This window comes from Larus michahellis, chromosome 9 (genome assembly GCF_964199755.1).
Source record: "Larus michahellis chromosome 9, bLarMic1.1, whole genome shotgun sequence".
In the NCBI taxonomy this organism is placed as follows: domain Eukaryota; kingdom Metazoa; phylum Chordata; class Aves; order Charadriiformes; family Laridae; genus Larus; species Larus michahellis.
Window position 1 is genome coordinate 6,267,266 of NC_133904.1, and position 72,089 is coordinate 6,339,354.

Consider the following 72,089-nt stretch of genomic DNA (forward strand, 5'->3'; position numbering starts at 1 on the left):
AGGAACCGGACTAACATTTTGCAGAGGCTGTCACTGCCCCACTGTGCCTTCAGGCAAAAAAAGAGACTGTAAATTAACAGTCTGAGGGAGAAAAAGGACAAAAAGACTTGCCAGAGGCCATCCCAGAAACTAAGTGGTAGAGCCAAGTATAGAATCAAAGCGACCCGCTTTGCCCATTTGACCACATTTTCCTTAATCTTTTAAATGATCCCCTTCATTGCAAAATATAAAAAACTAGATCATAACTTCTGAGAGATTAGGGGAGGCTGGGAACATGGTCCTTAGCTGGGTCTCAGATTGGGTCTTTTGACTCGTCCATGCTGCGTTGAGTCAGACGCTGGGCCATGGACCTGCCCTCTGCTTGGTCGTGTTCCCTCCTCAGCCACGCGGCCTCCAGCGCTTCAGATCTTCATACCTCAGATTTCCCACTTGCAGCATGAGGCTAAAAATACTTTGTTCAACGAAACGGTCTGAGGTGATCCTGGAAAACTGCAGGGCATGAAGTTCACTGGGGTCAAAAAAATCAGAGTCACCGACGCTGGCTGGATCCAGAGTCTTCGAAGAGAAAAGAAGGATTACAGAGGTTACAGAAACTATTTCCTCATCCTCAAAGGCACATTCTTCAGAAAAGTGGAAAAAAAACCCCGCATTGAAAAACATGATTTATTCTTAAGACACTTTTGCAAAATCTGTACTAGTCCCTGTGGCGGAACAAACAAGGGAATAAATTTTCCAAGACTGTTAATCCAGGACTGCAATTCTGCAATTAAAAAGAACCAAACAAAACAAGAGAAAACTAAAACAATATAGCAAACCAACCTCGTGGCTGTTCTGTACTGAAGAATCTGTAAGGGCAGACTTGTAACACCCAATTAAAGGAATTCAATGCTTATCACACTGTAGGCAAAAATCAGTGATAAGTGAGTTAAGCAGAGAAGAGGAGTAGTGAAGACACACGTATCTCTCCTTGAGGCCTCAAAAAAAGCAGGGAAATTAATGTACTGGAGGTCTTGTCACAGTTGGCGAAGGAAATAAAAGTTGGGAGTGTATTAATGTCATGGTCCCAGACTTTATTCCTTCTCCAGAGCACGCACCATTGCGACCTCAAAATCTGAAAATTAAACTGAAAGGCAATGTTTGTTCTTACAAAATAGCAATTCATTACTGGGAATGGAGATATTTAACCAATAAATGATTGCTTAATGGCCCATAGGACCTTTTTCTGCAGTTACAAAAACACTGCATGTTTTTAAACAACTGACGATACCTCTTGAAAATACCACGCTTACATATAACACAAGGGTTTATTTGCTGCTTGATAAATGTCCCTAAACAGATACTCCTCGAGTGCCCTGGCATGACAGAGCGCTGAGGAGGAAGGTGGGGTGGAAGAGAGGAAGGGGGCAGTTGAGATGGAAGAAAATGTGTCTGTCTCCAGTTACACACCTCCGCAATGACTTACAGCTTGCTCAGTCTGTCTGTCTCTATGATGACTTTTATCTTACGATGGGCATATCGGTGTTGAGCGAAGGCGAACAGAACCTGTTAATTTCCCCAGAATACAGAAGGAGCTCTTTTGGAAGAGGAATGTCACCAGGAGACTATATTTTCAGGCCACTGCAGAAATGATCTGATTGAACTTTTTGTGGCCGTTGTAAAATCTCTCCCTATTTCTCACGAGAAGCCCAAGTTTCCCAGTAACCACAACCACCTCATCTTTTCCTGCTGAGCGGAGGAGTAAGTGCTGAACATTAATATGGGGCCTGGCTTTCTGCAAGCACTTCCGAGCAGTGGTTGTGACTGAGCAGATGACAAGGTCTGCTGCTCAGTACAGCATTATAACATCCAGTACTTCTGCTGGTCCCAGCTATCACCGCTTAACCCTGTGCATTGCCAGCGTGACAACTGCGGTAGGAATTAAGTTAACCCCTAAGGCCATATGAACATGGAGACACAGACCCTGGAGCAGCCACTGCACGTGTAACTCATCAGAGTCATTAACAGAGATATAAATGACTTGTGACGTGAAAATGAGGAGTGTGTGCGAGTGCGTGTATACACACATGTGTGTGTGCGTAAACAAAACATCTGAGTTCGGAGCTTCCAGTGAGATGATTTGCACTGCTCGTTCATCCCAGGACACTGTTAGGGCTTCCTAATTAGAAACATTCTCCTTCATTAGCATTCTCTTCCTCAGCCAGTGCTGGCACGGACGAATATCCCAAGATATTTTAGTTTGTCATTTAGGCAGCTGATTTTTGTACTTCTTCCCATTCAAGAATCTAAGCTCTGTGCAAATGTGGCCAAGAAACAGAACAGAACGGAACGAAATGGAATGGAATGGAATAGAATCATTTCAGTTGGAAGGAACGTACAATGATCATCTAGTCCAACTGCTTGACCACTTCACGGCTGACAAATCAAACTGCAGGGACTAAAGACCCTGGTTCCTTCGTCAGCTGATCAGTAATGATGGAGAGATTGTCAAGGGCCATGTGGTTCTCTTGACTGCAGCCACAGGCATGCCCCTAAGGATGCCACTATATGGTAAAGGAACAGCAACTAAAGAGGTCAATTTGATCTTTCATAAAGATCCAGTCCTTCTAGGAAAATCAACGGAGTTATCCTTAATGTGATTAAGAGAAGATTTCTGTCATAGATAGTCACTAGCTATATATTGGTACAAGTAGATTTGAATAGTGCGAGCAGATTTGACTATTACCAAATGAATTAGTGATTATTTAGTTATCATTTCATTACAGGCAAATAAAATTGATTACTTTGACAATACAATGAGGTTTGAGTCCAGTAATGCCATTCCACTGCCCAAGTGTCCTCCCCGGGGAGAGGACGGAAGAGCAGACAGGTATGAGGCAGGGGATAGACATGTTGCTAACTAGAAAGTGTTCAGAGGCAATCATAAGGACAATATGGGGACACATACAGAACAGAACAGATAAAAAAAACCCAGAGTAAAGACTGTGGAGGCTTTTTTTTCCTTAGAAAAACATGATAGCATAAAATGATACAAGAAGGTGACAGCAAGGCTAGGAAAAGAAGCAGTGGGGTTATCCTGGGGACAGCAATGCTGACAGTTAAGTCCTACGTCTGCAAAGCAGGTCATGTAGGTGGATGCTAAAGAACGGGGCGAGAAGTTATTCTGCCACATACCCCCCAAACCAACCTTTTGTTCTACGGAGACAGGGAAAAGAGGTTAACCCTGTGGTCAGGTAACTGCACTGCCTCTTTACTGCCTCGTTCGGACCAATACTATAGCACAGGGAACACGTTCCTTAATGAGTCCTATCTGTGACAACTGATGTGTGGTGACAGTCACTGCTATAACAGACCTGAACCTTTGTCGCTAGGAATTTCTTCCCTTTTCCCCCTGCTATACTATCAAACTTCTAGCGGAGAAAAAGCACGTAAGGAAAGAAGAAGCTGTCTACGGGAAACTCTTTAGAGCAACCCCACAGGAGACATTTGAAGCTCTGATGAGGCATCAGATTCTCAATTACGGAGGCACGCCTTTTAACATGCCCAGGAACTGACTTGCTGACATGCTCTGAAGAGTATATGACTTGCCAAGGTCTGCTGGCATCAAGCCTAAATGTTTCTCCTTTTTGTGCTCAGGTCTTCCATTTGGCACCAGAAGATGTCATGGTGCCAATGTCAGTCCACCTGGACTGCAAACAATGCTTCCATTCACTTCCCAGCATTTAATCAGTAACCAGTATCACTAGTATTTTCGTTCAGGACTGTTTCCTTTAGCTCTAGCTCCTGGCGCCCTGGAACAACCACTGATAACAAGGGAGCAGTCGATTTACTTGCTGTAAGGACATACCACACGATATTCTCAGCAGCAGCACAAGGCAGGCGGTGTGTGAGGCAGCTCTGATTTGTTGTCCCTGCCAATGGCCTGAGCAGACGCTAGAGCAGACTTGACCAGTTAGCAGAGTCACCCATCTGCTGGCTGGATTTACAGTCTATGCATCTTGCTCGTTGCTGCGGCCAAAACTCTTACCAATCTCCTGGCCTAAAATCTTGGATATAAGCTAAAAGGAGCACCCTGCCCAGTGGACTTCATTCTGGTGGAAAGTCCACGTTTTCTCTTTGTGCTTTGTTGTGTTTCAGTTTTATCAAACTTACACTCTTCGCTTTTTTTGTAAGAGCAAAGCTCTGGTGCATCGATACTCAAGAAGGCTGTATGCTGGGCTACAACTTTAAATTGGCATCAAAGATGACTTAACATGTTAAACCTTCTGCCGACTCTTCAGGAAGGTCAGAAGAAAACAAAGAACTAGATTTGTCCTTTGCGTACTTTCCTGCTTTTAATAGAGTTATGCCAGGGCCCGAAATGTCCATCAGAAAGGAGGGTTAGGTTGTCTCCAGCTAACGAAGATGAAAAGAATAATTTAATGGAGGTGGGAGCCAGAATGCAGTGTAGGGATGAAAGGACGAGCAGTAACTGAGACTGAATTTAAACAACTCTGGAGAATAAAACGATCCTTTAAAAAAAAAAGATAATTATGTCTTACAACAATTACCCTGGCTATGAAGCAAAATTAGCATAGTCCTTTCTAATTTAAATGTGTTGAAAGTGCCTGAGCATGACAGCAGAAAATTACAAGGTTTACGACACGGGCTTTGGTTAAAGTGATGGCAATTGGATTATTGTAGCTTTTTGTCTGTTGATAGTAATGATTGCAAAGTTACCTATAAATATTAACTATTTAGTACTGGGACACTTTTGGTTTGGATGGCTAAGATATACGTCTTCTAGACATTCCAAGGCATAAAGTTCTTGCACAGAAAACACTTTCCATTTTAAATTACATTTGGTTATATTTGATTCATCAGTCTGTTTTTCTAATATAATTCCATGAACAGGAAGATCCTGGATTATGATTTAAGTCTATTGTTAAAATGACAAAAATTGTAATATCCATTTTATAACAACTTAATACTTTTTCTTCAGCTTCCTCATGCAATCCTTAGTCAAAGAGGATATTTAGAGTCTGGATCAAAAATATTTTTATTTATGGATTGAAAGAACTGAGCTTGACCTTTTAGAGATGTTTCTCTTTGTTTTCCTTTGGTTTCCAGAGATTTTTTTGAGGCATATCTTTAGTTTCCCATATCAAGTCTGGTCTGCAATTAAGCAGAAGATATATTAAAAGAAATAAAAAATCAGCAGTAAATCATGATTTGTACTCACACAGTAGCATCAGTCTGGTAGAGGTAAATTAAAATGTGGATAAACTCACCTGGGTTTTGGCCTGGACTGATCATAGACACCCTAACGGTCTGTATTGCCCACATTTTGTTTACGTGTGTTTTACCTTTTACTATCGATCACCACTCTTTACTTTGAGCTCTCAAAGCACTAACAGTGTTATAACCAGGTTGTCTGTACAAAAGGCCTTTTCTTTCCCCTCAGATATAACAGGCAAAGGAACACTGGGCAAGACTCATAGGGACTAAGCTGGATGAGAAGTACGACCTGGGCAAGACACGATGTGCAGCGCGGGGTGTTACACGCTACAGTCCGGTCGCACGTTGTACCCCAAAGTTCATCCTACGCTTCCGTAAATATTCTGTGGTGGAGTCTGTTCCCTCTCCATGTGAATTCAAACATCACAATTTATATTTGTACTAAGAAGGTCAGTTGCTCAAATACTTTCATTTATTAAATTAGCTCTGCAGTAAATTAATATGATTTTCTTAAACAACTTTACAACTTGGGAGGTTTGGAAACCAGAATTGAGCTCAGCTGTTTCCTGTGGAATCTTGTTTTCATAACCTCACTGAATCTTCTCTGCTTGACTTGAGATATATCTGTATGTCTATATATAGATAGATATAAATTTTAGTGTACACGGAGCAAAACTCATGTGTAGATTAGAATTTAGTTTCAAGTATGAGTCTACTTGATTCATGCATAAAACGATTTGCTTTTTGCATTTTTGGGTCTGATATTCAGATTAACTTAGGTTCTTCTCTTCCCAAGTTTAATAAAAGCTATCTCTCAGGTTTTTTTTCTTAGCAGGATTCTGGGAAAGAAATTCCATGCTATTGAAACGGTGGCTTATTAAATTAATACAATTACATAAAGAAGCTGTGTTATATTTCAAGTAGATCTCTAATAAGGCGCTTTGCTCTGAATACTAAAAAGAATTTGGTCTCCCTGTATGTCTGATTCAAGTGATTACCAAAGGCATTTATTTTTTTGCATGTGACATGTTGTTAAATATGTTAATTTCCTAGAAGCACAGTGTAAGAAGTGCAAGAGCAGCTGTGTAGGATAGTGAGCTTAAAAATGACAAGGCTGAGCTCTTCTTGGGAATTAGTGTGGTCCAATGGGTAGGCAAGTAGCCTACGATTCCAGACACCTGGGTTCTACTCCGAAATTTGCCACTGACCTACTATTTTCCACCGGGCAAATCATTTCACCCTTTGCTTTTCTGTTCCTATCCATAAAATGATCAGGAGTAAAGTGATATTTACCTTAGAAACCGTTTTTTGTCATTACAGTACGCTAGAGTTTGATGTGTGGAAATGCCTGAGCAGTAAAAACTTAACACTATTCACATTTAATTGATGCCTGTTAGAGGCCTTGTTTTAAGGAAGAATTAGAAAACCCAACTGCATCTAGATACAAACTCACGGTAGAGCTCAAAGTCTTGGCAGACGGAGCAATGGTGGACACGTGTTTTAAACGAATAAATGGTTTCAACTTGTATAGTAGTTCCATTTAATTTGTGGTGATGATGGGCAGGGCTATTTAATTGAAATAATGATTGATTTTTATGGTATTACCTGCTTGAGTGAAGGATATATGCAGCAAAGGGAACCACTGTGCTGTGGCAGGCAGAGAAATGGCGATATTCATAGGCCAAAAAGGAATTGATAAGGGAAGTCAGGACTTGGTTCTGCTGTTAACCTGCTTTGTAAATTTGCGTTATTCACTTCATCCCTTCCCATTAATATCGTAATAATAGTCTTTTTCTTTTAAACTAGAAGAAGATAGGACGGGTGAGCGCAACCTCATGCATGTTACAGGGAAAAAATTTGGGCTGAAAATGTATTCCCCCTAGCAGCTTCTGAATGATAAAGGTACAGCCCCTGCTCCATCATGGTACGTGTTCACAGCAGCTATTTCTTCCTGCATATGGACTCAAAGTCTGGACAGCTTATGAGGAAGGTAAGTTTTGGATCTTCCATTTATTTGTGCCCCTGGACTGATCTATGTTCAAGGGCATGATTTAGCCCATCACGATTACTGAGATTTTATCTGTGCATTTCGTATCTCTGAAGAATACAGAGATAGACCGCAGTTCTCCCGAGACTTCCCCTCCATTATTCCTGCTGTTCCAGGCTAGGAGTCTCATTTCATTATTTTCGTATTTCAAGTTCTAGTTTCAGTGCAGGTCAGAGGAACTTGGATGCTCCTTGGAACCGCACAATTAAAAGTCTTGAAAAACACCTTCGGTGTTTTCAGCCAGTCCATTTGTCCAGTTGTCTCACTGTGTCTTGCAGGTCCTTCTCCAATTCCACTGTAAATATCCTAAACACGAGGACCTCTCCAACTTCCATTTGGATGCTAAACAGCACTTAAATTCATCTTGTTTTCAGAAATGGTTTTCCAACGATCCATTTCTCCGTTTCCTCTGTTTCGTGTTTCTCATCCCTTTTCACCAGGCTTTGCTCTGCTAAGGCAAACACCCTGGGCAAGAGTTACCAAGCACTGCTCCTGTTGGGTGCCCAGCACCCCCTGTAATTTCTACACTGAGCTCCCTCGGTAGTGGAAAGCATTTCTGCCCTTGGAGGAAATTTTCCCTTTCTTCCAGGGTCGAATCACTCCCTTGAAATATCAATAGCAAAGCATCATCAGTAACAAGGATCAAGCTCTCACTATGATAATTCGTACAAAGCCCAATATTCTTTCACACTGAGGCCTTTTTAAAGACCCCCAGAAATAGAAAGGGGGAAAAAAATATCTTAAAGGGGATGTAAATGTGAAAATAAGCTTTTTAAAGGCTCCTTTGCACAACCAGACTGTTATATAGGTATTCTAGCGTAAGTGACATCAAGCCAGTAAAATTTTCAGGTGGTTTTGCCGTTGCCACTTCTGCCTGAAACCCGCATCGGAAATCCAGAAACAAAATTAACAAGAGACAAAAAGGATTTCCCTTTTAATCAAAATAATTAAGGCATGAAAGAACTTCCTAGGGATCTGAAGACAAATTATTGGGAAATACGTTCAGAGGGTGATTTTTGTTTCAGTTTCTGTTCATTTTATCACTGAGTTTTATGTTTGCACTTATTTAAGCTGTCTGGGAAAAGAGGCTGTACATAAAAGACGATTAGTTTTTAAAGCACTCCAGGGTTGGTTTCAGGGACACTTCTTTGTTTTGTTTTGTTTTAACTTGTTGTTGGTGGGTTTGTTGCTTTTTTTTCCTCACCCTTCGGTAGAAGACATAAACCGTAGCTTTTAAATAGATGAATGCTGAGAATAAAATTATCAAAGATTTCTTTTTAGAAAGGAAGGCAAACCAAGAAAAGAACAAGGAAAAATAATCCACGTCCTATGGCAGTCATGCAATGACACTGAAATACTGGGCCAAATTCTGAGTGGGTGGAAATCAATATACCCCCGGTGAAGTGCATGAAGCAACATCACTTTGCCCAAGCTGAGGGTCTGATAGCTACATATATATTTTATCTATCTGTATGCAGCATTAAGAAGAAAAAAAAAAAAAGGAAAGAAAAGAAAAGATTAAAGCACTCTTGAAAGTGAATGAAGTTGATTCTCAAAAAAAAAAAAGTGGGTTTTAGATGTTGAATATTTAATTTGCTGATAAAAGGACCCTGATTTCCTGCATATAGCCACCACAAATAAGAAAAAAAAAAAGGAGAAAAAAAAAAGGAAAAGAAAAGCACATCTTAAAAGGGAAGCAATGAGCAGAAACTGACCTTTCTGTGAGCAAGCAGATGAGAGAAGGTATTTGGCTAATCCCAGCTGTCGCTGATTGGTCAGACAGAACCGTGTTGAAAATGTCTCCATCTGGGCTAATCTGCTCTCAGTTGGATGAGCTGAGGCCTTCAGAGTTAACCTGACATTTAACAATAATTACCCTTTCGGATGACCCCAGCCCAATCTCCTGCTCTCTTAGAAATCTCTCTTTTTTTGTGTGTGCTCCCAAACCCCTTGACTCTTGTGTTAGAGATAGCTGAAAAGTGATGATACGATAATGAGATATACTGTACAAACATACATTCGCACGCGCACGTGCACAGGTACGCATGCCAGCTCACATTGAAATGTGCAGCCTGTCGTGATCGCTCCTGCACACCGTTTATCAGATTCCTGTGGCACGCAGGAGGGGTGCTATTTTAAAAATCAAGGGGGGATAATTTCCCAAATTAAAGAGTGGCCATGCTTGCTTGCTAACCTTTGTGTGGAAGCTCTAAGTTTCTTCCTGGCACTTGGAAGTCTCTTATCTGTGGTGAGGAGAAATGGTGCATGGAAATAGGTTCAGGATAGAAAAGCAGAGTTCAGAGGTCGCAAAGGCTAACTGTAGATGAAATGTGGCTATTTCTTTTTACCTGAGGCTGGCTTCATCTTTTCTCTGAAAGGTCATTGCGATAAAACAAAAACACATCTCAGGAGAGGAATCATTTATCTCTGGTCAGGTTCTTCTTTCCATTCTGGTACTTTATTTATTTTTCTCATCTTTTGACCACATTTCTCCCCATGTCACCTCCTTCCTCAACGAAGTGAAGTCCAATGCTGAGTTTTGGGTGTCGGTAGAAGTTTGGCGTCGTTGCGCTTATTGTCTCCATTTTAGTTGGAAATCACGTCCACAGACTTGGATGATTCCCCAAATCACTTTAATCTGTTGGTGATGAGCTGAAAAGTTTAAGAAAATAGCCATGCTAATGGAAAAAGAACAAGGACAAGTCTATATGATAGGAAGCTCATTTCCAGTGCCTGATTTATTTCACATGTCCGTTGTGACCACACATAAATCTTGCCTCTACCTCAGTTTCTTTATTTGTCCAACTAAGATTATAGTAGTCATTTCACAAAAGTGCTATGAGATTGAATTTAAAGCACCTTGATATTCTTAAATAGAAGACAATTAAGAGGAACTTTATATTTATACATGGTATATGCTCTTACGTCTTGGGTTGGATCCAATAACCAGCCTTAATTACAATAATTACGCCTCTGGTCACAGCCAGAAGGTGGGAGTGAAAGGAATCAGGAAAAATGTTTAATCAATGCCCTAAGAAAAACTTCCTTATAAAAGTCTTGTTTTCTCAATTTCTAAACAGTTCTCAGCTGGAAATTCAGGTCCAAGTTTATGCCTTGACTTTGGACCAGCAAACAGCAGTTGCATTTGGAATTGGCGTTACAGGCAAGGATTTTTTCAGTTATTCACTATGTAGTGGTTTGTTTTAAGTTCATTGCTTATCCAGAGGATGGATCCCTCAGTATTTATGGGCAAAATTCCTGTGACTATGAAACTGCTGGGGATTATCCGACCTGCAAGTGAAATCCAGTTCTGAATATTTATATGATCCAAGCAAACAGTCCATTTCACTGAACAACGTTCAAATAGTCATCGCTTGGCAAAATCTCTGCTTATGCTTTTGCCAGCTAAGCAAACTATGCCTGTTTACTTGCCCCACGCCCTACGGTGTCTGCAGTGACATGTGGACGAGCTCAAGTTCAGAGACTATCAATCTGAGATTTTAGCAGGTTATACATGTGAGAGTTCCAGTAATTTTCTGGAGTCTCCAGATTAATTCAGGTGTGAGATCATCTTTTTTTTTTAAGCTTTGTTGCAGCCTGTTGTCTTTCCATGGGTATTCAGAAGGGTATGTAGTATGGAATTCTTCCCCTGTGAGTACCTCATTAAGAATAGCAATTTGTGTTCTTTTTTCCTCTGTGTTTCAAAATAAAGCTTATGTCCTGGTCTGCTGCCCTCTAAAATCAGCCATTGCTTTTCCCTTCATATGTGATAAAATACCATCTTTAGTGGAGATCTGATCACTCTCTCAGCTCTTCATATATTTTCTTAGATCAAGGTGTGTTTCAGCTCTGGGAGAAAAGATAACAATTTTCCCATACCCAAAAGAAGAGTAAAAACCAGTTAAAAAAAATCCTGCATTCCTTCTGGATGAAGCTGCTGTCTCCTACAGCTGCCTGTGCTACAAACTTTCAAGCAATCTCTAGGTCTCCTTTAAAAAGGGAAAAAGCCTTTTTTCACCATTTAATGTTTCTTCCTGGCTGCAGCTACTGATAGTTTTAGGCCCTTTGACGTGTTGAGGTAAGGACATTTGCCGCAGCCTTGGCCCTTACACTGCCATATCAAAGGTGAACTTTCTATGGAAGAGATTGCGTTTAATTTGGGAGGTATGAAACACTCTAGCACACGGGCACCTGTTCACTTGTGTATCTGATGATTTGCTCTACAAAGTAATTTAGCGTAATGCCCAGCCAATTTTTTCTACCCTTATCCTCAAGACCAAGGTCCAATTAATTTCTGTGATGTATGATCAGAAAGTTAAGTGCACGTGCATGCTAGAAGAACTTCATTTTTTTCTCCAGGCTGAAGAAACAGCTAGCCATTTCAGGATGATTAACAGATGCCAAAGCTTTTCCTCAGTGATGAGAAAGTGTGCAGCTTTATTTTCCACTAGGTACTATTCAGCTGTCAAGAAGATAAGACCACGGTGTTCTTAAGCCATAGTAAACTGTTGTTAAATAGTCTGACCCATATCTGATCAGCCAGCTCTTGCCCTTATAAGCAAAACCAAACATTCTCAATAATTAGGGCTCAGCGGGACTAGTCTAAGCACCATGAGATCCTTTTTAAGGTATGTCCATTTGGATTCTTACAGTTTATGTACCTGTCCCCTAGGCTGTCTTTGAAAGATGTCATCAATTATTACACAGTAAAAAACACACTCGGAGGTGCATGGACACTGAATACATAAGCAGACTCTCTTCTTTATTCATACCAGGCAAAGCTTTATGTCCTGAATAAACCAATGAAGGAATGAGATGAGAAAGTTTTGTTCAACCTAAGGAAGAGGAACACAATTTAGCCCTTTGATTTAACAACAAAATTGACTGACTTATTCTCAGTGAATGACGTGGTTTGAACGGTGCCCTCAGCTGGACAGGGGAAGTTGCTAACCCTCGTGAGCAAGGGTGCTGGGGTGTTACCCAGACCAAACATGTAACACTCATTCCTCACGGCAGTAGAAGCTCATCATGGTTTATTTTAGTTAGGTCGTGTCAGTGCTGGCTTTTATTAATTCACGTGATTCTCACATCTGAAATAGAACGATAATATCAGTGACACGTAGTAGTGGATTGGCTCCTTTAAGTGTTTACCTCTTTGTCGTACAGGAGCTATGTCCCTTGACAGTGTAATTGAACCAATGTTTTGCTTCAGCTGATTTCCATCCACAAACTATTTTGGAGTTCAGAGAAGAGATCACCTTAAACCATTGAATTCTCCACTTTCACAGTCAATTAGTGATGGCTGCCAATATGGAGGAGGGCAAGGGATATGGGCTGCCCTTGAGAAAATGTCATACTATGCTGATGTCATAAAATAATAATACTACATACTAGGCGTCATTACTTTCACTAGTACATAAAGGCAGCCAGGCACCAGAGCTACTTGGCTGTACTGTTTACACAGGCTGGGTCAGGTAAAACTGTGCTGCTAGAAATGCAAGTTGAACAGCCTGTGCCATTTGGACAAACTGAAATCTAATACCACAAGGTTAGAGTTTACGGCATTAGTCTTCCTATTATCCAGTCCTGATTCTCAGCCTGCGCAAATTGGCCCAACTGCTTTGAAATCAATAGAGCTACATGGGTGCGTGGTGCTTTCTCATTTTATACCCTGCGAGAAGCTGGCCAACCATTCCTCTGTACGTCATTCAAACGTGGAGATATATACGCCTATTAATAGCCTATTGAGCCACTCCGAAACTTGTAACAGGCTCTGTATTCCCAAGCCCTTAGGAAAATCTGCCTAATCATCACGCAGGCGATAATTAAGCCCAGTGATACTCAGGCAGACCGAATCATAAACACAAAATCCTCCGCACAGAATTGTTTTGCTATTCTCTGCGTAGGATAAAACACAAGAACTAGTGGTTGGCTCTTGCCTCCGTACTATTTTTTTTTTCTGTAACATGACCAAACTAATTAGCTAGATCACACTCTGACACCTATCGAGCTGCAAAGGGGAAATACATATTTTGTTAAAGGCAAAGAACTGTATGTACCCAGACAGATGGTAGACGTGTATCGGTTTCCTCCTTCTCCTCTTTAGTCTTTTTTTCCTTTTGGTTTAAGTCACCCAGACCTTGTCTTTTCAGTAATGTCATAATCAGCAAGCTGAAGGCAAGGCTGCTGATAATTGTTCTTTATGTTGCTCTTTGTTTAGTATCTGATTCAATACATCTGCGTGGACACCATTCCATCACCTTCTTAGTAACAAAGGTGAAAAAAATCAATGGCAATCAGATTACCTTGTTAACAGAAAGGCTAAAGGGCCAGTGTGTTAAGTTCACAGTGCATCACCTTTCATTTAAAACATCTCACTTCTGGGGTTTCTGTTTTATTTTTTTATTATTTACCCTTTATTATTATTTATAGCACTGAGGGTTCCTCAGTATACCTTGACATAATTGCATTAGTCTTCCCCTAGGTTAGGCTGGGCAGCTGTGACAGCTTTTCTGAGGGATGCAGTGTTAGTTTTGATGAGGCAGCTCTGTCTGCAAGTCCTCGCTTCACACGTGGTTCATAACAAAATCCAGGAAAGTCTGAAAACCTTGTGTAATTGTGTGTTGGGTGTTTTTCCTGGTCACCTTCTCCTTTCCCCCTTATTCCCTGGGATAGACTCAGAGGCACAGTGTGACTTACAAGTTGTGCTGGACAGAACGGCCATTGCAGAGCACCAGCTGTTTATTGAAGGAAAGTAGAGATTTTTAGCAAACAGGAAAAACAAAACAAACCCAACAACAGATAATTGCAGGATACAGTGCTAGCAGCCTGTGATTCCCTGGGCACCCGAGTTGTAGGATTTAGGGCTACGACTGCAATCTGGACTAAAGAATCACTCTGATTGTTTGTAGTTCATAAACTTGCTGTGTTCCTTTTAAATGACTAAAAAGATTTATTAGAACCATTCTTCTGACGAGAAAGAGTTTGCACGATTACCTTATGCTTTCCTCTATAACTCAGTTGTGTTCCCGCCTGCACCTCCAAGTCCTTTCTTATTGCTGCCGGTAAATACGGGCGAGTTCTGTTTCTGGATCAGCTACGTCTCTGCTATGGATAAAACAATTCTTGTGGTTTTGCTGGAGACTCTGTTAAATCTGTTGGAATCCTTTCTGAGAGATATAGAGCAGCGCAAACTTTATTAATCAGGCTGGGGTATCACAATTTGCTATTATAAATATGAATGAGCAGGGAGTGTCTCCTGCAAAGAGCTTGCTGTCTTTGTAACTGTCAATCACATGAGTCATTCTCATGAGCTAAGAAACATTTTAGGGTGGTTTGGAGTTAGGCTTTTTAACGGCACTGACTTTTCCATAGTTTGAATAACAAAACAACTAGTCTCGTACCTGTTATTTCATCTGTCTTCCCAAGCTGAAGTTGTGCTTAGGCAGGTACTTTGTGTACATCGGCTGGCGAAGAATCATGTCCAGCAAATCCCTGAGGGAAAACAAGAGGCAGGACAGAAAAAAGCGGATGACTGATTAAATTCAACAGGGTCTTTATTTTTCATTCCTTGAAAAATGTTGTTCAAGTATCTTTTAGCTCTAACTGAATTCATGTAACTATTAGAGACCTCTTCACCACAGATTCCCACAGCTAGAATCATTTCAATTAATTAAGTGTAGCAGAGGTTAGTAACGATTTTAAGTTGTGGAATGAAATTACCTTAAGAGATTGCAAATTCCTTGTGTGTTTTCTCCTCCTTCATTTGGGTTATAGCCATCAAAATTATAATTTTGGCAATGGATTAAAACCAACCACACATCAAACAGGCTTCAGTCAAAATCCAGACCTTTTTTTTTAAGGAAAGATGCAAAAGGAAAGTAAGTAATTCAGAAATGTTTGTTTCTGCAAGTTTTGTAAGTGTTGCAAGTCTGAAAACCACAAAGACGACCATTCAGCAAATTACCTATATCAAAAATAGTAGAGGAAATAGACATTCAAAAGCGATGAGTGATTTCTGACATCTAGTGCAGGCAAACATCTCCTCTCTGGGATCCCAAGCCAGCAGCATTTATTGGATCCCAGCTCCAATTTCCCTAGTATTTTTCCAGTTGTGAGTTTTGAAGGCCTGAGGTATGTTCCCTACCGGAGACAAACATGCTGCATCAAGGTCAGGAGGAGGAACAACTTCAATCTGGCAAAGAAGCCAGGGCAGCTTCAGTGCTCAACTCCTCGAGCAGACAGCGGAGAATTTACAGCCTCAGCCTGCTCCAACCTCCCCATAATTACACACGCAACCCTACACCCCTGATAATTACCAGCCAGGCAACAAGTTTCCCTCTGGTCCCACATAAGGAGGTCTATTTTGTACCCGGAGTTTTCAAATGGAAAAAAAATCCCAGCTCTGATGGGATTTCAGGTTACCCAGCTGCACGGAGTCGTAAGACCCATGTCTGGTTTGAGTGTAGCATGGGGGAAGCGGGAGAGGGGAGACAAAAAAGAGGGAATATGGGTAAAAAAAGGCAAGAAAAGATTTGATCCTGCAAAAGGGGGACCCGTGTGGCTACAAGGAGCTGCCTGTGCTGTGTAGGGTCAAGATCTCAGCTTGGGTGAACGGCAGGAACGGCGATCATCTGCTGTGTAAACCAGAATAACTCCTCAAAAAACTCTTAGCACATTACATGGTACTTGTGCGACTGATATAGAATTTCACACCTGTTGGACGCATTATCCAGCCACCAAAGACAAGAGCAAGGTGTTTAAGACAGATCTATGTGGGGTGCAATATCTAAGCTTTACACATTTTCCTTACTCATTTCATAGAAGACGCTGCATTGTGAAGCACCAGGCACTTTTAGGAACCCATGGAGAAATGTAGGGTGAATAAAGGGCGCCCTTGCCCTTCCACAACACAGTCTTTCAAGGACAGAGTTGGTTTCTCTATCAATGAAGCTTTGAAAGGAACTTAGGATTTATAAAGTGCACTGATGGCGAAAGCAGCAATGTCCACAGGAGTCTGATTTTCTGGCTCAGGGAACCAGGCCCTCCAGAGGCCCTAAGCGCCTTCATGCCAAAAGCCTGGAACAAAAGGACACGTTTCTGTGTGAAATCTGTCTCTTCCCACGCTTTGCGCTTGCTAAGATGCAGCCTTTCAACGGGGAAGTGAAAAACACATGTATTTTACTAATTAATGTAAACTACATCAACCTGGGAGGGTTTGCAAGTGGGGGAAATGCAGCTCGTAGGTGACTGGTGTTTCTGATTACACCAGGTGAGATATATTGAGTGGTGAAGCAAATAGCCGTGGTGGGTTTTTGTCTTCTTTTTCTGTGACAATGCTGTTAGCTAGGGAGCTCAAAGCAAAGACTGTTATGGTGAAAGGAAGATAGAAAAGTTCCTGGGACAGCAAAACTAAATCTGGTTGAGGATTATCTCAAAAGGTTTGTATTCGAGTGGTTTCTCTAGAAAATGAGAAACAAATAGCTCTTGTAGAGGGGGAGTCTAGTGGTGGGACCTGGGCGTCCGAGCAGCACGGTAGCCTGGGCTATAGAGCTGCCTTAAATGGGGCTATGGAGCCTGGGAAGGAGCAGGCTTGGTGCTCTCCATGGAAGTGCATGTGCCAATACAGTATGAAAATTAGATTTATGGTTCTTGCTGGCTGAGCCAGAATCATACATGCTACGGAGATGGTTATGGTGCTCCTGGGGTGGAGAGGGCTGTTGGAGATGAGGACCGTGGTGTATTCCTGTACGTGTCTAGCACCCTTTGTGCTGGAGGAGCAGAGGGGCTGGGCATCCCAAATCACTGCAATCTCCAGCCTTGATGCCCAGCCAAGTTCTGTCCTCACTTACACAATGGCAATTTAGATTTTGACCAAAGACTTAATTTATTATTAAGGCCATATGTTTCTCATAACTATGAGTTTTTTGTCAGAACCCATGAGCATTAGGGGCTTTTTGTCAAGAATAATAGAAAATTCCCATTGAGTAGGATTCCACTATGTGTTGCTATTAACTTAGCTCCATATATCTTCGAGGGTGTGGAGAGGGAGGGCTTTAAATATTTTTAAACAATCCATGTAAAAAACTTTTTCTTCCCTTAACTTTTCTCATTACAACTTGATATTAAACTAAATAGTTTTATGAAACTTACTTCTTCAAATTAAAATTAATATGTTTCCATTTTTACAACCAAGCCACAAATCTTTATATTTTTGGAGCCAAGAAAGTGCCAAAATACACTTACTTAAAAAAAAAAAAAAAAACAAACAAAAACAAACCAAAGTTAAAAATAGAAATGGGTTGGGGTGGTCTATATTTGAACCATAACACAAATTCAAAGATCTTGCAGGCTAAATTGTAATGATTATTGTGTCTGATTTGATCAGGGATCTATGTAGGGAGGAAAGAGGAAGAAAAAGCAGAGACTGAGACGTTTCCCTCCAGTAAAGGGTGATATTGCTGTGGAATTATAGTAGTTGGTGATGATGTGCAAGGCAGAAAAGACTTCAGTTGTTTCTGTTGCAGGTTTGTTGCAGCAGTAGGTTAACTAGAGGAAGTCTTGAAGATGTATTACTATCAAGAAGGAGATGGAAATTACTCTTAGTCACTTTTCTGATGGCAAGGGTACTTCAGTAATGACTGTTTAAAAGCTTGCTTCATAGGGTAACCCGGGTATTGTGTACTTCAAACTGGGGTAGTAGGTCACTCAAGGTAATGAGACCTCCATAGAGGCAACGTGAACCAGGGTCCCACAAAAGCCTAATGACACCAGATTTAATTGGAAGACTTGGTTGGTGAACCAATAAAATCCCTTAACCATAAGTAGCAATATGGGGGCTGGGGTTCTGCCCGCAAGTAATCGCTTAATGGTGTGAAGCATTGCAGAGAAAAGCCAAAGTCATATTTTTGCTATTAGAGCAGACAGAAATCAGTTCAGTTGCTTTCTTGTTTGGATATTCTATGCATTTAAGAGATTAGATTAATAATAGTCTAAACTGAATATGCTGTGGCTAGGCTAATCTTTAAATATGTTATGGCAGAGCAGGCCTGCATCTTAATGTGGGTTTCGGCTTTGTCTTACATAATGGAAATATTTGCGAAGTCTGGAAAGCCACAAACCCCAGTATTGGGATTTATTCAGTCTCCATAATACGATGCTTTCCGCCCTCCTCTTAAGGGCTGTCGTACGCTTATATTTGTATTATACTACTTTTCAACAGGTGCTGCTGCTGCGGATAAAGGGACTCCACATTACATAGTTTCACAAAAACGTAATCCTCAAATGTGGTGCCTCGGCTGTGCTTGGCTTGGCACTCTTTCAGGCACAAGGTGCCCTTGGAGGATGTGGGCTGTCTTTATCAAAGAGGATGCTCCCTTTGGGATGGGGGATTATCTGCACACACCTTCTGTCCGACACAAAGACCCAAGCACTCATACTTGTCTGGCTGGTGACCCAAAAGCAGCTTTAGGGTAGACCCATGTCAAGCTCTGCAACCTATTCTTTATGTTTTCCATGCATTTCTGTTTATAAATTCCTTGCATAAAACACCCTCCTCTGTACTTGTGCCGTTTCTTGTGTCCGCATGCTGACTTGTGCCTTTTGCCTCTTCCTTCAACCCATTTCTGGAGGGTGGGGAAAAAAAAAAAAGTACACTCTAAAATCATATTGAAAAGTTATTCTAATAAGGTGTTTTGTGGGAAGGGTTTTGAGACCATTTATTGAAAGACCTCATGAAGTGCATATACTTTGAGGAGATGTTTGGCTTGCTACCCATTAGCTTGTTGCTGAGATGTTTTTTGGTGGCAACTCTTCTCCGTGGTAGGGGATGACGCTCAAAGTAGATGCATAAAATAAAAGAATAAAATTATTTTAATCACAAAACAGAAGATACCGACACTAAACTTCTTTTTTTGTTGTTGTTGTTTTTCTATGCAGCGTATATGGGCACACTGCTACCTCCTCTGAGGAGGAAAAAATGTGTTTATTGGGGCACCTAAGGTGTCACCTTCTTCGTATATTGGTGACACCAAGACAAGGCAGAAGGTTTCAACCTGATGGAAAGCATTAAAAAAAAAAAAATCCATGGAAGTTATGAGGATGAACTTTCAAAGCTTACACAAGTGTATCTGTTGTGACTTGCCCAAGAGCGGCCAGGAAAGCTCACGTGAACACCGCGACAGTGCCTGCTCCCTTGGCTTAAGTGCTCTCAAAGGCTCACCCCCGTGCTAAACAGCTCAGTGTATGAGAGGAATGATATTTCAGCTGTCAAAAGCAAACAGATTTTTTTGTTGTTGTTGTTTAAATTTTTGACTTTTTTTCCATGCAAGATCCCTAACTACCGCTGCATGCGTACGCATGTCTCTGAAGCTGCCATATTGCACAATGTATTATCATGGTAGGTCAGACTAGAGCTACATTGCCAATACTATTCCAGTAAGAGAGCTGGCATGAAGAAAAGATGACTGAATTAGTGGCCAATTGGGACATTTTCTGACCTACTCTTTAGGAACCAAGTCCTCTGAACTTTCCCATTATCCTTCGGCTTCATCCTTTTAATAGGGACCAAATCTCCATTAACAATTGAACACCGACAATAAGTGCCATCAGGAAAAGGAAATTCAATTTTAGTGGGGGATGACAGCCTTACCTTTTCGCGCTTAATTGGCCGTATTGTCTCCAAAAGTTAATTGGTTACTTAGTCCAGGTAGTTAGTAAAATGTTTAGCTGCGTCAAAAAGCCCAGGCTCCTACTGTTAATGGGGCATGAAATGGAATGTTTGATACTGCAAATAAAATCAGTGATATTCAAGGATGTTATGGTAGGTAATGCGTTGAAACTGCCATTTAATGGGTCCTGGAAGATTAGGGTAGTGTCAGCTGGAACCGCCCGGTCTCTTTTCTGACATTGTTAGTTGCCTCTTCATTTACTTAACGGCTGTCTGCACTGATTACATAGGCATAAAACTCCCTACAAAAAAACAACAGAGACACGCTCTATTAGCAGTCCAATTAGAACTATTTGCATATTACAGTTCATTTCTGCTTAAGTGAATCCCTAATACAACTTTAGGAAAAAAAAAAAAAATCCTATTGTCATTTAAAAAAAAAAAAAAAGACAAGAAAAGAAAGGAAAAGCCTTAAAGGTGATCGTTTCTCTACCTCTTCGTTCTCTCTGGATAAATTCAGTAAAGGTCCATAAAAAATAAGAGGTGGTTGGGCAGCGGGAGATTTCTCTTGCAACCTTAGACGATGATGACTTTTTTTAATATACCAGTAAATTAATGCCAACTTTTTTTACATGGCCACTGTGGAGGTTTTTTCCTAGATTGTTTTTCAATTAATATTTTTTTTTTTTTAAGTTTTCTTTAAAATATCTGAAGGTAGATGTTAGATCAACCTTCACCTTGGGTTTCTGGAGCTAAACAGCTAATGTGTCTGGGAATGGGCCTCGGGAGGAAGCCCGCTCGATGCTGTGCAGTTCACCTACCCTATTAGCAAATGGTGGTAAATGATCCCCCCCTCCGCCTTCTCCCAACCTTCGCCCACCCCCTTAGAGGCTGGAGCTAATAGGGAGGTAATACAGTCTCTCTGCTCCTCTTGAAAACACTTCTGCCTAAATTTTAACCTGTCGTCAAACAGAACAGAGGATTTGGTCGTGAACTGGGACAGGTGAGAGCAAATGCCTCCAAACTCTCAGAGCTTCAGAGGGGTCTTCTCCTGCAGGGAATAAGAGGATTGAGCTAGAAGTGGTGGCGGGTGTTTGCCGGAGGCCTCTTTTGGCCCATGTGTAGAACGGGAAGAACACCAGCCGAATGGCCAGGTCACCGTGGGACTTTTGCCGAAGCGACAGCAGCGCTTTGAGACCTGCGGTCGCGGCTGCAACGGCAGCGATGGCGCTCGTACGAGCAGCGAGTGAGCTTATGGTTTTTGATGCAGTGCCCTTCAGGACTCTAAGGTGACTGCTTCCTTAAAAAAAAACAAACAACAATATTGCTGGTAATAACAGAAGAAAATAATTTCCACTCTCCCTTCTAATTTCAGCTTTCGCCTAGTCTGCTCAGCCTGGTAAATTTAAAGGCCTCTTTTTAAGATGGTAATTACAATTTGTGCTCACGCTTGCCCACGAGGTGGATAGGCTGTTTCTCCTGTGAAATAAAAATGCTGATTTTTATTTATTTTTTTTTTTTAATTTTTCTTCGCCCCCCCGCCCCCCGCGCCGCTTTCTCTTCTGTTAGCACGTTTCCTGGGGCCCCGCTCTCATGAAAACCTGGGGACTCACAACCAGCCAGAAGCTTCTCACCTGCCTCTTGGTTGGCTGGGATACATCTCCGAGGGTCTCCAAGCCGGGCTGGCCGGGTGGGAAAGCTGAGTTGCTTGATTGGTACTTGGATTAGAGGCACCTAGAGGAGCCCAGGGGAGATCTTTGATGTTCAAATGCTAATGTAAATACCGACAGAGTTATTTCCAAAGCTCGCACAGCTCAATTCCTTTTTACATGCAGACCTAATTTCACAGGTCAGCCAACCCACCTCCGCTATTATCTGGATTTAGCGATTAATAGAGGATTTCAGTAGTTGACTGTGACAAATAGTGGCTAGGGAAGGGAGGGAGTGAAAAACTGTTCTAAAACAAGGAAGGTTTTTAACAGGTCCTTCTCCCCGCGTCCATTATTTTTATGCCGACACGTAAACAGCTGCAAAGCAACCCAGAACCGGGAAAAATCTCTCAAGGCAAAGAGTGAAATTCTCAATTTCTCTCTCCCTTCAATGCCTGCCTTGCCCAGGAGAGGAGTCACAGCGTGCGATATGTATTGTTTTTATGCCCTGTTGGGTCCTTTGTATCCAGCCTCCCGCCGTATATCTAACGCTCATTCACACTTACCAGAGATGAGTATTTTCAGACAAAACTCCGGCACTAAAACTCCCGCTGCCTTCCCGGGCTGGCCAGAGGCAGAGGGTGCAGATGTTGGGTGTGGGGGGGGACACACACGGCCCTCGGCCCCCGCATACGCCCTGTGCTCCCTGCCAGGAAAATGGCTTTCTGGAAAAGGACTGCCTGCTAATAAAACGGACCTAAATCAGTAAGCAGTGATTAAGGATCGGGCAGTGCTTTCTGCTGCCGGTACTTGAACACATGCTTTTCTCTCAGGAATTAAAAAAAAAAAAAAAAAAAAAAGCTCTGAGTTATTTTGAGGAATAGTTTCTTGCAGATGAGGTGAACGAATGAGAAAAGCAATAGTTGGAAAATATTCATTTTCTTTCTTATAAAAGAAAAAAAAAAAAAAGAGGGATGGCAACCAAAATTGCCTCTTTAAATAAAACATCAGCCAGGAATGCAAACTCTACTCTGTTTATATTTTTTTATATTCAACCTCTACTCTGTCTTTTTCTTTTTTTTTTTTTTTCTTTCTTTTTGTTCCTGGTTCAATGTCATGCCTAGTGGAATAGCAATTCACAGAAAACGTGGGATAAATCATTAGTTCCAGTTTATTCTACTTTTTATTTACAGCGAGAATTTCCTTACCGCTGAACTGAATTGATTACTGGCACGGGATTATTTAATTATTAGTGTGGGACTACTTGGGCACTGCTGTGCCCTGGGGGGGAAGGTGGTGTTTTGGATGCAGAGGGATTGGGTAAAGGCCCGATGGGCGGCATGGGAATGGGATGGATACTTGAATTTTTCCAGGGATTATTCTGCAGGTAACTCCAGACTCAGGAAACCCTTATACCTCTTCTTTTCCATTAATGTTTTTAATGTGAATTAGCAGAGACCTCGTCCATTTTAAAAACGCTGCTGCACTATTAGTTACTTGCAGAAAACCCATGTACTCAGTCATTTGTTAATCATGGTGGTGTTTTCATTTATTTTTTTTCTCTTTCAGTGAGGGGGGAATCAAGTTGCCAGTTGCACTTCGCATTTGTGATTAGGTTCTCTTACCCATCCTCCCGGGATTTCCAGTACTGAAACAGGAGGGATTTTTCTTTTACTTTTGTTTGTGTGGGGTTTTTATAACAGTACTGTTTTAAAAAAATCCAAAATTTGACACTGAAGATATTTGCCAGAGACTTCAAAAAAAAAAAAAAAAAAAAAAAAGAAGAAAATTTACTTTTTGTTACCAGTTAGAAGTCTGCATCACAAACTCTGGTGAACTTTAGCTGTCCGCTGATGACCGGTGTGCCTGCGAGCCAAGAAACTTGCCTAGTAGAGGGAATACGTGGGCTGAGCAGCTCCGGGGTCAGCCGGAGCCGGGAAATGCAGTGTCACAAGAAAAACAATTCGCTTGAGCCCCGCAAATGTAAATGGGTGCATTGACATCCCTGGGCCTGAGTCGAAAGCTGAGGGTGGGTCGTTCCATCCCGGTTTCGTGCCTGTCTTTTAGGGAAAATCAGAGCTCTTTTATGGTTTTGTTTGTGTAACCGAGAGTCGTCTTTCCCTGGTCTTCGTTTGCCCGCGTGGGGCTGGGTTTTGACGCTGAAGCCCTGGCTCTAAAGCACCCTTGTCCTGACCTGGCGTTTAGCAGCAGGATTGCATTACTAATGAGAGCATGTTTGAGCGCAAATAAAATAAATACATTTTACAAAACTCAGGCCAGTTTCAAATATTCAGGCAGCTGTCTCTGCCAGTCACCTGCCAGTTTATTGCTTCAAGTCCTTTCCTCTGACTTAAAATCCTCTTAGCTCAGGCATAAATGACTTTTGTTGTTCCTTTTTGTTTACTGCTTTGGCTGCACACAGAACCCTTCTTGGAAATCTCTTCTTTCCCAAGTATGCTACTTTGGCACATGAAATAATTTGGCTTTTTTTTTTTAAAAAAAAAAAAACACCCCACAACATTTCCAGTATTTCTGGCCCTCTGGAAAGGAAAAAAAACAAGGGAAGACTGGATTCCTCACTTGTTGAAGAAGTGGCAGAACAAATCTGTTCGTTAAAGAGAACACAGAGTAGGGGGAAACGCGATATTTCAGACTCATTTTTGTGTTGGGGCATATCCTTCAGGACCTTTCCCAGTACTGTTTGGGAGAAGGGGGCAAAAAGAAGAAAGAATTTCTTTTTTTCTTTTTCCTTTTTCTCTTTTTTTTTTTTTTCGTTTAGTGATGAGAATTCCCATTTGAGAACACTGCTTTACGTCCAGGCTCCTGACCACAGCATGTCCCTTACTTCCACAGCTATTCCCTCCTGTAGGAACTTCGGTTCCATTTCTAACTAGCAAGCTCTTCTGGTATATGTATATGTGTGCGGGCTCACATAAATAAATACATTCCCTACCCTTCGTAATTGCATTAGTAGTTTCCAAACTTGTTGAAACACAGGCTCCTTGTTAGCTCCCCTGAAGTGACAGTGAACGACTGTGTTTTCATGAGCCACCCTCAATCATCTTTATAATCAAAGTGGTGACGGAGACAATGCTGCCATTGACCGCGCTGAGCACTCTCTGAACTTTGCGGACCCTTTGGGTACATCTTCCAGCCACGCTCCTCCGCTTTTGCCTTTTTAAGTCACAGTGAAGGCTTATGCTTGCTTCAGTTTTACGGCAATTCCCCCATGTCCTATGATCATCTTTTTTGCACTTCCCTGGGATCCGGCCGGCGCTTCCACGTGTCCCCGCTGATGCGGTGTCCAGCGCACATCACGGCATTGTAGGTACACTTATAACAGAGTTTTGGCAGACAGAGCTCTTTGGAGCCAATGGCAATTTCATGCACACGCATCCGAAGGCATAATTTGACCCCAAGGAAGCCTGCAGTTAGACATGGATAGCAAGCATTTGATTACCTGTGTGCACCTTTAATTATATCAAGGTGCATGTAATTAAAAATGAAGTGCCTGATTCACCGCTACGTTACTCCATTTCATGCTGGAATAATTGAAATGAGCAGGATTGTGCCCCCGTGGAAGTGGTGTAAAACTGCAGCGAGAGGGGCATAAAGGTGTCCCCTAGTCAGTTTTGGGAGAGTTGGTGAGTCAGAGTCACACCTTGCGGGGAGGTTATCTTTCCGTGTAGCTAACAGAAGTCCATAGCATGAGCACACACGTAAACACACGCTACGTTTTAGTCATTGATTAACCGGTCTCGTGACCTTTTCAGCAAGAGAAATAATTGGCAGTTTTAACCAACAATAAATTGATCCCATTATTCAGTATAGAATATTCCACTGATTTCAAAAGGGATGCTTATTAAAGAGGCCAGCTACTTTCTATCAGTGTCGTGCATGTGTAAGTAAGCAGGGCTATTATATGCCATCTATGACAATGGCAGGACAAGTCATAAATACAAACATTCACACACAGCCAGGTCTCCAAAGCTCCTGTTTGCCAATTACAGTAATGCTGATGACATATCTAGTTTAACGCACGCAGCATTAAAATAGTCCCCCCTTTTCTAGGAAAATCTAATTACACCAAGCCCAAGCACTCAATCAAACCTGTTATTCTGTGGCTAAACAGCCCAGTGTTAATGCAATTTGAGGAGATCCAGGCCGTGACTGGGAACGTCATGTATTAACAATATCTAATGGGAGCTCCCGTAGGTAAATGAATATGCTAACAAGCAAGGTCGCTGCTAAATCTAATATCTTTAAGCTGTTTAATTCCAAACAGTCCCTTAATAAATCAATTGACCGGGAGAGCTGATGCCCCTATCAATTATTCAAGAGGGCAAATAAATATTTCAGATGATTTGATAGGAAGGCTAGTGCTGGTCTTATAGAAAGCTTTGCATTTCATTAGCCTCTTGCTAAAAGTTTTATAATGTGCGGAACAGTGGTGGTTTTCCCTAATCTAGAAACCCTAAGTGTGAGGAAGAAGAGACTGAGGTGTCCTGCTTCGGCCGCGTAGTCTGCCAGGGACTCGACGACAGCTGACACGGGAAGAGGTGGGAATAGTGTCAGGCTTCCTAGGGACAACTTCTCCACCCCAGCAAATGATCGGGAGGAAAACCAGAGCGCATTTTCATTTCTGGGGAATCCAAAAGAAAAGTAATCTGAAGAAGCTGGGATTAGCGGTTAATACCATGTGCCATGCTGCCTTTTGTAAATGGGGGAAGTCATTTGTGTTTGCATTGGATTATTTGTGTGTTTATGTTAACACTGAGCCATGATTCAAGTTTGCCAAATGCAATTCCCTTGAAGGAAAAGCAGAGTTATTAAAAGAGGTGCTGCCTGTAATTGATCCGCATTAAGTGAGTGAAGCTTGCAAAGTGCTCAAGATACTTGGATGGAAGATGCCAGGAGTGCAAAATATTATTCTATAAGAGCAAAGTATTATCATTGTATCTGAAAAATTGCTGATCATTGAAACATGTGGTTTATTATAAAATCAATAAAGATAAAGTTACAAGAGAAAGGGAGAGAAAACGTACCTGTCGCTGGAGAACAAAGAAGAGGGAAGTCCCTGAGGAAGCGTCTTGTTTAAGTGTGTGTAAATTCGCTTGCCTCTGTCCAATCCATTTATACCACTAATACGGATTAAAAGTCAGTGATTACTTAGATAAGCATTTCAGTTTATGAAAAGAAACCCGTGTCATAAAAAAATAATCTATTGTTCTGCAGTGCATCGCTCAATCAGAATATGAATCTGTGTCTCCCTGTGATGACAAGTCAGGGTCTACGTTCCTGCCATAACTCTCCCACCCAAAGTGTCTCTTCCATAGAGAGGCCCCGATAGGAGCAGGGTGAAGAAATAAGCTTGGGATGTAAGTGTGCTGGCACCAAAGTCATCAACACTGAGCCTGAAGCCTCCCACTGAGTCTCATCAGTATGGAGGACATAAAAAATGAGATTCTTGGAACAACAGTGAGCAAGGAGGTCTCTGCCTGGCATGGTGCTCGCAAGGGAGTGCAAAGTCCCCAGTAGCCCCCCCTGGGTTCATGTGCTGATGAGGAGGGAAACTCGAATCCTGCTCCCTCCTGAATTACAGGCTGGATGGAATTCCCCGAAGGACGGTTTGCAATTTCCTCCCCACTAATGCGGCCCTGCACGAGGCATTCTCTGCAGGGTGAGGGAGAGGAGTTCCAGCTACAAAAGTCCTGTTGCTAGGAAGCTGGTTTAAAAATTAGATGTAAGGGAAGTTTTTAAATCATTCTGGACGTGTAAGAAAACACTACACTTTCCGAAGCTTGACTAGAAAAGCATCTGACACTCCAGACTGGCTCCTCAGCAGAAATAGTCTGATTTACACCTCCTCTAGAACGGGCTCTTGGTTTCTTCTGCTTTTTCTCCCTAAATAGCAAGATCCGTATAAAAACCACTGAATGAGGATCTTCTATGGCAGCAGTTTTACATTGCAAATTACTCAATGAGGTATGAAAGAGACATCTCAGCTGCGCGAAATCATAATTTAAATGTTAGGTTTGCCTTATTTTCAGCTTCATGACTCAATGGAGTAGATCCTCTACATGGCATTGAAAGTAAAGTCTGGTCAAGTTTAAAATCAGATTCAGGGATTTTAACTCATTCTTAAGTATCCTTTTTCTTCGTCTCAGAATACCATGTTATCATGTGTATGCTGAAGCCGCATCTGTGTGCCACAGAAAATTTCACGGCAAAGTGGGAAAGGGAATTACTCTGCACGTGGAAAATATAGAAGTAGCATAGGATATTAAGACACAGCGGAACTATTAACCAAACATAAAACTTGAATCCTAGAACGCTTTTTTATTTTAAGTCCAGTTTCTACTTGTTTCCAAAAAACCCCCCACCCTTTCAGGAACAAAATCTTTGCTTGCGTGAGAATATACGGCTCACATAAACACATGTAGGAGCGGGTCTATATTCCTGTTTTCAAGAGGGAATACTTTTTCAACCTCTTGCAAAAGCTATTTCTTTTAGAGGGGACAGCATCTCTGGCAATTTCTTGGAAAAACGGGAGTAAAGCCATATGGGAAATTGGTGCAAGAGGGTTTTTTATTTTTCTTTTTCTATTTTCCATTAAAATAGGAATTCTCAAAACATGTGCTTTGGTTTCAATTTATGACAGGTCTTTGAGATCCATCTGTCCCTGGGGACCTCAAGGGCAATATTGGTGAGGATTTTATGAAAATGTTGGTGCAGAAAATTATATGGAGTTGTTTATTGTATTGAATCTTGTGTGTCTGGTAAGGGATTGTGGAACAAGTACACTACAATCAGGTCTAGTGATTATTGAAGCCTTCATGTTTCTTTTACTCCAATAATTTTAGACTTCCATGAAGGTCGGGGTCTGTACTAGTGGGATTTTCCACTTAGGCTCTTCTACCTATGGGCTAAATATACGCAACTATGCTGGTTTGTCAGCAAAGCTTCCGCTATTATTATGAGACTTGTTTTGAAAATGTGGCCCCTCGCAGAAATACATGGAGATGCTGTTGATGTCACTTTTGTCCTTTTGTTCCTTTTTTTTTTTTTAAAAAAAAAGAAGAAATATATAGAGAATAATAATGAGAAAGTGTTCATCTAACTCATTCACAAGGTTCTACCTGCCATCCCTTATGCTCAATGAGTATGTGAGGGCACTGTTAGGCATATGTGCATGTAAATTACCTCTAACTGCACATCTCTATTATAGGCAATTACACTAATGTGCTGGAATGATACATTTAGTGTCTTCAGAAGATAGAAGCTGGGTGGAGGGCAGGCTGATTTGAAGATCAATCTGGATGAAACAAAGAATGGTATTTATTTGGCAGACCACTGGGGAGAGCTGGCTAAAACTGCAGAATGAGATAACATTAGCCATTTGATAAGTGAGGCTTGCAATTTAGGAGTCTTATTTGCTTTTAATTTAAAAAAAATAATGTCTGTGGATTTCTAGGCTAAGATTGGGAACTACTACTCTCTGTCTGTATAATAGCTATCTCAAGCAGTATGAATTGGCAACCAGGAAACGTGACAGGTATTTGGGTGTGACCTATGCAGGCTATATGTCTATTCAGGTGTCAAAATCTGTGCTCCCTTGCTCATACGTGCAAGGCAGAGCCCCCGTGGTGACTACCCATGAGGAAGAAAGAGCGATGCCACCATTGACTATGTGGTTGCCCAAAAACCTACAAAGTGTCTCTTTTTGGGCAAGAGGAATTCAGTGTGCTTGCCTGTCTGTGCCTTCAACATGGAGAGTTTAAATTCCTGAAATACTCTTTGCTGGACAACTCTTCTCAGCTAAAAAGAAAAAAAACTTGAACTCATAACAGAAGCACTTTTCGGTGGCCTTTGTTCCAGCCTTTCAGTGCTGGGCAGAATTCAGGGGACTTTATTTATTGGTGCTTGAATCTCAAATGCTTTACTTGAAAGTTATGGGAGGAAAGTCCTCTCCGCTGGCAACACAGAGCCTTGAGGTGTGGAGAGAGAAACTTCTAGATTAAAAGCACCAGCTCTCCCCATGACTTTCCCTTCCGCAGTACCACCATGACTATGGGCTGCTTCTGCTACTTGTTCATGTTCTGGCCTCTCTCTTACTTTCATTTGGGAAGAAACAGAGGAAAGTTGCATGAAGTTAGCTATGAGGGTTAGGCGAGTGACCTGCCAGGTGGTATCACTACCTGATATTGATACTATCACATGAGTTTTCGGTTTTTATAATTGCTTTACATGTGGTAAGTCTTACAGCAAGCTTGGGACAGAGACATTTCATACTATTGGTTTCTATTTCAAATACACAAACTTTAGATGGCAGTGACATATGAAAGATTATTATCTGATAATATAAAATACCTTGATCAGCACAACCTATGCAGGTAATGCATCCCACTGAAAGCAGTGAGCACGTCTAAGTAGAGAAAACAGGCTCGTAAGTGAGGGAAAAGTAAATAGGAAAAAGTAAGCAATCTAGTTGTCTTCTACCTCTATATTATGATAAAACATTATGACTAGTTTCCATGGCAGCTTAAATAAATCCCGCACTCTACAACTTAACACAGGGCGCCCTACATGTACTGCGATGGTCAGAAGTGATGATCATCATGATGAGCCATTTTAATAACAAAAATGTTTGGTAACCCTGACTGCCTGGGGGTGACGGAATGAGCAGACTTGCGAGGGACACTGGCCGGTGCGATGTTACGGGGCACAGGGCGCAAGGCACAAGGTCAAGTGGTGAAACAAAGTCGTGCGTATTTGTGGGCTGCAGGGAGAAAAGGAAAGGGTGGGTGGAAGGAGAAGAAAGACAACTCTGCTCCCAATGTGAATAAAAGTCTAAATATTTTATATGCTTTCTGAAGAATTTGGGAAATTTTATACCAAGGACCTGCTTTTTACAGGGATTTGCTTTGCATCCTACAGGCTGCTTTGAAGAGTCTTCCCGTTTTGTATTTGGCTGCACCATGAGGGGATTACTTTCTGGTGCTTAATAAATGCAGAAAAGAGACTCGAAGGGCCACGCACGCTCCCCCACGCACACATGCATGCAACTTAGATGTCCAGCAGATAAGTGCAGTATTTTGTTTACAAGGAGATATTACACTGGAAATCCTATTAGCAATCAGACAGTCTGCTGGCTGGATTTAATAAACTTCAACCAAAGGAGTTATTCAAGCTGGCATATTAACCCCTAAAGGCTTGGTTTTACATTGTAGGTGCACCCCAAACTTCCACCTGCACTGGTGGATCTGGAGCTGGATGCACTGCGTGCGCGAGCTGGGGTTTTGCCAGTCAAACTGTTTAAAATCAAGAAAGAAATTCATGGAGAAACTCATAGATAGGATGATTTTATTACATCTATGTCTGCAACGCAGGGATGTTGGTGCATCTTAAATAATGCCTCGTCATCACGAAATCTCCCCCCAGCCCTAGGTCTTAGTCCCATGGAGTCTGGCACTGTGAGAGGGATGGAGGGACATATCCCTTTTCTAGGGAGCAAGGCTGTGATTTGGAAAGGGGGTATGGGCAGACGGACTCCATCCCCTCAGCCTCCGCCTGCGTAAGACTCGCTGCGCTGTCGTAGCTTAAAAAGACAACAAGCAGATGGAGAGCAGGGAAGTAGGATGCAGCATACACAAATTAAAAAGTCGCAGATGTGGTAGACGCATATCCTATTAGTTCTGTCTAGAGTTGGTTGAAAAACGCAAGGGATAAAAATTCAGATCGTTGCTGAAAAAAATAGTGTTGAGACATGAAATCCTTTTAACCTCCTTCCAGCTTTGCCTTGTGTCATTTCGTTCCCCTCAAGAATGAGGATGTACGCAGGTGAAAGTGAGAGGCTGAGGGGAGAAGGCGCTGTGAAAGGAACTAGATTGTTTGAATATATGAATCTCCCATGTGTGAGATTTTTTTAAGAAGTGACTGGGATGCTTCCATCCTACAACCTGTTGAGTATTTGTTCTCTTAGGTAATGTCTCCGAGAAGCCTGAGATCTCTAATCAGATTGGAGATTTTTATCTTTATTATCTTCAGGGATTCATTAGGCTAACTGATAATTTAGGCTCCGGTCCTGAACAAGAGAATTCAGATCTGAATTTTGCTTTGGTCAAGTGTTATCACAGGATCAGAAAATCCTGAAATGGTGCAATGACTTAGGTGTTTTTTCTTTTACTTTTTAAACTCTCTTTTGGGCTTTTATCTGTCTTGCATTTTGAGCTATTAGCAGTGATTACACTCACAGTTTATGACTCTTTCTCAGCTTATTTAAACTCAGCCCTCTCCCAGTCTGCGTTTCTAACTGCGTGTCTTTTCCTGAGGATGAATCACTTAGCACCACCGCTCTGATTTTCACTCTCCTTCACTCGCTATGAACCGAGTTTGTTTGACAAATTCTAATCCTTTTTGAAAATACCTGGCTTAGTTTTATAATATTATTTATTTTTATAGCCGAAAGCCCAGCAGGTAAAGAAAAAAATGAAGACAATTTGGTAAATAATGAACACAGGGATGACATATTGTTTTCCTGCAATGAGGAATAAATGCACTTTATTAAGTGACCTTTCCTCTAGTGGCTGCCAAGAAATTGGAGATAATAAAGCTCTTACTTGCAGAGGATTTTAGTTGAGAGGGGGTATTGCTTAAAAAAAAAGGTCCGTTCCTTTATTAAAACCTTGTTGCAGCAACATCAGTGTCGGCCAAAGTGTGTTATTGAGACTATTTGTGTTGTGGTTTTGTCTTTTTTTTTTTTTTAATTTCTTTATTCTTCTAAATCCTCTGATTCAATTACTGTGGCAAATGAAAGTTTAATTCCCCACTCTGATACTTTTCTGATTTGCAAATGTTTATTCCGGGTCTTACTTTCCTCTTCCCTGTCTTTTCGGGAGGCATAGCGTGCTTGCTGTGAATTGCCCCGGGGCTGGCGTGTGCGTGTGAGTGCCAGCTGCCGGTGTTTAGCCGTTGATTCCATGTATGATCATCAGCAACTTAATCAGCTTTGCATCTAAAGGGGTTACTGTGACTGATGACCAACGGGAATCTTTCCGCTGTCGCAGTGGAAAGGGTCTCAGTGTATTAAGGGTCTGATCCAGAGTGGGAGGGATGGCTGGGAGAGGGCGAGGGGCTCTGTGCCTGTGTGGTCTGCAGGATAGTGTCCACTGTGCAGGAGGGTGAGGGAGATGCGGGAGCTTTGGGGTGGGTGATCTCTAGGAAGGATTCCATCCCTCTTGTAGGGTGTGCCCAGAGTGACCGGACCATTTGCGCCCACCTATAGGCACCCTACGTTTGCGTGTTTTAAAGGTTTTATATGGCAGGTAGGAGATTTAGCTCCAGGACAAGCTTCCTTCAGGTACTGTTGCGTTACCTTGCCTGAGAGAAGGGGAAGTATTTGGCCCAATAACTCTACAGATACTCTTGGGCTTGACAGAACAGATTCTCTTTGTGCACTGTATTTCTTTCCACACCTTAAAATTTAAGGGTATCTTCCAATGGCGTTTTCCGCCCATGAAACCTACACTTAGGGCTCACAGACATGGGTCAACATGAGCTAGACACTTCTTCTCACAGGGCTAAACAAGTTCCTTAAACGTCAGTTAAGGATGGACTAGACCACCAGGCTAATCATCCAGTAGCCAGTTCCTGGGGGAAGCCAAAGCCCAGGCAGAAGATCTGGTCGACAAGCCCTGCAGCTGATGCCACCATGCTCTAACCGGGCATGGGTTAGGGACAAATCCTGCACTAGAAACTGTGGTTTGAACTCAAGCACTAACTGCGGGGATATATATGTATTTTAAAGGATGTCATATCTCATCTTAAATATGTATGAATGAAAACGAGGTTGGGTGCTGGTGAGGGAGACTGACAGAGGAATCAGAACACGAGCCCACAAATCCTTCTTGAAGATTCTCCCCCCCCCACCCCAAATTACTAAAAGCATCAAGGAAGAGAAAAAGAGGCAGAGATATAAAATGCAAGTAGCACTTTTTAATAGATTTTTCTTCCTTTTCCCCAAAGGGTTCAGCTGCAGAGAAAGAGTGGAACATAATAATCCTTAGCATTTATATAGCACTTTACATTTCCAAAGCTCTGTACAAACATTAACTGATCAATCTTCACAACACCCCTGTGAGTTAGGAATGTATGATTAACCCCATTTTACATTGGGGGAAACCATAACATTTCAGAGCCTGACTTCCCCCACCCCTCCGGAGGTGCACGGTTCTTGCAGATCCCACTGATTTAACCGGGAGTTATCCCTGACACTTCTGAACACCGGGCGCTTCGCGACAGCCTCAGGGCTACATTGCCGGTCTGTGGCTGGTGCTCCAAAGGGTCTGTCTTCCCTTCCCCTGCTCTGGCTGTTGGACGGCCCACGTTTTTGCACACCTTCCTCTTGCCATTTCCTCGGTGGAGTGGGACCAGTGACTGGAATTTCAAGAAGCAAAACTATACCTGGGTGATGCACCTACTTGAATAATGTAAAATTGTCTTTATTCGGAACCCCTAGGGAAAAGCCTATTATCCCAATGTCTTTTCTTTTCCTTTTTCTTTCTATTTTTTTTTTTTTCCTTTTCTTTTCTTTTCCAAACCCTGGAATGATTTTAAATGAAATGTAATCCTGTATTGAGTGAAAGCACACAAATACAGTGATATACCTGCTACTTTATGCCTTTTTTCCCTTTCTTTTTCAATCTTTTCTTGATAATTTTCTGTGTTTTAGAGAAAATGGCAGGTAGAGTACGGGATTAATGCAAAAATGCATCTTTCTTTTCTTTTTTTTTTTTTTCCCCCAGCGTAGAAATAAATAGATGTCTTTACCATGGTGTAAATTGTTGAATTGTATTAACTTTTTAATGCTTCCTGAGTTTCCATCCCCTGAGCATGGATTGCCTTTTAAAGCAGAGCTCTGCTTTTGCAGGAGATGGAAGTGTGAGGCACTGCTGTCATTTCGCTTTACTCCCTGTTTTGCTCCTGGCCTTTGGTCTCCTGAGCCACAAGTGCTTTCATGTTAATTCACCTTGGGTTCCCATCAGGAGAAAAACAATGCGTTCACGCAGAGAGGATGCCCAGTTGTGGATTAAACAAGTTTTTCTCCAAAGTTGTGTCCTATAGGCAGGCATGGCTCCGTATAACATGCAGCAGGAACCTGACAATAGTGGGAAAAGACTTGAAGAGAGGACCTCAGGCTCCTGCACCAGCTGGTGTGGGCTGACCCTGGCATGGGTCATGCAGAGAATGCAAATAAAGATAACGAATGCTGTGAAGATAGTGGCTGGCTACCCCAATGTACATAGCCTTCCTCCCACCAAGTGCACGTTTCTCCTTCAGGATATGGTATCAGATACCGCAGAGCTCGTAGGAGTCATTGCCACTTGCTCTTCATCATCACTATTCACCCTTTGGGCCTCCTAATTAGCTGAAAGAACATTGAATCTAGTTAGGAAATGGGTTTCTTGGTCTCCTCCACCTAAAATAGGTCTTAAGAAGGAAGAAAAATAGTTCTACATAAGACTGGCGGAGAAGAGGGACTAGATAATTTTAAGAATTTCCTCAGATGTCATTGCTTTTGGTATTTTGTATATTTATTCATTATTTATTTACCAGGAAAACATAATATTACTGCAGCAAGAGGAGGCTCAAGTCTGGATTGCGAGTCTATTTCTGGAAGAAAACTGCTTCTTCTGCACTGGGATGTGACCTGAAGCCTATTGCTTTTTATCTGTATTATTGAATCTTCTGATTTGGGAGCTGTGCAAAACAGCTTTTCATTCTGAATGCTAATCAAAAGAGTACGTTAATTAAATATACTTCTAATGAAACTAGTTTGAAATGAGACATGCAGGCCAGGCCAGGGTTTGCCCCTTCTGAAGTTAATGAGAGATATTGAGGGGATTTTTTTTTTTTTTTTGATGGGGGAGCTGGCCACTGATACAGAGATGAGCATTATTGTAATGAAGGTTTATAAAATAAGTTCGTCCTCTGATCTCCGTTTTACCTGAAATCGGTGGAGTCCCTCCAGATTTGCACTGGTGGAAGAGGAGTTCTGAATTTGGTCCCCTACTACTTAAAAATATGTAGTTGCCCTTTAAGATGTAAATCTATTGAAATCCAACCTTAGACATTGCCAGGGTCACTCTGCTTATTACTTTATGACATTTCCAGATTAAAGGTGCAGTGGGGGCTCACATTAATTTGCTTTATGTTTGACTAGAAATGCTTCCCATCACTATTAGAGCACACTTCGAGCTCTCTTCATTTTAGAACGCTTGTCAGTCATTCGAGAATGATATGCCCTACGTCTGGGATGAATAAGCACATCATATATTAGGCAGAGGCTTTTCCTCTGGAGAGGCTCAAGAGAACTGACAACTACTTCCAAGGAAGGTGAAAAACACACACAAACCCCGCGGCTGAATGAAGGAGGAGCGGGGAAATGTTCTGCAAAGGCGTTATCTGCTGAGCTGATTGAAAGCATCCAGGCAGTTGTCCCGTGGTGGCAGTTTTTAAGACTCAGATCTGTGGGAAGGAGAGGAAACGGGGACCGACACTTCCGCATGCGCCTCTGGTCTGCAGGGGGTAGGAAAGAAATCTTCCCTGGGGAGCTGGTACAGGGTGTGCGCAAGCCCCTGCATCCAGACTACAGAGCATCCGATGGATTTGACGGAGAGGGAAAAACCTCTGCTGAAGAGGGCTGCTTTCCTTTTGTATTTCATTTTTCTGGAGAGAAAAACAACTTCTGTCACTTATTCTACTATCTTCTGTCTTGAAGTCTTTTCTGGTTTTGATATCAGTTTTGACGCTTCCTGCGTGTTAGGCCTTTAGGGGGGAAAAGTGATGGTTGTTCCATGAGGGTAAGAATAATAAAATACCCCCTTGTTTATCAGGTGTTAACGTGTTTCTGGGTAATACCAGAGTACCCCCGGCATGGGAAATATTTGTACCTTCTCTACCAACAGGCAAAACAGCAACCTGGAGATTTGCTGATGCTGCTTCACCGAGGCAGGACTTTTTCTGAACGCCAAAGTCCCCTTTATGGCTCTTTAACCAAGTGCCCTCTCAGTGCAGGTCTGTGGGTCACAGATCCTGCAAAAAAAACTGGGGCAGAAAAAGCAAAATAAAAGACATTTTGATTTGGAACCTTCGGGGTTGTTTGAACTTGAAGCTCAAAGCCAGTTGTGCAAATACCCACCTGGAAAAACACAAGGCCTGATGCTGAGAGAGATGGGTGAAAGCCGCTTTCCCCGAAGCCACCAAATTTTAGGTACTGACCCAGCGAAACAGGCAGAAACGCTTTTACCTTTTTGCTGAGGCTGGTGGAACTGCCTGTGCCCCGATGTGTGTGTGTTTAAACGTCTGGCGTCCCTGCCTAAGGAGTTTCAGAGGATTGGGCCCTTCAGTTCGAAAGGATGAATTTTAAGTCTTAAGTTTTTTAAGTCTCCCTTTTTGCACCTTCATAGAGTATCTTTTAAAAGTGTGGATTGGCCTATGCGTTTATTTTTCTACAATCGGCATTAATTCCCTGAACGCGGTCTCTGGGAGGGATGTGCTGACAACGCGGCTAAAACACCACCGAAAATATGACACTCCCGTGGAGGGATGTTAGAACTGTAATGCAGAACACCGAGGCTCTCAAATTTTTTACTCATAATTAACTGTCTGTTAATATGGCTCCTTGCAAAGTCGATCATAAGCCCATCGAGTTCCTGATCCCTGTGTGTCCATCACTAGTTGTGACCAACCCGTATCTCCACCTATTCCTGCTCAGCCCCTCCGAAAGGTGTACCAGCCCCCCGTTGCTGCAGATCTGTTCACCCAGCAGCTTCGTCTGCTCTCTCTGCTGCATTCTCTGGAGAGCCTGTCTCTCTCTCCTGTTCTGTATGGTATCCTGAAAGGCTTTACAGAGCAGCGTAACCTGGTAAAAACTCACGTCTTCACAAACCGAGTGTGAAAACTGCAGCAACCAATTGACTTCTGCATACCCACTTTTAGCCCTTAAGTGCTCCGTCCTCCCTCACTCCACCCTCGATTTAATGTCCTAACCTCAGTTAACCACAGAATTATAGAGCTTTATATATAGCTTAATCCATTCCGGGGATTTTATCTTTCCTTATATTAACTTATCTATAGATGATTTTGCAGGGATGGCCTGTGTTGGAGACAGTCATTTTTAAAGCCATCTACAGCTGGTTCTTGTGTGAATGCGGCACACTGCAACTCGTGATTCCTCTTCACTACTAATTATTTCCTATGGCTTTTAATACTGCTCCGAGTCTTAGAATAGCTCTGAATGATGATAGACATATATTATTATTACAGGTTGTATTAAGCAGTCGTAGCTCAAGTTCTAATTACATTACCCTTCAGCCACGGCAGCAGTAACACTTGGTTTGGTTCTTGAGTTTCTAGGAATAATCTCGCCAGTAGTTCTTAGTCAGACTGCAAGGTCAAGGAGAAAGGAAAATCTCCTGCCCTTCTTCTCTTGTGGGATTCGAGAGGATATATTGTGAAAAGGGACAAAACTGGTCATAAAGAGAGAGGATTAGAACGAGAGGCTCCATGCGTTGCGTGTGAAGAGGGACGGTAGCAGCAGCGTGACCCCGCTCCCGGCAGCGCGGGCAGCCTGGGAATGCCCAGGAGCGATGGGGACGTGCACATGGGCTAAGGACATGGGCGGGGGGGTGGCGGTATTTTAGGGTGCTTGAGTTATGGGGCTGCCCTGCAAAGCCTCAAGTAACATATGATTGAAGATTTTCTAAATCCATCCAGTAGAAACCAGAAGTACAAAACAGCCTCTGGTTCCCTGCAACATTCCCAGCTCCGGTGGTTTTCTCCATAAACCTATGATTTTCAGGTGGTTGCATAAAGTCCTAGAGAGCGGGATCAATGTTGTGTGTATATCTCGTTTTAATTTTTTTTGACGGGGGAAAAAAAATTCTATTCACCGTGATCAGTGAGGAAAGGATGACACTTGAACCAAAAAGATCTCAAAGGCAGGAGTCAGTTAAAAAGTATTTGCATTTTATTATTTTTAGTCAGTGGGTGGCCAGGGTCATCATACCTAAATGGCTGTTCATAACAATTCTGATTTGGGCCTGTAACATATTTATTGGTGTTTGGTGGTTGTTTATAAATCTTAAGAGAAATATTTTTATGATTTAGAAACGAAATAGAAATATGACAGACATTTTTCAAAAAATATTTGAAAAAATTCCTGTGGCATTGAAACGACATGTGCAGAACATAAGGACATGATTTGATTTTTTTTATGTTTGGTTATCCAAATGCCCAAGTAAATAAACAGCATAAATAACAAAGGGACTATTTCTTTGTTCTCAAATGCCTTTATCTGATAATCTCAGGCAGTATAAATAACTAAGGAAAGGTTTTATTATGTAATACAGCACAGCAGTATAGTATTGCTGGTTCTTTGGGACGGTGAGTCTCTCTCCACAGTCCCCAGAACATTTTGGCTACCACTATAAACTTATTACAATCTATTTCTCTGTTGTAGAGTTTTCTTACAGTACCCATAAAAGCCAAGCACCTGATACTAGAATATCTCATTTGTACAGCAATTTCCATCCCTCAGTGTATGAATTTTTACGTGACGTCTGCGCGTGCTCCAGATGGTTTACGTTTGTGTGTCCGTGAAAATCAATATGCATGTTTATTAGCAATTAACGATTTTCAATAAAAATCTAAAAATAGAATAATCATCACTTTTAGGGATTAAAAAAAAAAAAGGAATCTCGTTTATCAGCTTGAAAATGAATGAAGAGCGTTTTCTTACTATGTTAATTAATTGCAGTTGACAAAAAGTAGGATCCTTCACTCCTCCTTTCATGTTGCTAATTCCATCCCTCCCTCCCTCTCTCTCACTCTCTCCCCTCAATTAAACGTATGAGAGTATCCCCTCCCCTTTTAGAAAGAAGCTTTTAGATTAATCATATTATCTTAAGGTTCCAAATCTCAATGCCTGCGTGACCTTTCTTCCGTTAGAATCCATTATCTTAAACTATCACAATAATCCTGGCTTTAGGGAGGGAGAGCGGGAAGCAGGAATCAAACCTAATAGATGGCAAATAAGATTAATCTATGATCTAAGTGCCGATTACACTTGGCCCTGCCCTTGAACACCCAGGTGTAACCTTGAAATTCACATCCGCTAAGGCACTGCAATTGGATTGTGGGTCCCCGAAGGGCTGGAAGGGGCAGCTGGCCAAACTTTACCCGTTATTCCCCAGCGAGACATGAGCTGTCTCGGCCTGCAGCTCTCTTACTTGTGGAATTTGGCAGCGGCACAGCTGAATGTTTGTTTTGGGATGTTTAGCATTTTTTCAGATAAAATAGTTATTTTCAGGTCCTTAATTTTTGTTTGTCAGAAGCAAGCAGCCAGGGAATGGGTGAACTTTTACCTGGACCTCACAAGAGGAGAAAGCTCTCTTTTCAAAATCTGATAACTCTGCAGAAGAAAACAGAGATATTTTCTTTCTTTATAGGCTGACCTATGGACCCTGCCAAAAAAAATGTTCCATGTGAACTTGAGTTTGCAAGGCCCTTGTTTTCAGTCCCAAATACTCTGCGTTCTGAGAAAGGACATCTGTGATAAGATGGAAATTGGCACTGGTAACTAGTGTACGATGGGTGAAGCACGCTCAAAAGAGGCAGACCCAGAGGTAATTTTTCATCAAAGAACTTTTTAAAGCCATTATTAAAACTAGCATAAATTTCCTCCGTTGCTGGCAGCTTCAACAGGCAGGACAGAATTGATTTGGATATGGCAGCTCATTTTTTTCTTTTCTATTTATATGTAAGGCCAGATTCTCAGCTGGGGTAAAACGGTGAGAGTTTGCTGACTTGCTTGAACCTTGCCTGAGACACGGCAAGAACTGGAAGTGATGTTCAACTGAAGCCATCTACTCTCCGTCAGCTCCATTTGGAGGCAACAACTGAACCCCACAGCAAAGGGGCCATATTTCTGTTTGCACCTATCCTCACACACCAGTACCCTGGTGGGACAGTAACGCAAGCGCTAAGGCATTAGCAGGAAAGTACGCTGTACGAAATGTCAACGTGAAGCACCTCTGGTGGCTGGCTGTCTCTAAAGCGGTCCTTCGGGCTCTGCTAAAGCGGCCAGGCTCTGCCCACCTCCAGGAGTCACGTTTTAGGAGACATCCGAAAGATGCGACTCCCTTCAGGGAACTGCCCCACGCAGAGGCCCGTTGTTTCGCTGCCTCTTCATTTTCTTGGCTCTCACAGGTGCTTTAAAATCTTTGCTCAGCTCCCGTCGCTGCAGGGACAGTGTATGCACAGCATGGCAGGGAGTTTGTCACCAGTTCCCTTGCCTGGAAGCTGGCCTGGTGGGACCTGTGGATGGTATGTAGGTATGTAAATAAAACAGGAGATAACCTGACCCCACTTTTATTTAATTTAAAGAGAAATCAATGAGGGAGGGGAAGTTACAAAATGGACTGGTCAAGTGGACTTTGATCAAAAAGTAAATCTGCTCACACAGGTATTGATTAGCAACATCGCTTCCCTCTCAATTCTCTTTGTGAGTACATGAATACAGTGTTTAAGGTGCCTGTGGTCCTGGATTTGTGATATTTTAGAAGTTTTCTAGTGTCATGAAATGCTGGAATCTTAATCTACCAAGTCCGATGATCAATATAAATATAAATCTGATATTAGATTTCTACTAATTCTACAAAAAGCCTCATAAGGATCTTAATTTTATGGACATGTCTCTTAAAGTTCCTATAGGCTCAACTCAACCTGTGCTTCCCGAAACCTGGAGAAAGCAAAGAGCTGGATACCATCCCGTGCCTAGCAGTTGATCTGGGCTGCAAACACCCGTGAACCGATAGCTGGGATACTCTGGGACAAGGGGCGCAAGGCAGAGCTTGTGTCCACGTTTGAGGATGATGATGGGGAGCTGGGAGGATGCTCGGGCGGCGTGGTGACACCTGGAGCCAACCAGAACACACAAACTCTGCGTCTTCCGTCCAGAGAGGGTTAACTCTCACTTGCAGCAGGCAGCCTCATGCCATTAAGTCAGGGAGAGTAATGAAATTTCATTTAATTTGTCAGGAAGAAAGTGCTAATGTTAAAAGGCATTTAATAAAAAGGGGGAGATTCTTTGAAAGGAAGCCTTTAAGTAATTACTTCAAGTGTCTTAGGCCTACTCACCAGAATATTTACATTAGTGTCTCCCAGCGCCAAAGTGTAATTAAATTAGTGCAGCATTTACATTCCATCCTGTTTTTTTTTTTTTTTAAGAAGTGTGATTTTATTAACAATTCTCCAAAAAAAGAAAAGCAAGCTTTGATCTAATCAAATCAGGTGTTAGTATTTTTTTAATGTTCTCACTGAGAAAACTACTGAGTAAAGTGACTTGGGGAAGGTGGGGAGAGGGGGGAAAGAAAACTTCATCTCAGTTTTGAGTTCCTGCCCGGGGACTGATGTGGAAAACTCTGGCCAACACTGTACGGACTGCAAGGGTCTCCTGGCAGAGCTCGTGGCACAAGGCTGGCTGTCTTCACGAACCACACATGTGAGGAGGAGAGGCAGTGGAGACAGCATCAGATGGAAGAAAGAAGGGAGAGACATGGAAGCTGCCCATCCCATGGATGTGAACAGGGCTAGAACAGAGACGTTCTAGCATGAACAAGTCTTGCTATATTGAAAAATTAAGATGCGTGATGATTATAAGCTTTCTTCCCCCTGCATTTAAAGACTTTTCTGAAAAGAGGAATGAAAAACTTTGTGGCTGAGAAAAAGCCTTTGCTTTTTTGCCACTACCTCTCTAAGCATCTACAGTGGGGGTGGCTGGGGTTTGGTGCTAAATCAAAGGATTTTGCAGGATAACAATAGCTGAGCGATCGGTAGGGGAAGAGCATGCGTGTGTAACTCCATCCTAGACACAATGGCTTCCTCTTCCCGTGGTACAGGGGATTCAAAGGCAATCTTAAAACTCAAAGGTCCTAGAAAAATATCTGAGCTAGGGGAAACCGTGCAGCACGTCAATGAAATGGTGACGGGCTGACACTTTCAGAAGGAAAAGAGGAAAAAACTGTAAAAGCAATGCACTCTGCTTCTTCCTGCCAGGGCTGTGATGTTATTTACAACTTTGTAAGTTCTCTTGTATCTATCTGCCTGATTCAAAGTGGCTTTTTTATTTTTTCCTGTGCTCCACAGGCTTCACACCCTTTGAAGGATGACTGACTAATGGTTCTGTTTTGAAGCTGCTCTTTGAGTCACGACAAACATGTTGCAGTCTCCCGAGGAGACCCTGGCAGGGGCAAAGCCCGGTCGGGACAGCCTGGATGGTGCTGCCGTGGTCCAAGATGGGCCTGGATGGGTTGAACTCGCTGTTCACTCGGGAATAACAGCACGGTTAAGAGGAAGGAAAGGGATTGAAAAGCCTTGGTGCGTAAAGATGGCCTGAGCCATGGAGATGGCTGATCTTCCAGGCTGCTTCATGTGTCCCATTGGGCCTTTTTCAATTTAATCCGTGGGCAATCACAGAAGCCCACTAAGCCACATCTCCATTGTTCTTACCTTAAAGGACATCGATCCCATCCCCACCTCTCACAACTAATTTTCAAATAATTTAAAGATTGGCAACACGTGTTTTATTTTATTCTACTCTATTTTTGGCTTTTGAAGACGGAGGGTTTTGAGCGCGGAGCTTTATTTGTGGACCGGCAAGCAAAACACGCAGTGAAACATGCTGGGGTTGCCACCACCCAGCCATGGCGCATTCATCAGATCTGGCGCAATCAACAGCTGCTGTGTCAGAGAGTGCTGAATCTCGTGTCTATTTACACGGGGTTCAAATCGAGCACCTGGTGTTTTCGGAAGGTACGGCGTTTCATGCTGTAGCTATTTTGATCACACATTTGGAAGGGAGAGGAGGTTCAGGACAAGCAGCACTCTGTTCCTGATTAGGGCAAAAATAAATCAATCCTGCGAAAGGGCTCTACGATCTGGAGAAAATGGAACTTGCTGAATGTTGAAAACTTTTGAAAAGCTGCACTTTTCCTTTAGATGCCTGAGCAGGAGCTAATCTCTTTCAGAGATCTGGTCCTGTCTCTTAAAAACACATTTTTTTATGGTAGAACAGCTGTTGTTGCTTCTGTTGTGATGATCTGGGTGAAAAGTTTGGTAACAGAGAGGGAGGCTTTAAAAAAAGCAAAAGGCAAAAAAACTCCAAAAAAAATTCCTCCCCAAACCCACCCACTGAAAAAAAACCCTTCTGCTCTGGCCTTCCAGAGACATAAAACTTCTAGTGCTTTTTAATGCAATTAAAACAAATGCTGACGTTATTTATAGCTAAATTACTGGCAAGAAAAACAACTAATGACCAAAACCCACATTTGTACCATTAAAAAAAAAAAAAAAAAAAAAAAGAAAGAAAATCCTAAAGGGAATGATTTGTAAGGATGTGGTTAAACCTATTTATACCCTGGGTTCTATTTGTTTTACAGCCAGCGGTGCACGAACAACATGAAAGGTTATCTTTGACAAGGTTTTAGCTATTATTTTCTTCCAGTGAAATGGTATTTCTTGAGAAAAAAAGGTCTTCAGAACAAAATAACAATAAATCCTGATTTAGATACATAAAGCTGCCATCGATATCACATAATATCAGTGTTCTTTCTCACTCGATACAGGCGTTTTTAAGATAAATGGTAAAACTGAACTGGAAATCCATCTGGCCAGCTGCCTGATCTAATGAATAACCCCACTTTGGCTCCTGCAATGTAAGCAGAAAGAGTTCTCTCCCGGCCGCTTTCGTCTGTCATGAATCTACAAGACAGCCGACATAATATCTGGGCGACAACAGCGTGCTAACAGTGCAGTGACTTCCATTTTCTTTGCTTTCTATTGATTTTCACTTAATAACTGGCGAAATACTAAACGTCCGCCCTGAGTACCTAATAAATCCTGCCTGAGCTTTTTATTGAGGAGAATTTAATAAAAACAACCATTGCGGCTGAGGGATTTTTCTTCTGGACAGAACACGGTGAGGGGTGGGCGGCGTGCATGGGGACGGGGGGAGAGACATTTGAATTTTCTAATTTTATGGGGGTAAGGTTTTCCCCCTCGCCCTTCTCCTCACCACCCCCTTGTGGACCCCGTGTCGTTCCTTCCGAAGGGACCCCGTTACTTCGCTTTGCGTTTGTTTTCTCCTTGTCCAGAAATGGCCACTGCACGCACGTATTGCCACGAGACGGAGGAGAAGAAGGGCATTGGCAGAAGGAAGGCACTTCCAGCCCGCCCGTCCTACCCACCCACACTTACTTCTTCAATCTGATTTCAATTTTGTTAATTGTTATGAAGGCTCCCTAATTGCCAAGCGCGGGGGCTGTCAGAATCCTACAGTAACACGCTTTTTATTGTCCCATTTTACAGCTATTTTATGTTTGACACTTGACACGCAGGCGTGAAGATCCCCTGTCGGATTGGTTGGCTACTGTAACAAAATGGCATTTTTAAGTTATACGAAGTGTTAAATCTGCATCCAGTTAGAAACAAAACAAAACAAAACCCGGTGGTTTATAAGTTGACAATTAATCCTAATTGTTAGCTTGGGAGAAAAAAACACTGGAAAAACAGAAATAAAAGGCAAACCCCTTCTTTCTCTCGCTGTCCAGCAAGTGTGTTTGTGTGTTTATATATATGTTGGTACATACGTTGTGTACACTTTTCCTTACTAAAGATAAATCAGGAGAGACCGGGACACCGTTCCTAAGCACAACAAATTATTTTCCTCTGCATAACCTCCCGGAACGGCTCTCTTTCTTTGCCAATAAACTCAACAGAGTTCCTATTATACAAAGCTGCTCTTTTAAAGCATTTGACAGTTTTTATTTTAATTGACACAGAGGCAGTTTCAAAGTCATTGGGTTTAATGAACAATCATCTTAGCATTTGCCTGCTCAAATCCTCTTATTCCCAGCAGTTCACAGTAAAGTTTATTCTAACGGTTGAAATTAAAAAAGGAGAGAGAGGCAAGCAGAAATGTTGAGGAGCTTATATAAAAATCTGCGAATCTCAAGTTTTGTGCAGCGCTGTTATGAAAACTACTCAGCCATGCAAAGCAATAAGAGGTTTAATTACTCATTGGTAGTCCCTCTGCTGCTACTGATGTGGCGTGTGGTGTTGCGGAGGCCTGGGAGAGATAATTGAGGCATATGGGTGGAGTACAGCGCTGTTGCGGCAGCTCATCTAGGTTTTTTCTCTTATTTGTGTGTGTGCCACTGTCTCGTTTCTCCTGAGGGGTGGAAGGCTCAACAGTCGAGCGGGGAGAAGCACGCAGTAGATCACCTGAAGCATGTAAGGACCTTGCACAAGGGAAGAGGACATCTCATGGTGGGCTGGCAAATCCACGCTGACTCGATCCAGCGTCTGCAAGAGGCAGCATGAGAATGAAACCCCTGAACCTCCGACAAAAAGATCTGTTTTCAGGTTTGGTTTAATCTGTTCAATCTAGGCATTACTGGGCTCATGTGGCCGAGGATTTAATGGCTCGTAATGGGCGTAACACCAGTGACAGCCACGGCCTTTCCTTTCTGCATGCTATTACAGGGTAAAGAGCAGGACATGATTAGTGAACCTGAACCAAACCTGGACCCTTAAAACCACGCGCGGGGAATATTCAAACCCAGGAACTCTTGAATTTATTGATAAATTAGCGTCCATTTTAAAGCAGACTAATTCATGAAGCACCTTCGTCGCATAACTTCATGTGGCAACTCCATGAGAATAAGAAAGTACTAAAAGTTTCTCCTCTGGTTTATTACTATATGTTAATGACATTCAGCAGCTGGAAGTAAAATCGACCTTCCAGCAGGGTGTGATCGAATCGTTCTCCATAGCTGACCAGCCAGTAATTCGTGTGCTACCTGTCGTTAGATCTTGGAAACGTCTTTCCTAAACTAAAATCTTTTTACAGTTTTTACCAAATGGATAAAACAAGAAGAAATTTTATCACTATCTAAATGGAGTAATAGAGTGACAGGACATATTTGCATTCTGAATAGATTAGCTGGTCTTTTAAATATTTATTTGTGTCTATTTTCAAAGTCCCCGATCCTCTGAAATTTTCCAAACACTTCTGATTTGACAGACTGGGAAATCTGTCTGCAGCTCCAATTATACTTGAAAAGATACATATAAATGATTTGACAACTTAAAAATTAGCCGCAAGTTCTATACCTGGCAAGATTTTGTAAGCAGCAGTTCATAATTCATGATACTTCACTCTAAAGTTCATGTAAATTCTGTATGTGTGGGATCCTTTAATTGGTAAGCATAAAGGTGTATTGCTATTCACCTAATGTATTCTATTGCTCAACAAAAGGTTGTTGTAGTGAGCTCTGATTGTGACAAATGATTTACTATTAGGAACATTCTGTAATTATTGTTCGGTGGTACCACAGACCGATACATCATTAACATGATAGACGACCTTTTATATCAGCAAAAATAACTAAATTAATAAAAATGGCTTCATTCCAAACCCTGTCAGAAAGCCAATACTCGAAACAATCAAGTATCAGTGATACCTGAAAAGACCAGCGTTATATTTTTGTTAAGCAAATCTTACTGTTTGTGTAATAACATTGACATGTGCTGTAGAATAGGGGGCCGGATTTTCAGCTGCTGTGAATCAATGATCTAATTAATTCTATTTATGTAGAGACACACCACTCCACATCTGTCAAGGGTATGATATGTAGGATTTCATTGTACTGCTAAAAGCAAGACTGCAAATGAAGTATCAGAAAACTTTTTTTTCTCTTCAAGAATTCTGGGAACCGAAGCAAGTGTGCTCTGACACGCTGGATCGTCGAACACGTTCTGCTCCCAGCTACATCCACGCAAATCCCGTGTGACTGTCCTAAATGAAATACTTCCCTCAAGTTCATATCTCTGTCATTTGAGTTTGGAGAGGCCCTTCCTTTAGCCGTTAAAGTTAGGAATTTAGAAAACTACCTGAAGAATAGACTGTTTTCTACCAAAGAGTCTAAGCTCAAGATCATGAATCCTTTGCTATCCGCTATGCCGTATTCACTTTTTAATTTTTTTTCAAATACTTCACTTTTTTGAGTGCAGTTTCTGATGGAAAACAGTGAGCCACTAGTTCTGGAGACAGCGCTGCTTTGCAAAATACAGATAACTTGGGGTGATGCCATTTGTTGTCTCCATTTAAATTCCTACAAATTGCAGATAATTTTTATGAGGAAGATAACTATCTTCTGGGAAGTGGTGTGAGTCTCCCAGGCTGTCTCCCTGAGCCCACTAAGGAGCCATCAGGGAGTAGCAAACGTAGATGCTACTGCTTGGGGAAAGGCTGGAGATGGTGGCTAAGGGCACTTCTATTCACGAATTTCTTTAATGTCTTCATTTCTAACATCTCCCATTCTTTCCCTACCTTTTAGTATGAGACAGCCCCCGTATTTTAAAGGTAGGAGGAAAAGTCATGTTGAGACCGATGCTGGAGCAATCCCTGCAGAAAGCCACGACTGTAGCTGAAGGTACCACTCTGGACTGTTCCTCTATCGTTTTTTGTTTTATTCAGACCCCTCTATCCAACCTCTCATTTCATCTCTTCTTCCTCCTGTTGTCATTCCACCAAGCTGTTAATTCCCAAGATAACCCACTGAAAAAGTTAAAGAATTGTATTGAACTCAGTTGGACACTTGTTAAATGCTCAGTGCCACATCTCTCTCTCTCTCTCTCTCTCTCTTTTTCCACCCCCCCCGGTCTTGTTCAAGTATAAATTCCCCTATCAGGGACTGTTCTGTGTGTAGGTGTTTTACACATGGCTGTCTCCATTGTCCGTGTAGACATCACAATGGTAAATAGGACAAACAAGTATTAGGTGGCTGGATCACAAAATGTTGGATGATGCCTGACCTGGTTTGCTTCACTGTAATAAATTCTCAGGGTGTTTTTCCAGTGACACAAGCTGAAAGAAGAGCAAAAAACCAATTAATGTACAGGTCATTGTCTTCTAATAGGCAAGGAACAAGATTTTGGGACTTCACTCCTTCAGCAGCTGTGTTACTAACTCACTGTGTAACCTTCAGCAAATCCCTTTATTGCATCTCTGTAAAATATTGGTAATGAATTTACGTTTTGTAAAGTGCTGGGAGATCCACAGATGAAAAGCACTGTATAAGCTAAGTGTTATTAATGTGATTCACTCAGTGAAATGAAATCTCTGTTGAGCAAAATACTGTTCTGTAAAATTTATATTTAAAGTTACATATTTTACAGCACCAAGAGAATGAAGGTTGTGTCACTGTTTCCAACATATAAACTATATTTAGCAATTTATTCCTTGGCTTCTCTCTAAGTAAAAGAAAACAGCTTGATGCTTAAAAATAACATTTTGTAGGCTTGACGTTCGTAATTTGGACTGGAATATTTTTTAAACAATTATTTAAAAGAATGAAAAATCTCTTTCTGCTCGTATAGAATAAATTTTAATTCTTGCATGGGCCGTATGTATGAAGGTTAGCCATTTATCTTGAATAGTTATTTCAATTTCATATGAAAGTTGCTATAGAAAAATGGTTCTGATGTCAACCATTTTTGTATTTTCTTTTAATGCATGGCTTGCCTTTTACTGTTGCATCCTGTTAAACAGTGGGGCAGTGTTTGAATACCGGACAGTTCGGTTTTGTAGCAAAACCTCTCTATTTTTACTGCTGAGATGGGCTAAGTTGCAAAAGGTTATACAAACCACATAAATGTAGGGAATTGTATTTAGCTTTTAAAAACCTTTTAATTTTATTAACTGATGTTACCTATAGCTTCTTCAAGGAAATTCGTTCAAACACCTGTGTTTTAACCATTTTTTTTAAATTTTTTTTTTTAAGAAAGAGAGCATTCATTCCTGATCTTCTCCCATAATTCATTTTCAAACATCTTTTTGTGTAAAAAGCTCTTGGTTCACACTGACTTCTGACAGGAATACACCCCAGCTTTTTTGTCTTGAATCAATTAATTAATCAATTATCCCTGTTACTGGAGTCTAGGGGAGGAAGAAAAACCTTTTAGAGAACTTTACCAGAGGATGTAACTAGTCAAGAAGAGATGAATCTGGATTCCATCTTAGGTGAAATGTTGATATGATTCTGATAAAAACCAAAAAGTCTGTCTAAGGACTGTGCACAAGACTCTTCCCATTTGTTTCCTTGGCTCCTGCTTGTCATCACCATAGCAAGAGACACTAGAGTTAGACTCAAAAGTACCCTCTTACGAGGAGGTCAAACTAAATGGACACCTTTTTCTAGTTCTGGTATCTGAATTGCAACTCTAAGCTCCTACCACCTGACCTTTTTTTTTAAGTTCCCTCCATGAGATATGACTTATTATCTCTAGAAATCTGTTTGACCCACTACCATATTCAAACCCTCTTTGAGGAGCTTGAAAAAGCACTGAAGCGCCCACCCAGCTATTTTCTTCACTCATTATACAAAACTCACGTCCTGATGGATACAATACCCAAAATTATTGTGAATGCCTAGCCACTAGACATTAGCTTCACAGAAAGTCTGGCGGCTCTAGTTAACCTGGAAAAGCATAGTTCTGAACTGGAAATAGAACCTACAGCAAAATGTAAACGCAAACCCAGCTGATTGAGGAGGTGAAGCAATGTTTTGTAAAGAAAAGCACACAACAGCCCCTGGAGCCACGACCCTGTTGATGCTGGAGAGATGAAGGTGCTACCGTGAATTTCCTTTGTAGCAAGGTATGTAGCTGCTTTTAAGTCCAATATAGTATAATATAATACAATATCAGGAAATTAGGCAGGTATCAGACTATTTCTAATCTCCAGCAACCACAAGAAAGGGCAAGTCTTGTTGCTTGTGCCTTTCCTTGGAACACCACATGCAGATATTAAGTAAATCTTATGAATGATTTTTGTTTTTTGAATAGGTCCTTGTTTTCCAGACTTCATACTCAAAGAGATGTTCTTTGTCCAGTTCTTCTAGATCAAGGCTAGACTTCTTCCTACCAGTCAGCAGTGACTCTTTGAAATTGTTTTCAAAGCCAAATGTTGACTGGATCTATTTTAGGCCTTGCCTTCGCTACCTTGGCCCTATCTGAAAGGAAGAAGTTTGCCCTTGAAAGAGAGTTAAACTGCTATGATTCACCGACTTGGAAGAATTGCAGGATGCTGACTGCCTGAAGTGGTGCCTCCCACTGGACCAGTGCAAGTTTCCTTCCTTCTTGTCTGACCAAGCCATTAAGAAGTTAGTCAATTCCCTGAAGGTTACTTCCAAGGAATATCCAAAAAGGAAATACCCAGCCCTGGAAAGGTAATTTACCTAGACAGGATTTGAAATGCAATGTTCTCAGCTGAGGGAGAAAGTCCTATATCCCATCTGGCTGTGGGAATACAACTTCGCAAGCTTTTCATCCCTTGAGCTAACAACTGGAGACGTTCTACTGGGAGGTGTCCTATAAAATCAAAAGTACTTGGAGATCCATATATTATCCCATCCGGCCTATCCGAGCCAGCAGTGTGGCATATTGGTGTTCTCGGAGAAACAGCAGCAAAGCAGCATCCTCAATTTGAGAATGGTTTGAATCCTCATCTGTGTATGATGTCTCCTAAACAGAGGCTATTTTTGACTTGATGGAGGCACAAGTGGGAGGAAATGCCAGCTATCTGTCTTTAGGGAATCGCTGTAATTTGTTTCCTTTGTTCTCAAGAAGCAGAGCCCCAGCTGGTGTGAAATGGCATTTCAGAAGAGCTACTCTTGCGAGAAACCAGTCCTAATGCCTGCTGCACTGGTGGAGCCTATCTCTACGAAACCAGTCTCCAGGCCAAAGTATGTCGTACTCTACCCAAACACAGTGATGCTACTTGGAATCAAAGGGACTGGTAGGCTGAGGAAAGCTCACACAATATCTACTTTTTTAGGGTGAGAAATACACTTCGCAAGACCTCCAGCTAGTCAAAATGTTTGTCAGAGGTTCTTATTTTTATGCCTTCTGTGTTTTCAAAGTCTAGTTTACTCCTGAGGAAAATGCCCTGGAAAGGAACTCGTTAGGGACTGGAGCAACTGCATGGAAATGGGTAAAAGTGACTTGGGAGCTCTGGAGCAGTTTCTTGGAAGCAGGAGCATCCTCACCCCTGTGCTTCTTGGCCTCCTGGGCATTTTTGAGAAAAAAATAATGTCTGTAGGAAGATTCAGCACCGGGAGTAACAGACTGGTCTGAGAGCACCGACCCCTTATGCAAATGGGAAAAGCTTTTAGCAGATAACCGACAAACACAGGTTTAATCCTTAATCAAGTCGGCTTTAGCCTCTAGGAAGAATGCATTTTAAAATATACCTCTTCCCACCACTTGTCTCCTTCCCCACCTCCTGGGCACTCAACAGCCCAGGCAAAAATGCTGAAGATGTCTTCATTTAAAAAAAAAAAAAAAAAAAAGCAACCAGTGTCGACAAAAAACCCGCAGTGTCTCCAGAATATCGGTGTATCGAAAAACCCTGACAACTGTGTGAACATATTTCCAACACCTGTTCAGTACTTAGCCAGATGCCTCTTTATTTCAGGGTTTGTGAATACATACCTGCTTGTTCGATATATTGGCTTTAAAACGTGCAAAAAGATGCCTCAAGAGGAATCTGTGAAAGTTCCTTACCACAACCCCTCTTTTGAATTCTGAAAGTGAAACTTTGTGGATCAGGTGGACAAATTACTTCCTTTTTTCGCTTGTGTGCCTGTCTCCATCTCTGTGCCTTGGTTTCCCCTTCTGTAAAAAGTGCTTCTGGTTTGGACTTTGACCTTTACCATGATCTACTGATGCAGAGAGGTGCCTTACCCTACACTAGCATTTCCAAGTAAAGAACTGCCCTTCTCCATGATGGCCAAGCTGGACAGTAACTACAATGAGGATGTGACTGCTTGGGTGGGGAGAAAGGACAACTTCTTCCTTGGTCTGGCCACTGAGATTTCATCCTTTACACCATTCGCATGATTCAGGGCTATTTGCCACATGAAGATTTAAAAGGACTGTTCCTTCCTTAGGTGTGACTCAGATAGGGATACATAAATGCATCAGAATTTTGTTAAGCCTGAAACACACTTTTCTCAGAACTTTAATTTTTGATGTTAAAGATATAGCTGTCTCTCGCAGCACAACAGGCCTCAGACTTTCACAGCTCCAAGACATAGATGTCTGATTACTTAAGCTCTATTTGAAATTAAATTCCAGCCTCAGGGGCATTTTGATAATAAATTCATTTAGGGAAGAAGCTTCTTTCACAGACACAAACATCTTCTACAGCCACGCTCCGTGCCAGTATATCCACAGAGAAAATTTTAGGGTACTTTCCCCACATTTCTCCTTCCTCTATGCTTTTCTATGGCTTGACTACCTGATTCACCACTTCTTTTGGCAGGTACTCCCCTCCTGCACTTGACTCAGCTTTATTGCACTTCCAAGTTTTCCTCAAGCTAAGCACGTCTACATCACTACCTAAATCTGCCTTTGAGGATGCCACCAGCCCGCCAACATATCTGACCTTCCTTTCCCCTCCTAATCCTGCCTTGTGTTCGTAGCAGAGTCACCTTGATGACTGTTTGTTGCTTCTCTCTGGACTCCCTCTTATTTTGGGAGCATACAGAGAGGAATTAGCTATCAGGCTGGAAGTGGGGCTCACGGATGGTGGCTGAATCCATGTGCTCAGAGGCCATCAGCCAAACAAGCTCTGGGCATGCCGAGCACCCAGGGATGGGGACCAAGGGGGTGAGTGTGACTTTGTGGGCAGGTGGTGGAGTTGGGCTGAGCCCTGCCCCCAAGCTACTATTTGGTATGTGTGGAAGGAGAGAGGGAATTTCCCAAGCAATAGTGGCTTTACTTCCTTGCAGAGAGGAAGGTAAATAGAAATTTAAAAATGAGGCTGAGAGAAGCGAATAGCTTTCTGCTGGCTTTGGTTTCCCCCAGGAATCATTTCTGATCCTGTATTTTTGTCTCTAACAAATTTAGACCATATTTTCCTGTTGCTGTATTTCTGCCTTCATTTGATACCAGCCTACAGTGGCTTATAACAGTGATCAAAATGAATGTTGAATTCCCAAGGACTTTACTGAGGTTGCTGTATCCAACACTTAGAAAAGCACTTTGAAAAGGGGACTAAGGATTATTATTCCCATTTTATGGATACGGTGTCATATTATCGCAGGCATCAAGACGAAGGATTGTCTTGCACGTATTTCTTGTCCATAGGAAACCAAAGGGGGAGCTGGAAATATCAAGATAAAGAATATTCCAGCAAATTTGCAGACTGCTTCCAGCAACAAGATAAGCACTTCATCTTCTGTGGTTTGCCTCACCTTGATTTCTACTTTTTTTCTCACGCTAACCCTGGCTAGGAAGAAGGAAAAGAGAGAGAACATTGATGAAGGACTTGCAGGAGTTTTGCTCGTAGCCAAATTCTGCTATCAAGCACTTCTTGGGAAATCTTGCTTACAGAGACTGGATTTTAGGACTGCATTTGCATTCAATGATAACGATTTTCTTTTAGTCCAGCTGGGATAACTGCAAAGATAGTGCCCAGCTGCAACTCTGTTGAAGGGAGAGTGCAAAACAGATTACACTTCTAAGATAAGTGGAGCAGTGGGAAGGCAAAAAGCTCAAGAAAAATCCACGCTGTTCAAGCCATAACAAGGACTTTTGATTATGCAGGTTAAAATAACTCCTTGGCTATGCCTTGGATCCATTATTACTCTCACCTCCAAGTGGGGCACTTCTTTTTTTTTTTTTTAAAAAAAAAAAAAAAGGCAGGTAAAGCTTTTAAAAAATAGCCGTGATCTTTAGATAGAATTGAATGTTCTGTGACTTTAAATGAAAGCTCCACTGTTGTTGGGCAAATAAATTTAAACCACTTAACATGGCAGAGAAGGTCAGGCAAGCTTATTATAGTGATCATAGCGTTACAGCTATTGCGATTGACCGCTGCTCTTTGGAATCACCAATAATCAGAGGCCGCAAGCTGTGTTTGCAGAGAAAGGTCATCATTCATTTTTTTCGAAGCATTAATATCTTTTGTTTGTTTGGCTCAACATGAAACAGGAATCGATAGAGGTAATTCACAGAGCAATTAGCCCCTCATCTGTCAAACGGTGTCTGGGTGTATTTAACAAAAAGACCTTTGGAAAGGTTTAAAAAGGAGGAAAGTGCCTGTACAATCAACAATTTATATTTTCTACATGACACATTGTGTATGTATCTGTGAAGAGAAGGGACCTTGGGACTAAAAAAATATACATAAAACATGCTGTAAATCTGTACTCAGACTTTGAAAACCCACAGTGAGACAAACTGTTAACTGACTTGGAAAAGTTTTCCATGCTGTTCTTAGCGAAGATAAAAATTTTCTACCCAAAGCTCCGGGAAAAAGTTAGACAGCTGTTCAAAAACTTGTCAGATTAATTACACAAAAGGGAATGGGACAGCATAAAACATAAGAGGGCAGAGACAGAGGCAAAAGGTCCCTTGCAGCCCTGCTCCTACACTTTAGGGTACTGGAAGTCCCTTTCTCCCCTGAGAGGTTTTTCTTTATGGGGACACTTAGGAGAGTTAAGGAAAACTGAGAAAAAGTGCAGAAATCAGAACATAAGTTATTGCTCTGTTATACTTATGAGATCTTTATATAAGCACTGCTGAACTCTCAAATTTGAGAGACTAAACTGGGAGGATAAAGCTACAGTAGATCAAGGGCACTTTATTTCTGAATAAGAGTGTCTACCAGGGGATTTAATATACATTAAGTGTTGGCTGTATAGTGCCTGTGTTTGGAGGTAGAAGACTGGCAAAGAGCATATGGACTGTTAAAAAGGGTGTATTTTAGACGTATCATAAAAGGTTTGGAGGTCGTCCCAGAAGTTCAGATGCTTATTCCAGATAAAATTTGGCTATCTCAGACGCTTAAGAATAAGACTCTGGACTTTATTAGATGAGTAATTGTAGGTTAAGCTTTCCCCATTTTCTGTCTCAATGCTGAAATTCTATATCACATTAGAAAGCTTAGAGTTGGTGAAAATTAAGACCTCTTCCAAGGTTCAAGGCTTTGAGTTCCAGTTAAAGCGAATTTTAGAAGTCCCACCAGAAATCTTCCTGTACTTTCGCGTTCTCAGTGATTTTTATACCTTATCTGCATCATCAATTTTATTTGTTTATTTATTTAGTTAATTAGTTAGTAATTTATTTATCCTCAGGACTCAGAATATGCTGAGTACATTGATAACACTGGGAATTTTGCTTAATTGAAGCCTGTAGAAGTTTAGATCTTTGGTGCTATAGACCTAGGCAGATGCTCGTTACAGTCATTCCAATTCATTTAAATACGTTTCTAGCAGTAGACTCCACATCAAGGTCTTCAGATGTGGTCAGAAGGTGTGTTAAGTCCTGTCATGTCCTCAGCATGTTCTTTAGAGCCTCAACCCTATGTCATTGTCAAAGACACCAAAGGCACCTGAAGAAAAAACAATCGAAAATGGTTCTTGAGCACTGTTGATACTTTAAAGTTGCTTCTAGATTCTAGTTGTCTTCCTAGATCTAAGACTGACTCTTTTTCCATCAAGCTTTCCGTGATTTTATTTTGGGCCTTTTTTTAAACTGAAACACTTGCTGAAATTATTTGAAACTTTTGACTTCATAGGTGGTCATTTTAATTTGCGGTTAAATGGGGAGATTTTCTTTGTGACGGCAAAAACCCATCAATGATTAGCGAAACTTTGATTGTATATTGTGAAATTAACATTAAAACTGTTAATATTGATGTTCTAGAGAAAAATGTTCTCTTTCAATCTGGAGAAAATTTAGAGAAAATACAGCAGTCAGCTTTTTGCTTGCAAGATCTTAATTTATTAATCTTCAAAATGCAATATACATAGTGCATGAAATAAAATAATAAATGAATTTAATTTCTTTTCTCAATCCATTTCCTAATAGGCTGATCTCCATGTCACACCACTAGTACTGTAGCATTAGTTCACAACTGTTTTGGTAGTTTCTCCGTTTCTTTGTTTCTTTTTTTTGCTTTTAGATATCGCTGTAGGCTCCTAATGCCAATTCTGGGCTTCATCTGAGAACAGATATAGGAAAATCTTTTCCTTACTACATGCACACTTGTAAATCTAAGGCATTCAAAATGCTATAAGTTAAACAGTCAATGAATGTTTTACTGATATTCCACTAATTCTTATCATTTTTTATTTAGCAGATAGTTTGAGAAACTTCAAAAAAACAACTTTCAGATTCTGGTCGGAGGGCAATCAGTGGTCTGTGAGATGACGGCAGGTGGTCTTCAAAGTCCTATTATCTTTGTGGTCAAAGTGCTATTTTCTTTTTGGTGTTTTTTCAATTAAAATTTTGATTAACTATGCTTGGTGGTTCATGACGAATTTGGAGTGCTGACAATGCTCTGTTTGCCCCCAAAGTGTGAGAACCAGTGCTCTAGAAGCGGATTATATTCCTTTCTCTTTTGATAATGGTGAGTTAAATTCTTTCAGGCTCTTCTGTGATTTTTCTCTGATTTTATGAATCTATTCTTAGATTTAGCTAGATGGATAGGCTGCTGGGGACTGTGCTACTCTGTTATTGTCACTGAGGTAGGATAGTCCATCAGCAAAACACCTCTTAAATATCAGTCCTGGCTACCATCCAGAGAAAACCAAGACATGCTATTGAACAACACTTAGGACCAAATCTTTCTTCCTCCTCTGCCACCACTAAGCAAATTCGTTAAAGGTCTCGGCCTGTATTTAAAATAACATGAGCTTAAAGAACTTGCTAGTGTTTCATCTTAGAAGACATTAAGTGTTAGAGGAAAGGCCAAAAAAAATGTTGGCAGTCTCCTCATCCGAGAAGTTCAAAGATGGTGTTGATACCTAAATGTCCAATCTATCCTTACACATCTGTTTGCCAGGCAACTTGTCAAAGGAGTTGGGCAGGGTTTTCAAAGGAGCAAATGGCAGCGAGATGCCTGACTACCATTTGTGCCTTTGAAAAATCTACCTTCTTGTCTACAATGACATTTCCCCGAAAATTTACCATCAGCGGTAAGAATAAATGGTTTTGACAGTCACTCAACAACTGCAAGCAATTAGAACCATCTAGATCTGCACTGACTCTACATGCCACAGCATTTAAAATACCAGCAGTCAGTTTGTTAGCACTCCCACTGGTGAGCACAATCTCTGTCTGTATCTGTGAAACATTTCCAGGTAAGTCAGTTATGAATAACTGCCATTCCAAACAAATTAAAAAAAGAGGTGGAGACATTTGTGCCTTGCACAATAAAGGCAAAACATCGCATAGAAAGTCGGCAAAAGCCAAAGAACCTCAAGAGAAAAAAGACAAAGCTTATTTAGTGAATACAGTAGTATTTTTACACATTGCAGCAAGTCAGAACTGGAAACGAATGAGTTTGAGGCATGCTGTCATTCAAAAAAGGAACAAAGCACTAATTGCTGTTTGGCATCACTTTTTTGTTTATATTTATGACTGCCTTTCTTAAAAGCCTGACTTCCTATTCATGTGCAGGTTTCCTTAAACAGTTTTAAACTAAACAATTAAACTTTCATTCATGGATATAATCTAATAGGAAGGAGTTCTTCTGTCACGTTGTTTTACGCTCTTGATGGAGAAAATATTTCAAGTTAGCTTTACAAATCTTTTAGGAAAATAAAACCCTGCAGGACAGCAGCTCTCAAGAATAACCCAGACTATGTCCCTACATGGTAGAGGGTAGCGGTTGCTTTTTGTGGCAATTTTGTCAGCTGCCTTTTCTTAGCTGAGAGCAACGTTTCTTGGAAATGGAAGGGATATTTATCTCTGTTTTGCAAAGGGCCAGGGTACACCTGCTCTTTATCTCAAGGACCTATGCAAGGGTAACTTCAAGACTCGCCTGGTTTTCAAGACTATTGGCAAATCTTCAAGTTTAGCCTCAGGAAGAGTCAAGGGTGTCCTCCAGAGGGCATGTGCCCTGTCATACTGAACAAGCATAGCAGCTGGAAGTCCATTTTCAGCCATGTGCTGGACCATGGAGCATCCTGCGCTTACAAGTGCATTCTGCAAGGACTTGTAAAATATCCAAAACTTAAGAAATGTGAATGCTTTGTCTTTGAGGACAGTGAATTCTGAAGGAAAGAGCTAACAAAGTGTAGACATAGTAAAGGAGTTTGGCCCAGATGACACAAAAAACCCATAGCGGAGGCAGAAAGTGAACCAAATTTCAAGGCAGGGAGAATTGCCACGTTTCTCTTGGAAGTCATATAAATAACATCTCTATTGAAGCTGAAATATTTCCACAAATCATTTTGGCTTGGAAATGGCATATTTTACTGAAAAGTTTCCAGTTAGCTGTGTCGTTAACACAGGCCAAGTCCTGAAATCCTTTATTCAGGTATAAAAGATGTAGAATAGCTTCTACAGTGAACTCAGTAGGTATCAGACGGAGAGATGTACCTCCACCAAACCTCAGGCCTGGATCAGGAGAAAGCTATGCTTGCTTTCTGCTGGAGCCATATCACATGCTTCTGTCCTGCTGTTAGTGTGGAAATGCTTACGCAGATTGCTTTCAGAGCTTCCATAATGCTTTATGGAGATGAGGCCTGTTACTTATCCAGATCCAAACTGGATCTGGATGTTGCTGAATTTTTGAGGGCCCTCATAGAGTGAGCTTTGGGTCACAGTCAAATCTGTGAAATAGGGAAGGCATTTTCAGGAAGAGTCCTGTAAACCTATTTGGACTGGATTTTCAAGAGCACCGAAGTGAACGGCACTTTTTCAGAGACTTGCGAGTGCCTTTAAAAATCCCATCCTTTGAGATGCAGATTTCAGAAAATATTCCTGTTGACATGAAAGATAAATTTGCTTGTGATAATAATAATAGCAGCATCAAGGCCTGTCCAGTCTTCTTTTCCTTTGACTGATTGCCAGCACATTCCCTCAACCAGAATAGGACCCAGCGTGTCTGGGTTTCAGTTTTATCATCTCCAGCTGAATGCAAGGATAGCATGTTTTGTTTGGTTTTGGGTCTTGATTTTGCTTTTTTTTGAAGTACAGACCTGCTAGAAAAAACTGTTAATTCACCTGCAGTTAGCAGGCTTGCGTTTGAGGATCTGTCACTCTGCTGTCACACTTCTCATCTATATTATTAACTACTCGTGTCTCGCAGGTAGTTAATAAGCCTTCTCAGGTAACCTCACAGGGTTCTAGCGCTCAAGTTTTACTGAAGAATGGCCTGAATGTCACATTTGTAGGCAGAACTGGATTTTCAGTTCTTATCTTCCAAAATTATCACGCAGTGTTATTTTGGCTTCATTTCCATCTCTGTTAGACTATTGGTTTTATGTGGACTTGTTTACGACTGCTGGAACCTTCATAGAGATGTCTTCTGACACGCCTTCATGTACACACAATCTCGATGCCTTCCTCTAGTCTGCTCCCTCTCCTGCAAATATATCATATCTACTTTGATATTTTATCCATGTGCTCCCAGTGGGACTCTTGTGGCAAATTGTTCTTTTACATCATTGCCAAATGCCTCAAAGTGAAAACATACTTTGGGTGGGGAAGGAAACGTAGTTATAAGTTAAATGAAAGCAAAATTAGGGACCTGCTAATAAAATTAGATTTTCTTGACACTTTTAGTCAATGCAAAAATAATTGTGGGAATATAAAAGGTTTTTTATGGTCAATTATTCTTGTCTTAGTAAGTATCTATAATCATAACCGCCTTTGAATAGGTAATAATCCTCAGTAGGGAGAAGAGAAACTTCCCTGCAGGACCATAAGGAAGGTAAAACGTTATCACATGCATGCATAAAATATATTAATATTGAGATGGTGCCAGTGCTAAGGTCAGATGGTTAGACATCTTTTCTTCCCCAGAAAATATACTATTCCACCTTATTGGACTGCTGACATCCAATTGATCTGCATTATTGCTCTTTGGCAAGTGTATGTGCACCTAAATGTTTCAGATAATAGGTATTACAGTATTAGGTAAAAGCTTCCTTGAAGTCTCAAGCAATATCAAAGAAGTATAAATTGTAGAATAGGAAAGATGAGGATGACACTGGAAAGCTTTGAATGAGATGTCATTTTGCATTTAGAAAGACAACTGAAGAAGTTAAGACAAAAAGAGGGGAAAAATGCCATCCCCTCATTTTTTCAGCAAATGCCCTTAAAGGCTTACAAATGACCTCTTAGCAGAAATGAGTTTCTCTTGGGTTTCAGACACTGTTTATTTTCTGGGGAAGAGACGAGGAGGGAAAAGCGACAGAAAAGTCTGACAAATTATGCTTATTTGAAGGTAAAATGCTTCCCATCAGCAGTGGAGGGAGAATGTACTGTATGTGTCAGCTGAACGTTGACATGTTTGTGTTCTTCACAAGGTCCTTCACCGAGCCAGGAGTATGAAGAACTTTTCTGGGGAAAATCTTCCTGGAATCTGAATCGAGTGACATCACTATCCCACAAATTGTGCCTGGGAAATCCAGATTACTCCTGGTAATGAAAGGGGAAAGGGAAGTGTGTTCTGTAAATAGGGAGCTTGAACCCAGATTCTCTGGCTGCCACCCAGATGTCTCTCAGTACAAATGGGCTCATCTGATCTCTCCAGTCAATTTTATTCTGGAAAGTAGCCAGTGGGCCTAGTTCATGACCCAGTGATGTCATTATAATTCATTTTCGCTCACCACCAAGCCTTCTGAACTTTCCATTTTACAATGGGTCTTTTTAATAAAGAAGGCAGTCATGAATAGAATTCATAAGCACTCCTAATGATTTATAATCTTTTCTTTTATATCTTTAAAATGGACAATCCTGCCTTCTCTGTCAAAACTGCTTAGGGAGGTTTATTTCTTCTGTAATAAAACACAGTATAGATTTTATAGGTAAAACGAATGCTATGGCCACCTATTTAAAAGGGGGAGCTCTTGTGAATATAAAAAGTCCTCTTCTGGTTCAGCAGCATAAAGTTACTGCAATAAAGAGGCAGTTACTGTATCGATGGGTCTCTGCTCATGGCAAACGTGTGGAAGCTTTCATTGGAATGACTGGAGCCCTTCCCCATCACCACTGGTGAGGTGCTGCAGGTACAAGTGCGCCGGAGGAGACCCGAAGAGCTGCGGCATGTAGAACCTGCAGCCTGTACCTGCACAAACAAGACATTGCTGAACTTGGCTCCAGCGCCCTCCTGAAGCCTTGCCTCATTGAACTTGTTTAACCCCTCCCAGCTAAAATAAACTTTCCTGAGATTACTTCACTTATCCTCGGCATGGATCTTTTCACCCCTGGGTTGTAGGAGCTGAGTGGATGATCAATGCATTTGCAGCCTGCACTGTAATTTAACTTGCTGTGTCTGACAGGAGATGTGGAATTGCTAAAGAGAGGCTTTACTTGTAATCTTCTTATCATCTTATCCTGGAGTGTTTGTGAAGGGGGAGGCCTTTCCAGCAGAGACTCGGAGTTGAGGGTTAATGCTGAGAAAGAGAAATTGCCCTACAGTGCGTCTGACTCGGTGACCTGATAAAACATGCTCTGGACAGCTCATGAACTCTAGCCTCTAACTACACACTGCGCTCGGGCTTGCCTGCGCTAACATCACTTGCCTTCCTTTCATAAGCTCATTAAGAAAAGTCACTGGCTGTAAATATGATGGTGAAAAGAGAGAAAAAAAAAAAAAAGGCAAATCTTTTCTCCCTTCCTCTCATTCTCGCTCTCTTTCATTTCTGATGCTATTTCAGATCTTCTCGGCTGAACAATAATTAGCACAAGTCTTATGTGATTAATGGAAATGAGATGAATGGCTCGGCGGCACTAAGAACTGGAAGGAGGCAAGGATGAGTGGCGCAATGGGAAAAAGCGCAGGAAGTCAGGAACTAAGAGATCCTGGAAAAAGGACCTGAGTTAGGAAGTGGAAGGAAAGGAGGTAAGGACTAAAGAGAATAAAAGGAGTGAAAAGAGGAGTAGGAACTGAGAGGAACCTGGAGGCCATGAAAGAAAGGAAATACCCATTGGAAACTGAAAAATGTGAGGAAATTCAGTCATCTGTGTAAGAGCTAAGAATTGCTGGGTTCTAACTGGAGCTGTGCAATGAATTGGTTGCACAGCCTTAGCTAAATGGCTTCTTTGAGGAATAAGCAAAAGGAAGGGAATGATCCTGCCAAGCTCCCATTGCCATCTGTGGGAATCTTTCTATTTCCTTTACTAAGAGCTGGATCAAGCCCTAGGAGAAGGGTTGTAAGAGGGGCCAATAGAAGAAACTTCAGAGACAGATAGTTAAAGTAGAAAGGGAAGGAGAAGTGGGATTTTAGGATTAATCAAGAAGCTAATGGGAAGCGGTGACAAGCCATGAAAACCAGTTTTTGTAACATAACATCCTGCAGACATAAGTGAAATGTCTTAAAGCTTTCACATGCAGTCATACTGTAAAGTTGATAATCCTACAGAAGCGCATGGAATTAATTAAAACTCCTTTAAAGGGCTATTAAGGGGAATTCCAACTTCTTTACTGTCTGAGTGCTGTTTCACACAGTTGTTATTGATTAGACTTGAGTTGTAAAGTGGTTTGTAAGAATTAGGGAAGGGCAAATGGTTTAGAAATAGACACGGTGGGTGTTCAGACTTGAGCAGACCAAACTCAAATAGTTATGGCTACTGTATTATTAGATACTCCTCTCATTTGAGAAGGAAAGAGGAAAAAAAAAACTCCCTTGGGTGAACCTCAAAGAAGTTTTCCAATAAGTCTTTTCCCACATCTGAGAATTTTTTGGTAGGAGGGGGTAGGCAGATCTTAAGTCTGGAGAGCTTTGCTGGCTGTGAGCTACATTCAATGTATGTGGCCCATCAAACCATAGGTGCCTGTGATAGGAAATGTACTCCTAGGTGAGTCTGCTTCTGATCCTAGTCTTAGTTTAGTTTTATTAGTACCAGACTTGATGGAGACTTTACTCACAGTCCTCAATGTGACGAGCTCTTCAAGAAGGTGTTGTTACCCCTAAGTGGAGAGGGGGGAATTGAAGTTCAAGATAAATACGTAGCTGCTTCTACTTGCATGTTTATATAAACTAAGCTAAACTAAACTAAACTAGTAGTAACCATGAGACTTTTGAAGTATACTGCCCTCAGCTTGCCTTGTACAGATCTAGCCATTCTCTTCCTTGTGCTTTTGGCTTCAAGTTGAGCTGCTGAAATGCCTTCTTTAAGTCCAAAGAAACTAGTTGTGAGTAACAAGTGTCATCAGTTAATTCACCTCTCCTTTGCTAACATAAATAAAGTAAACTTTTGTACTAGATACTTATTTTCCCTCTTTTCTACACCAGGAACATGTGATTGTGCAAGGGATACTTTAGATCAAGTCCAACTCACAGCCACTAGAGAAAACTTTCATGCATAACAATAAAATTCATAGAACAATCAGGGTTTTTTTTTTAGCTGATTTAGTAGTTTGGTTCTCTACTCCCTTATTAGAAAACCGTTCCAAGAACTTTCTTCTAATTTCCAGCCTCAGGGTAAAAAAGATTAGTCTACAGGCTTTTGTGACTGAGTCAACATTGCCTCTTTGGTTATAGAACTCTTTGCGCTCATATCAGTTTCTTCCTGGTGCATTTTTAGAGCAATTGTACCCCTTCTCAGGCAGCATCTTGCTAGATTAAACAAGCCATATCGCTTTTGTCCTCTTGGAAGACTGTCTCTCCAGCAGGATTTGAAGTAAAGAGGAAGACATGTCCCTACACAACAGTTTAAGTCCCTTACAGTGAGTGTAAATGTGCAGTCTTAGGGAGGCAGCCCGTCTGCTTTCCAGTCTCTGAAAATACAGAACAGATGCACAGGTTGTCTTATGGGGAGAGATTTTGCGTCCAAATTTGGATGGAGCCCAGCACTGAACTTAGTCTTTAACTCTGGTACAGTGAGTTATACACAAATATACAATCTAAGGCAGAGGAATGGAGAAGCTGACCCGCTTATGACTCCAAGGAAGAAGTAAATTGGGACTGGTGGGAAATACTGTGATCTGTCAGTCTGATTGTCAGCCCACACTTCTCTATGCATTTCAGCCATCGCTATCAGCTGCAATCCGTCTTGTATCATGACCCTAACCTTGTTATCTTTCAAGGTCTTGAGGCTTGGGGTACTCAGAACTTTTCTCTTTCTGACTTCCCATGACAAAAGCTGTTCTTTTCTTCCTCCTCACCCATCATATTTCACAGAAGATCCTTAAATACATCTAGAGTTTGCAAAGCTACCAGTTTTTTGCTTTACAAGTATTTATGTTGCAGACAAAAAAACCTGATGCTAAAATCTCACCATTCCTGTTGGCGAAAACTGAAATAATTGCTCAGTGGAAGAAACTGTGAATTTTCACAGTTTTATTCTGGGACTGAATTTTGGCCATTTTTGCAGTGTATGTGTTTTTTTTTATGTGTGCGCCTGCATTCAAAAGGCCCGGAGGAAACGCACTTCTTATTTAGCAGAAAGTCATGAAAAAGATCTGGACAAACTGACGAAAACAACTTTAGTTTTCATAAATCTGATTATTTTGACCTTTGCTGCCAGGTGGCGAAAAGCATGAAACCGGAATTGAAGACTTGGCTTTATGGACTCTGGGTATTTGAGTTGTTAGTGTCCGACCACTATCTTTGACACCACCAACAGCAGAGCTCTCTATTTCCTCGTAACAGTCATCTGTTACTAACTGCATTGGTGAAATGCTTTCATAGCCTTGAGAGAAAGGCACTGAGTGAGCACAACTATCGGGAGCTAATTTTCTGCCAGGCTGTCCACCTCCTTTATAACAATCTCATGCCATTCACTTGAGAGGATTTTACCATGGATTTCAATAGGCAAATAATGTGGACTCTCTGTTGTCCCAGGTGACCAAGCAATTCCCGCTTCCTCATGGCAAATGCTTTAATCTTCTGGGTTTTCTTTTTTTTACACTTTTTTTTTTTCTTTTTTTATAACTTTACTGCTGTGACTATGAAAGGAACTTATTTTAAAGACAAGCTAGAGTTAAAAAAGTCTCCATTTTTTTCCACGGCAATTTTGGTTACTCCTCATTTAAGAGGAAAATAGAAAATGCCCCCCTCCAGGAGAGCAGTCTGGTAGCATTGTCAGAGCACAGTAGCATTCCAAAGACAAAATCACCCAAAGAAGGAACCACAAAATTAATCTAATCTGGTGCATTAGGGAGCACTTGCTTGACATTTGCCGCTCCTGTCAGGCCTAATAGAGAGATTTTTGCCTGTATTTGCCTATTCAACATATCAGCCCCTCAGCCAATTTTGGAAATTATTTCTGATTTATGGCTCTCATTCTGGCGAGTGTCGCCTCAACCTGTCAATTATCCCTCAAAGCAAATGCTAAGTGAATGCTAGCTGGGTAAAATTAATAAAGGAAACCTTTACTTTAAAAAAACGAAGACACAGGCTTATGAAAGGGATAATTCAGCCAAGCTTTAACTCAATTGCTGCTCCTGATATTTTCCGCTGACATGGAGAAGACACTAGAAAATAATAATAATAATACAAAGGACAAGGAGCATGGTGGGGGGACCACAGGGTTTTTAACTCCTCTTCTGCAAAGCTGCTCAAGTTGCCTTCTGCCCCCTTATGCCAAGGTTTCATTGGCTGTGTATAATACCTTTAAGTCAGCTGGAAATGCATAAACCCTCTTATTTGCTGTCAGCCCCGTCCAAAACACACTCAATGCAGAGTAAAGAGCTGTGACCAGTTTTCATGATGTGCTTCGTGTTGCACTTCCACCCCACAGACATATGTGTAGACAGGCCCATAGAGAGAAGCACTGTCAGATTCTCCTTCTCTCTCCTTGCGCCTGTTTGTGTTGAGAAGATGACGTTATTGGTTTGTAGGGAAACATAGGGATCAGCTGGTACATAACACATCAGGAGATGCTGTGGTGAATTTCTGAGTCTTCATCACTAGCGCCTTGTTGCACCAGGTGCCACGTTGGTGGGAAAGCTTTCGTTAAAGGTCTACCATACTGCACATGGGAGAAAGATGGATCCTTCAGTACTTGGACATTTCCTGCCTGTAGAGAGCTTAGATTTCATATCTAAATGATTTTAGAGACCTTGTCCTACTTGGGAAATTCTTTATCATCACTTGAAAAATACCAAAAACTTTTAGCCACGGTCATTCAAATCATGACTATGCCATTGAATTGATCATTTTCTTCCTGAGTTTGTGTTTGCAGGACTACTTTGAGAAAAGGATAAGGCTTACAAAAAGCCTGCCTGATTTCATAGGAAGTATTGAACCAAGTCCAGGGGGGATGCAAGGCCTTCTCTTGGTTGCAAAAATTTAATTCGTCTAATCAATGAGTGATAACATTGACATGTGATGAAAGCCTGGCAACTGAATACTAGGTGTCCAGTCTTGACTTTCACCTGGATTAAATTATCACCTACTGTGGTCCTTAACAATCTTTTGATTTGAATTCTCTTTAAGATCCTTCCAGATGATTTTGCCCAACGTAACATAATACCATAGTTAAAAATATTACCACGTATGCACCCGGAAACAATGTATGGCTGATACTTTCTTTGTCTTTCTGTGAGGATGGCATGATCCTTTATGTTAGGGATCTTACTACAAGAAGAGTCAAACAGCTAATATTTTTCCTAGAACTATTTGAAACAGAAAATTGTTGTGAAATTGTGCCTGAAAAAGTTGATGTTCTACTACGTATACTTTTATAAACTTCATTGCAAATTTAAAGTCAGTGAAATGACATCTTTTTATCAAACAGAATAGTAGTGAGGTATTAACACTTGAGGACTTTTTTATTTCTGCATTTCTCCCCCCAAAATGGGTCCATTGCATCAGAAAAAAAAAAAAAAAGAGCATATATATATATATCTGTACACACACACACATTTCCTACATTTTCACTTCAAAGTTTCATACAGCTCCTTTCTTAACTGTAAAGTCTGCTTATTCACTGCTATGTGAAATAGATTACCAAAGCGTGAGTCTCTGGACCAGACAGACTCCAATGTTCTTCCTGATTTTTCAGAGCTGAATCTGACTTTGTGACCTTCAGACTCGGGTGTTAGTTTTGTACTATCAGTCTTTTTTGACCTTTGGGAAGCCTGGATCACAGATGTGAAAGGACCCAGATGGTCTGAGCTCCAGAGGTGTTGAACACCAGCAACACAAATTGAATTTTAATAGGAATCGGGACAATTTAGCTCTTCTCATTTTCACATTGAAGATTTCCTTGATCTATGTGAAGCTGGATTGTATTTCTTTTTTATTTGACCTGTTCATCAGGTCAAATTACCTTTGCATAATTAAGGACATTTTAGTTCCTTCGCTTTAGGATAAGAAATACCTCACTTTCAGATACCACTGTGTAAAAATTCACAAGAAACAGGAAAAAAAAAAAGAAAAAAGAAAAACCTGTTCTAGTTTCATTTCTCACCAGGGGAAGCACTGACTATTCAACTGGTCCATCTGCCTGGGAGAAGCCTCCATGTAGCTCTCCCTGCATGACAGAATCCTTATGTTACTCCATTTGGATCAATAATTTCTCATTTGGGGGCCAGCAAGGCCCTGTGAAAAGTGTGGTTCAAATCAAGCGGGTCCTGCCGCAACACTAAACCAAGTGTCTCTGCATCTGAATGTTTATACTGTGTCCATCTGGGTTAGGAATTTCTTATTTGGGGCCTGGCTATGTCACAATTGCGTCATCTCCCTTAAAGGGAGGAGGAAAAAAAAGAGAAGTCTGGTTGGGTGTCAGAAACCTATATAATTAAAAGGCAAGAGTTCAGTGTTCAATGACACAATGGTGAAATGCCCTGTTTTTCTACAGCCTCGGGCTATTGAACCACAAATAAATCCCATTTTAATGAAAGAAATCTTATTTTGTCTACAAAAATCTGAAAGTCCAGGAACATAATGAGTGTATAGAGAAACCTCACATCATCCTGGCTGTGCAGGGGTTTGCCTGCACACCCTCATATAATTATATACAGACCGCATATGTACCTTTATCACAGGCAGCTGGAGAGAAACGAGCAACAGTTCTACAGTCAAAGAGAGTCAAGAACCACAGGCTGTACATTTTTATGTGACTGTTACTCTGAACAACCTCCTTTAATTTTCCATTCTTTCATTTTAACAAAAGCTTGAACACTTCTCCATTGATTTGCCTATTCCACAGAGAGACAGACAGAGGGAGGGAGGGAGTAAGTGAGGGGTGGGGGTTGATTTCCAATATTATGTAAAACATTTGGTTTCATGAAGCAAGCTGGAAAAGGGGATGAAAAAAAATAAAACCCTTTAGGAAAATAGTTTTCCATTGAAATCAGTGTATAAAGTAGGTCCCATTGGGAATATGTTTTCTCAAAGCTAAATTTTTAAACTCTTTCTACGCTTCCCATGCCACTTGTCAGCAGAGAAATGAAAGGGAAAAAAATAACCCTTGGGGTTTCACAGCTTTGCACATTGAAGAAATGAGGGATCACTCAATGGTTATCAGAATTCAGCATTTCTTGTAGAGGAAGAATCTGGCATCCCTCATACTGTTTCACACTTGTGGACATAACAACTGGTAAGATTAATTTATTGTGGCATTACTTCTGCAGTTTTAGAGGGCTTTCGTGTTGCTTTGTTTTCTAGGTTGTTGTTAGAAGCCATTAAAGGGTATCCTCCTACATGCCATCTTGCATGTGTGTATTTTCCACGTATCAAAGTCATACAGTTAATTATCTGCAGCGTAACAGAAGCCGCCCTACTCGCGCCAACGTGGAGGACTCCGGCCACTAAGACAATTGTAATAATATGAAATCATTAACTCAGGCTACTAGATTGGCACAGGCCAGCCACTCCAAAAGGACTGAATTTGGGTCGGAGCCACACTAAAATAAAGACACAGCTCTAGGGAAGATGGGAAACAATGCAGGCAATGCTGCTAGCACATCACACATCTCCTCAGAAGGAGAAGTTTACAATTCTCATTGTTAAAACTTGACAGGCCTCTTCTCGAAAGCCAAAGATTTAATACGACGCTAATAGACGCTAAGTAGAAGGCTCCTCCCTGGCATAAAAATACCCCAGTGTTATTCCTATCACCTTTGCAAACATGTAAATTGCTGTGCAAGAAAGATTGTACAAAATCAGAGAGTCATCCCGTGCAGAAGGATCTCTCCCTCCTAGCAAATTACTCCTGAACTGTCAGAGAGAGCGGGTGAGCACTCACAGCACTGACAAGAACATTTTGCCTTGTATGAACCTGTAAGGCAACCTTTTGAATCAGGGGTTTTGACTTTGGTCAAATCTTCCAGCTCTCAGGCCAACCACAAGCTTTGCACAATTTCCTCTTAAATCTATAAATGAGGGAAGGCTCTCCCACAGCATGGCCCAGATTCATGGACAGGCTTGCACAATGCATTTTGTGAATTCTTCTCCCAAATATGTGTGTACTTGGATTGAATTTCATAGCTGATAAATCAACATGACCAGATATGTTCTATCATTGACAGCTATATTAAGAAACAACTACGATTCCATTGAATACTGTGGTGAAACCCATTCTTCTTTGCTTTCCTCTCAGGTTATTTTTTTTCCTTTTCTTTATTTTTTTCTGTTTCAGAGGTGTTTGTTCCTGTATATTTGCGTGCATGAATAGAAAAATCAAAATGTTAAGATTAAAATAAATTATTAAAAAATGGCTTTCACTTCTGGGATAGAACTGCATCATAATTTTTTCTATGTGAACAAAAATGCAAGAACCCTAGACAACAACTACCAATTACCAGCCATTATATTGGCACCTAGTTTCTGAAGGTTTTTTGAGGACTTTTCCCATTTCTGGATAATTCTGAAGGGATACTGCAAGAGACGTGACAAACAAATAGATGTTACCGACGCATCACCATATCATAGAAATAAATTTGCCAATAGTGAAAGAAAAAGCAATTGTATAATTCACTAGTCTTAATTATTGCCCCAGAATCGTGGCAGATGTTCAGCTGAAACATGGGGAAAAAAATTTGTCCCTTTACCTGTAACAGCTGCCCTTGAGTAGGCAGTCAGCAATGCAGTGTTTCATGTTGTCCTGTGTCACGGGACGTTTTAGAGATGGTGGTGGTGGAGGGGGAACCCAGAATGTCCTGGGACCATTGCACATGGGCTTGATTTATCATTTAAGTGCTAGATTTCTGTTGAACTGCATCATGTTCTTCCGGCATCATGGTAGTGATTGGCAGTGCTTCACTGGCTGCCTTTGGAAATGCTGCTTTATAAACGAATGGGTAGGTCAGCCTGGATATGTATTTTATATGTCTAGTCATACACATTCCTTGGGACTTTCTCCTGTGCAGCCAGGGCCAACCTCAGGGCAAAACACTGCCTTGAGATTCTTGCACGCAATTCCCAGGGCGGCTAGACCGAGCTGTGTGCCTGGAAAAATTTGGCTTATAATATGCATCGTTGTGTTCTGTAAAGCTCCGCTTAGAGTGGAAGAACACGAGCAGGCCGCGTTTCAACTCGAAACAGTGTGAAAATAGCGATTCCTTTTGCGTGGGATGCCTGCCTTGACTGACACTCGCTGGTGAGGAAAGTTATGGGCCGTACTGTATGGAGATTTTTGCTCTCCAACACCAAATTTAGTTAAGCAACTTTTTCTCGCTTTTCCCTCCAAAATGTGTGCGAAAGAATTGGAGGTTTCCTGCCTGCTATAAGCTAGGAGGAATCGAGAGCAGGTATTTATTCACATGTTACTCAGCTGCCCGTTTGCGAATAGGGGGGCCATGTTTTCATAGGCCATGTTTCATAGGCAGCATGTGTTCAATAAAACGTTTGTACACTTGCCAGAAATCAGGCTGCCAGAGTGATTTTCATGGATTGTGTCAGCAAATGTTATTAGCAAATTGTGTAGTTAACCTGGTGTAAGACTTTTATTACTGCTGGGTATACTTACATATCAAAAAGCTTCTGATCCCCGCCCACTCTAAGCCTTCGGCAAAGAGAATCTGTAGTTTTTTTAAGAGACTGTGTTTACAGCTAACTAGTATTGTTCCTAATCCTGTAAAGTCTATGTGGGAGAGAACCCCATCAGTTTCAGTCTTAATTAGTTTTGGCAATTAGTTCTCCTGGAAAGGACCATGAACAAGGTCCAGGAGGCTTCTCAGTGCATTATTCCTCTTCAGAAATGAGCCTTCCCCTGGCTGTGTGAACCTTTGCAGGCACAAAAACAAAAAATAGGCAGCGTAAGTCACTACAGATATTGCCAGCCTGACTGAACAAGAAGTTGTGCTGCAGGAAGGCATGGTGAGAAAGCTGTTAGGGTACAAAGGAGTAATCTGTGGCTATTTTATCTATAGGGAATTAGAACAAAAAAGCCCTGCGCTACATCAAAGGCTCCATGACTGGAGACGAAATCTTTTCTTATTTAGCATTATGTTAGTAATTACTGATTTAGAGGA

The 72,089-nt window shown here is 41.4% G+C and overlaps 1 long non-coding RNA gene across 1 annotated transcript; it reads right to left on the reverse strand.

Moving 5' to 3' along the window:
* Nucleotides 1–14,664: 14,664 nt before the first annotated feature.
* LOC141748543 (uncharacterized) lies at nucleotides 14,665–21,084 on the reverse strand. The gene is made up of 3 exons (XR_012589019.1): nucleotides 19,911–21,084; nucleotides 14,984–15,110; nucleotides 14,665–14,755 (listed from the first exon to the last, which is right to left on the reverse strand). It is a non-coding gene; the product is annotated as an uncharacterized LOC141748543 (long non-coding RNA).
* Between the last annotated feature and the right edge of the window lie 51,005 nt (nucleotides 21,085–72,089).